Source organism: Dendrobates tinctorius, unplaced genomic scaffold, assembly GCF_039654945.1.
Source record: "Dendrobates tinctorius isolate UK_male_01 unplaced genomic scaffold, ASM3965494v1 ptg000026l, whole genome shotgun sequence".
In the NCBI taxonomy this organism is placed as follows: Eukaryota; Metazoa; Chordata; class Amphibia; order Anura; family Dendrobatidae; genus Dendrobates; species Dendrobates tinctorius.
In genome coordinates, this window is record NW_027361694.1 from 2,377,220 (window position 1) to 2,449,308 (window position 72,089).

Sequence of the window (72,089 nt, forward strand, 5' to 3'; positions counted from 1 at the left end):
TTTGGATACTGTATATCTAACAGACCGTAAGGCCATGGGCACACATTCACACGTTCAGTATTTGGTCAGTATTTTACCCCAGTATTTATAAGCCAAAATCAGGAGAGGAACAATCAGAGAAAAGTATAACAGAAACCCGTCACCACTTCTGTAATATCACCCACTCCTGGTTCTGGCTTACAGATACTGAGGTAAAAACTGACCGAATACTGAACGTGTGCATGTGGCCTGATGGTGCTGAGATACAACAGAATTAGGCTGAATCACATTACTTGGATACAAAGTATTTCCCTTTGTTGCGCCAAAATTAATTTACCACACACTGCCGTGCACTGAAATGGTTAAAGAGGTGTGGATTCTAGGACCCAGCGGAGTCTGCTTCAAGTCTGATCGTAAAATGCGAGCAGTCGCTAGTGGGCGCTGTAACTCCGTGGAAATTGCAGTGAGCAGCTCTCCAGCGCTGGAAGAGACTCAGCTAGAGCGGAGCATTGACCTCCGCAGCACTGAGCCCGAGAAAGCGGCGGGTAGCTGTGCGCTCTGGAAATGACAGAGTTAAAAAGTAACCCGCTCACAGTCAGGTATATATGTAATGGCCCGCATTAGGCAGCAGTGCCGGAGAGGGGGCTCTGTGCCGCTCGTCCCACCACGGTTATACGTGGAGTGATTCTGGCTCCTGTGGATGCCGCTAAATAAAGGCGTTATCAGTCACGGAGCCCACTTCACAGCACGGCCCGAAGCTCTCCACACACGCAGGGATTTTTTTCTTCTTTTTGACGCCACTCGTCGCCAAAAGTCAGAGTGTAATGTGTGATGGAGTGCAGGGAAGGGGGTCTGTGGGGGGACAGCCCAAATATGGCGTGCAGGGAAGGGGGTCTGTGGGGGGACAGCCCAAATATGGCGTGCAGGGAAGGGGGTCTGTGGGGGGACAGCCCAAATATGGCGTGCAGGGAAGGGGGTCTGTGGGGGGACAGCCCAAATATGGCGTGCAGGGAAGGGGGTCTGTGGGGGGACAGCCCAAATATGGCGTGCAGGGAAGGGGGTCTGTGGGGGACAGCCCAAATATGGCGTGCAGGGAAGGGGGTCTGTGGGGGGACAGCCCAAATATGGAGTGCAGGGAAGGGGGTCTGTGGGGGGACAGCCCAAATATGGCGTGCAGGGAAGGGGGTCTGTGGGGGGACAGCCCAAATATGGAGTGCAGGGAAGGGGGTCTGTGGGGGGACAGCCCAAATATGGAGTGCAGGGAAGGGGGTCTGTGGGGGGACAGCCCAAATATGGCGTGCAGGGAAGGGGGTCTGTGGGGGGACAGCCCAAATATGGCGTGCAGGGAAGGGGGTCTGTGGGGGGACAGCCCAAATATGGAGTGCAGGGAAGGGGGTCTGTGGGGGGACAGCCCAAATATGGAGTGCAGGGAATGGGGTCTGTGGGGGGACAGCCCAAATATGGAGTGCAGGGAAGGGGGTCTGTGGGGGGACAGCCCAAATATGGCGTGCAGGGAAGGGGGTCTGTGGGGGGACAGCCCAAATATGGCGTGCAGGGAAGGGGGTCTGTGGGGGGACAGCCCAAATATGGCGTGCAGGGAAGGGGGTCTGTGGGGGGACAGCCCAAATATGGCGTGCAGGGAAGGGGGTCTGTGGGGGACAGCCCAAATATGGCGTGCAGGGAAGGGGGTCTGTGGGGGGACAGCCCAAATATGGAGTGCAGGGAAGGGGGTCTGTGGGGGGACAGCCCAAATATGGCGTGCAGGGAAGGGGGTCTGTGGGGGGACAGCCCAAATATGGAGTGCAGGGAAGGGGGTCTGTGGGGGGACAGCCCAAATATGGAGTGCAGGGAAGGGGGTCTGTGGGGGGACAGCCCAAATATGGCGTGCAGGGAAGGGGGTCTGTGGGGGGACAGCCCAAATATGGCGTGCAGGGAAGGGGGTCTGTGGGGGGACAGCCCAAATATGGAGTGCAGGGAAGGGGGTCTGTGGGGGGACAGCCCAAATATGGAGTGCAGGGAATGGGGTCTGTGGGGGGACAGCCCAAATATGGAGTGCAGGGAAGGGGGTCTGTGGGGGGACAGCCCAAATATGGCGTGCAGGGAAGGGGGTCTGTGGGGGGACAGCCCAAATATGGCGTGCAGGGAAGGGGGTCTGTGGGGGGACAGCCCAAATATGGCGTGCAGGGAAGGGGGTCTGTGGGGGGACAGCCCAAATATGGCGTGCAGGGAAGGGGGTCTGTGGGGGGACAGCCCAAATATGGAGTGCAGGGAATGGGGTCTGTGGGGGGACAGCCCAAATATGGAGTGCAGGGAAGGGGGTCTGTGGGGGGACAGCCCAAATATGGCGTGCAGGGAAGGGGGTCTGTGGGGGGACAGCCCAAATATGGAGTGCAGGGAAGGGGGTCTGTGGGGGGACAGCCCAAATATGGAGTGCAGGGAAGGGGGTCTGTGGGGGGACAGCCCAAATATGGCGTGCAGGGAAGGGGGTCTGTGGGGGGACAGCCCAAATATGGCGTGCAGGGAAGGGGGTCTGTGGGGGAACAGCCCAAATATGGCGTGCAGGGAAGGGGGTCTGTGGGGGGACAGCCCAAATATGGCGTGCAGGGAAGGGGGTCTGTGGGGGGACAGCCCAAATATGGCGTGCAGGGAAGGGGGTCTGTGGGGGGACAGCCCAAATATGGAGTGCAGGGAAGGGGGTCTGTGGGGGGACAGCCCAAATATGGAGTGCAGGGAAGGGGGTCTGTGGGGGGACAGCCCAAATATGGCGTGCAGGGAAGGGGGTCTGTGGGGGGACAGCCCAAATATGGCGTGCAGGGAAGGGGGTCTGTGGGGGGACAGCCCAAATATGGAGTGCAGGGAAGGGGGTCTGTGGGGGGACAGCCCAAATATGGAGTGCAGGGAAGGGGGTCTGTGGGGGGACAGCCCAAATATGGCGTGCAGGGAAGGGGGTCTGTGGGGGGACAGCCCAAATATGGCGTGCAGGGAAGGGGGTCTGTGGGGGGACAGCCCAAATATGGCGTGCAGGGAAGGGGGTCTGTGGGGGGACAGCCCAAATATGGCGTGCAGGGAAGGGGGTCTGTGGGGGGGACAGCCCAAATATGGAGTGCAGGGAAGGGGGTCTGTGGGGGGACAGCCCAAATATGGAATGCAGGGAAGGGGGTCTGTGGGGAGACAGCCCAAATATGGCGTGCAGGGAAGGGGGTCTGTGGGGGGACAGCCCAAATATGGCATGCAGGGAAGGGGGTCTGTGGGGGGACAGCCCAAATATGGAGTGCAGGGAAGGGGGTCTGTGGGGGGACAGCCCAAATATGGCGTGCAGGGAAGGGGGTCTGTGGGGGGACAGCCCAAATATGGAGTGCAGGGAAGGGGGTCTGTGGAGGGACAGCCCAAATATGGAGTGCAGGGAAGGGGGTCTGTGGGGGGACAGCCCAAATATGGCGTGCAGGGAATGGGGTCTGTGGGGGGACAGCCCAAATATGGAGTGCAGGGAAGGGGGTCTGTGGGGGGACAGCCCAAATATGGCGTGCAGGGAAGGGGGTCTGTGGGGGGACAGCCCAAATATGGCATGCAGGGAAGGGGGTCTGTGGGGGGACAGCCCAAATATGGCGTGCAGGGAAGGGGGTCTGTGGGGGGACAGCCCAAATATGGCGTGCAGGGAAGGGGGTCTGTGGGGGGACAGCCCAAATATGGAATGCAGGGAAGGGGGTCTGTGGGGAGACAGCCCAAATATGGCGTGCAGGGAAGGGGGTCTGTGGGGGACAGCCCAAATATGGCGTGCAGGGAAGGGGGTCTGTGGGGGGACAGCCCAAATATGGAGTGCAGGGAAGGGGGTCTGTGGGGGGACAGCCCAAATATGGCGTGCAGGGAAGGGGGTCTGTGGGGGGACAGCCCAAATATGGAGTGCAGGGAAGGGGGTCTGTGGGGGGACAGCCCAAATATGGCGTGCAGGGAAGGGGGTCTGTGGGGGGACAGCCCAAATATGGCGTGCAGGGAAGGGGTCTGTGGGGGGACAGCCCAAATATGGCGTGCAGGGAAGGGGGTCTGTGGGGGGACAGCCCAAATATGGAGTGCAGGGAAGGGGGTCTGTGGGGGGACAGCCCAAATATGGAGTGCAGGGAAGGGGGTCTGTGGGGGGACAGCCCAACTATGGAGTGCAGGGAAGGGGGTCTGTGGGGGGACAGCCCAAATACTGCCCAGGGCCACAGCGACCCCAGAGACAGTATGAGGAGCACTTAATGGCTGTGGTACGGCTGGAAGTGAAGCGCTCACACATAAGTGACGCATTGTTCTGATGGAGCCAGAACTACCACAAACCACGGCCGGCGCGGGTGACGAGCCTCGCCACCAAGTACCGCTGCCAACTGGCCACGTTGTCACATAGCGCCGTCACAATGTCGCTTTTCAAGGTGGAACGCTGTGGTGATGGCGACAAAACCTGACAGGAAAAAGCTTCGCTTCCCGCTCACTGGGCCCCAAACCAGCAAAAAATAGAAAATTAGCATAAATCTAAAATATGTCCTGTCATTTTCTTCATCCATTTGTATGTAATCGCTGTGCTGACATCGGCCGTCTCCTGATTCTTTTCTAGCTTCTCTTTACAGCCATGTTCACACCACATTACAGCATTTACAGCTTTTTCAGTGACTGTATTCTGTCAGAACGTTTATGGATTTTCATTATAATTCTTATTTACGTATTAAATCCGTAACTAGGCGCAGTAGGCGGACGTCTCCGCATTTACGCCGAGGTCACCGAGGGGTTCTGCCCCGATACCCACATTATGGCCGACACCATAGTCATGAAGCCAAGCTTCAGTCACAACTCATTTCTCACTTTTCATTTCTTGTACGGTTCGCTAATAAGTATCCTCCATTATCCTAGCCAGAAGCTCTAGGAAACCCCTCTGCCGCCCCACAGCCAGGATATAGCTGTGGTGTGAGCAGTCCTGTATGAGTCCAATGTCATACCACATCCACCTGACAGGAGAGACTCCATTGTGTCACCATGTCTTTATTATTATTATTATTATTATTATTATTATTATTATTATTATTATTATTATTATTATTATCACCATTCCTTCTCCTCCTGTGTTAGAGCAGCCATTAGCTCTCATTACACAGTGACAGCCCCCGGCAGTAGCTAGGCCAGGTCAGATATGAAGCTCTCCTCACTCTGCGGCTGCTTTATCCCTTCCCTCCAGGTAATATGCGCTGCTGTAACCCGAGGAGGAAGGTTAAACATGGAGGCGCTGGGCCTCAGATGTAGAAAGCACAAGTAATGATGCTAACACTCTCCTCCGCCCGGCTCCCCTGCACTCCGGGGACTTCTCTCTGTCACCCCTACAAAATTGCCAATTTCCCGCGCATTTTCCCTGCACCTCATTTCCTGCCCTCAGCTCCTGTGTACACGGCCGTGACAGACACGCGTGTGCGGTATCTGTGTGGAGATACTCCTGTCTCTCTCTAGTCGTACACTATGTATATATACTTGTGTCTATACCTATTTAAGATATGTGTACAACTATATATGAGCATAAGTATATATAGCAAAGAAAGCTATACCCTGCATATGGGTACATGTATATATGCGGTATGTGGGAACATCTGTAGATAGGAAAGGATACATATATATTATATTTATAGCTATAGTGACAATGTGTATATGTATACTGCATGAGTGTAACTATAGCTACATGTATATACAGTGTATAGTGTGTGTATGACTATATGTAGATACTAATACAAGTACTTTAACATATATAAAGCAAAAATATATAGAAATATTGGTATCTTACGTATTTACACACATACTGTATATATATATATACACACATTATATAGCATGTGTGCAAACATGAACATATATTTATATATACCAATATTTTCATAATATGTGTCTCTATGTACATATTAATATCTATCTATAGACATATACTGTATATACATGTATCTATATATATACACACACATACTGTATACATATATTAACATAAAAGATATACACATATGTACCGAGTGCTCTGTATATTTTACACAGGCTGTATATTCTATATATTTACACACATACTTTACATACAGCTAAGCATGATATATATATACCCCCATGTATAGTATATAGTTGCCATATGCATATACTTAGCTCTATAGAGTTATACACATTACATACATTGTATGTGTATATCTTATATATATACTTAGGTGTACACTTATAGGCATGGCTATACTATATAGGTAACTGTAGATCGGCAGATATATGCACATGCCTAGTTACTAGGTTGCATTCTGCACTGATAACTTTGGCAGATGAGTAGATCAGTCGCTCATCAGTCGCACATTGGTCGCAGATCAGTCGCACATTGGTCGCAGATCAGTCGCTGATCAGCCCACACACTGGAAGCACTGGGCACATGTGCGGGTCCCTGGCGCCGTGCAGACCCCCATGTACTGCATCTGATGGCAGGTGATGGGCCGATACACGGTAGTACTGGGCAGTGCGTGCCTGTAGCCGGGGCTCGTCATGAACACTGATGAACCGCGCTCGGGATGCAGATGAGTTCACGCTGTATATATCGTATGGGAGGTCTGTACCTGTTACATACAATGCTCCGCTCTGGAGCATAGGCTCTGCCGTGATTGACGTGAAGCGCGGCCAATGGCGGCTGGCACTGTGCTCGGCAGCCAATGAGCGGTGCGGGATGGAGGGGGCGGGCGCGGTTTATAGTCACACAGCTCGCTGCTGTCCGCGGTTACTTTGGATGAGTGTGGCTGGAGGAGCAGACGTCACACAGAAGAGTGGCATTCCTGGCACACACTGCCATCTCCAGCCACTGGCACAGGAACGGCCGAGGGATTTACCAGCAGCCGTTCTCCCGGGGATTGGAATATATGGACTCCCCGCATATAGCCGGATAATCATTCCCATCACTGCGGGCTGGTTCCCCGAGGATCAGTGGTGCCAGGCGGGCACAGAGCGGATGCTGGGCTCCCGTGTATTTCATGTGCCCGTATGTGATGCCTTAGGATTCCGTGTACCCCAGCTGGAGTTCTCAGTGTGGAGTTGATTCTTTTACCACTTCTACTAATCGGAGTGAGGACTGACCTTGTCTGGCGATCTGGTTGGATACGACGCTGATTTGTTGCTGGACTCGCGCTGCATCTCCTGCCTGGAGCTCCTGGAGTGGAGGCGGCAGGTTCCTGGAGAGGATCCCGCGTTGGCTCGGGTGACGGTACTATGGCAGGCGGCAGGGACTCCGTGTGGAAGTACAGTCTGGGAGTGTGGATCCTGTTGATCAGGACTGCTATCTCCAGATCGCTAGTGTTAGACCCAATTTACTGGAATTCCTCCAACCCCAAGTAAGTGACTGCTCTCCTTTCACCTCTCTGTGCGGGCTACTGGAGGGTTGTGCTGGGCTACTGTGGGCTCTGCTGTAGAGTTGTGCTGGGCTATTGGAGGGTTGTGCTGGGCTACTGTGGGCTCTGCTGTAGAGTTGTGCTGGGCTATTGGAGGGTTGTGCTGGGCTACTGTGGGCTATTAGAGGGTTGTGCTGGGCTACTGTGGGCTCTGCTGTAGAGTTGTGCTGGGCTATTGGAGGGTTGTGCTGGGCTACTGTGGGCTCTGCTGTAGTGTTGTGCTGGGCTACTGTGGGCTCTGCTGTAGAGTTGTGCTGGGCTATTGGAGGGTTGTGCTGGGCTACTGTGGGCTCTGCTGTAGAGTTGTGCTGGGCTATTGGAGGGTTGTGCTGGGCTACTGTGAGCTCTGCTGTAGAGTTGTGCTGGGTTACTGTGGGCTCTGCTGTAGAGTTGTGCTGGGCTATTGGAGGGTTGTGCTGGGCTACTGTGGGCTCTGCTGTAGAGTTGTGCTGGGCTATTGGGAGGGTTGTGCTGGGCTACTGTGGGCTCTGCTGTAGAGTTGTGCTCGGCTATTGAAGGGTTGTGCTGGGCTACTGTGGGCTCTGCTGTAGAGTTGTGCTGGGCTATTGGAGGGTTGTGCTTGCCCACTGTGGGCTCTGCTGTAGAGTTGTGCTGGGCTATTGGAGGGTTGTGCTGGCCCACTGTGGGCTCTGCTGTAGAGTTGTGCTGGGCTATTGGAGGGTTGTGCTTGCCCACTGTGGGCTCTGCTGTAGAGTTGCGCTGGGCTATTGGAGGGTTGTGCTGGGCTACTGTGGGCTCTGCTGTAGTGTTGTGCTGGGCTACTGTGGGCTCTGCTGTAGAGTTGTACTGGGCTATTGGAGGGTTGTGCTGGGCTACTGTGGGCTCTGCTGTAGAGTTGTGCTGGGCTATTGGAGGGTTGTGCTGGGCCACTTTGGGCTCTGCTGTAGAGTTGTGCTGGGCTATTGAAGGGTTGTGCTGGGCTACTGTGGGCTCTGCTGTAGAGTTGTGCTGGGCTATTGAAGGGTTGTGCTGGGCTACTGTGGGCTCTGCTGTAGAGTTGTGCTGGGCTATTGAAGGGTTGTGCTGGGCTACTGTGGGCTCTGCTGTAGAGTTGTGCTGGGCTATTGGAGGGTTGTGCTGGGCTACTGGAACTTATACTGTAGGATTGTGATGGGCTACTATCGGGTTGTTACGTTAGGCTGCTGTTGGGTTGTAATGGGCTATTGACGGTCTGTGTTTGGCTACTAGGTTATGTGTGCTGTAGGCTGTGGCTGTAGGAAGTGTGGGACAAATTGAAGCTTTTTACAGTTCGACTAAATGGTACTGCTGGAGTACTTAAGTGACCTAGGATTGTTCTAGGATTGCGTTGGGGATATTCGACTATATAGAGTGCTTAGCTAGTGAAAAGGACTATCTTCTGAAGGGTGATGCAGTACTGGGATGCTATACTGTTAGTGCTGGAGTACTGTGGGTTTTTATGGTGCTTTGGTTTCTAATGAGGGGCTGCTGGAGGCTAGTCCTGTAGTTCTGAATGGCTAGCTTGTGCCTATGGGATGTAGTAATGGACTACTGGAGGCTAGTCCTGGAGTACTGTATGAGTACTGTGCAGCTAGTCTCTTTTGGTGTATAGTGATGTGCAATTGGAAGACTGCACAGCCTGTGCCTTCTGTGTATAGTAATGGGCTACTGCAGGCTAGTCCTTGAGCATTGTACGGCGAGTGTTCTCCTTCGGTGTATAGTGATGGGCTAGTACTATAGGGTTTCTGGGCCACTCTAATGCTGCCAGTATACTGTGGGTTACTGCATAGATAGGGACTGTCCCCTGCGGGCGCTGTGTGCACCTCTGCGCTGTTTGGTTTGCGACTTCTTACCAGCATCTAGAATTGCCGATCGCCAGGTAGTGTCTGAACCAGAGCTTGAGCCGCATGCACACCAGGGTGTAAGAAATTTCAAGACTTTAGGTCACTGTATCCACACTGTATTCGCCTAAGATGGGGGAGATGTTCGTGCCTCCGTGTGGTGCAGCTATTGCCCTCATACTAAGGACCCGATGGTATTTCTAGACCCCCTCAGCCACTTGTTCTCTGGGCTCTGTGTACGCTGGCCAGTGATCCTCTTCCCTGAATGGCATGTGCCAGCTCTGGCTGTGGTGCTGCCAGGTCAGGCTGGTGATGTGAGGCCATTATCTCAGCTCGGTGCTGGGACTGGAGCAGGCAGTTCAGCCTGGACCCGCAGCATACATGCTGCTGCAGAGTTCTGACCCCTGATCTCCAGTCTGTTCAGCTCTTCCCATCCATAATTATATATACACTTCATTGTAACCATGTATACAGCGTGTTTTATATATTGTCTGAAATGCTTCACACCTACTTATATTGCTGAATCATGAAGCTTGTTCTGCACAGGTAGATTATGTCCTACACTGATGTAGACTGGACAAAGCCCAAATCAAAGACACAGGAAACCTTTACAAGGTGTTGTCTGTCTGTGATGAGGTCACTCCTAGCATGTGCTGCTGGCTCAGTCCAGATTTTACAGGGTAGGGGTCTGCACTTATGGGCTGTCCCTGTCAGTAGCAGGGGCGCTAGACTTCTAGGAACCTTTAAAAGTCAAAAGAGGAATGGGATAATGCGCATTCTCTTATGTATTAATGGATATTATTCAGTGTATTCTAATACATAATTATCCTGACTCCTAGTCATAGATTCTCTCTAGTCTATAGCTTAGGTCTTGGCTACAGCTTATAATATTTATATAGCACCCACTTTACAACTATGCAGCGGTATGTATATGCGGGGATCTTTCTTGCCCTTAGATAGCATTAATCAATTAGGCTTTTTGGTTATCCTAGTGGCAGTGATATAACCTTACAATGCACAGCATTTATAGGGTTAGATGCAAGCACATTGTTAGCGCTTTCTATCTTCCCCTGTGGCAGAGGAGCTGCCATTAATATAGCACTGTATGGAGCTTACAAGGCAAGTTTTACGCTAGGCCAGCTGTGTGTGTCATGTCATTGTATAAATCAGTATTTTAGTGAGCTGGCAAACCTGAACTTATCCCATCCCTCCCAATATATTATTTTCCAAAAAGGTTCACTTGTTATGATAAAGAGACATTAGAAAACCAGTGATCAAGTCAGTCCTACAGAGGTCACTCTTCCAATGCTCAATGCGGTTCTCGCTGCAGACTCCTCACTGTAAGCCCACCATTTCATCTCCTCATCACATTTACATTTTTTTTGTATTTGACATTATTGTTGGATTCCTGCACATTTTTGATTCTAATGTGATTGCAATTATGTAAGAATCCTGTTCTGTTGCATACAGCACCATATAAATGAAGCCAGTCCAGTATATTCTATGCTCTACATTTTGCTTTCCACTTACCCCAGTACAAATGGTTGCAACATGTGTTCTTTTTCTTTGAATTCTGTAGTGTTTGACATAGCGTTACCTATCAATCAGTGATACTGAACTGACATTAAGAACGTCACGTATTCCTCCTGGGGCACAAAACCAGTCTAGTTTTACCTTACCTGTTTGTCTCCATGCTGCAGAATAGTTTCCTTTTCCATACAGTGGTATGCTGTTAATGTCCCTTATTTGGAAATAAACAAAGTCATATATTTGCATCAGATGGACGTTATCATTAAATAATGCATGTCACTTCGCTCTTTGGGGATCAGCTATTAAATATGAATGTCGCTCTTTCCAGATGAGATGTTAGTTTGGTCCAGTGATTTCTTGCAGCGCATTAAATATATAAATATGACTGTGGGGGATATGGAAGGAAGAAAACTTTCATTACTAGTTTAAAAAAAGACATATTGTCAGTTTCTCTTATGATGACAGGGCCTCCTCTCCGCTGCTGATTTCATGCTATGGCCCTTTCAACCAGTATTATAGATCTGTATTATTCTCATGGCTAAACAGGGTTGCGCTTGATTAAACGCAGAATATATAAATACATTTTTCATAGTTTGTCGGCTGTCACAACTGATACTGTTCAGAAAAACATCTCTTTTATATTTGGGAACGTAAGTGCTTGAGAAATCCTAGCCGTGGCAACAAAGTGTACATTTCTGCATATGTCAGACTGCTGCCTTTATGTTTATGCTTGGATGAATTTTCTGAGATTATGTAAGAGAACAGTACTAGATTGCCTCTAGTTCTTTTCAGCTTTCAGCTAAAACTGGAAAAGGAGAAAAAAAATGGGAGTTTTGTTTCCATCACAATGATTGCTTACTACCTACTTATTGCCACCATGTAGGTATACACCACTGAAGGTATATTACCCTGTTGAATGCATGAAACGGGCACCTAGTCATTGAATGGGAAATGCAGAGGTCTATAGGTAAACAAGTGCACATTCAGTGCTATGTGAATACCCCCTTTCAACTGCGGCCCTTGCTTTGCATTTAGGTTAATCATGTCAGTTTTAATATAGAATAGGAAGAAAGGAGAACGCACCAGGGGTGGAATGGTTGCTGCTTTTTATATGCACATTCCTCACATTTTGTCAGCATGATAAACTGGAGGCAATGGTCCTTGTTCCAAGGGACAAGTGAGCCGGCCTTCGAACAAAGTGCCCGCTGAAACCATATCTCAGTCTCTGCTAAACTGCTGTAGACAAGAATTTATTTAGGAATTCTTTCCCCTGGGATGGCCCTTTTTAACCTTCCCAATTGCGGTTTCAAGCTGAAGAAACAAAAGCTCCGGATAAAATGGTTAGTGTAGCACTTACCTCTAAATCTCTGTCACCCAAAGTTTTGCTGAAGACACTTGGAGGACTAATGCAAACATCTTTATTTCATTATCCTTTCCCATTGCTCTGACACCTGCACACCATCTTGGCTAAGGTAAATTACTGACATCCACTAGACCCAGAAAAGGCTGAGATTTAGATATACTGATTCCCTTTTATCTTTCTTCTATGGTTCAGCTGGGGTTTAATTGTTACATTATCTTCTGTAATTATCTCCAAGACTCTTATCTATAAAGCTTGCTCAGGTAAAGCACTTTGTTTGTCTAGTAATTGTCTTTAGATTGTCACTGGAAGTAGGGAACAATGAAATGTATTTACTTTCAGATGCATTTTTTTTCCCCGGCCCTTTTTAATAACAAGCAGAACAGTATGTTTCGTTTCCATGTGCAGCTGATTCCTATTAATCAGGGAGGACACGTTCACATATTGCTGGATTCATAAAGAAAAGGGAAATATCAATTACCTGGGAGATTAATGAAATACCTGACAGCCTATAATCTACCATCTTCAGTCAGTGCTCACATTGGGGTTTACCTTGAGCATGTATGGAAGGTCGGATGCCTGTAAGCCACAGGAAGACACTTGCACAAAATAATTTCCTAATTGGATACTGTAATTTATGTGTAACTAGAAAACCAAGTAACATGGCGTATCTGGACTTTTTTTTCTTGCATTTCGCTTAGCTGTTTGTTGAAGCATTTTATTGAAGGTATTACCGTCGGCTCATCCGTCTTCCCTAAAGACTCTCAATGTCAGAACTCTGCCAGTTATTTTCAGCTGGACACAACGGAATGATGCACTTTGTCAATTTGAGGTGTTGCATTTTTTCCCTCCCGTTTAAAGTCATAAATATTGATTCCCAGAAATGCATTTTTGGAACTTGAGAAACAACTTTGAGAATTAGTATAGCATAGACATAAAAGAGCTAAGTTTTATTCACCCCCCAATCATTACAGCTTGAAAAGCACTCTAGAAAATTAGGCCTGAGAGCATGTTGTAAAATAATATGATTGCTCTTAATGTGCGTTTGTAAATAGCACATAAATTGGTGAGAAGTCATCATTTATTACATTATCTGGATAGAATTCATTGACGTGTGTTATTTATTACAAGACACACTTTATAGAGAGCTCAAAGGGCAGTCACAGATCAGCTGTAGTTTGTCTTGGGGAACGTGTTAAGATGATTTTGCAATTTATGGCAAGCTTTGATTACAGGCCTATAAAATGCCTTTGCTTTCTGTTTGGATATAAATGACGTCATGATCACCCTGCAAATAATCAAAGAGCTGTATTGTCAGGTTGCAAGTAGTGTGTATACCTGTATGGAGATCAGACATGTTTCTGAAATGGCTGGCAATGTGTTACTGCTTATTTATGTTGTTGCCCTGTAAAATGTGAGCCGTAGAATATTATGACCTTAGCTTGATGGTATAGGAATGTTAAGTCCTTCAACATCTAGAGATTTTTATATTATAAAATAGGATTTATTTATAGGCAAGCAGACAAATTCGAGCTGGCTAAATCCAAAGGCCTCATTTAGATGGCAGTTTTCTGACGTACTGTACTAGAAAATCTGATTTTCATCAGAGTTCGGTCTGTTTCAACATTTTTTTTTAAACTGATGAGACAAAAGTTTCTCCACCTTCTCATTTCGGTCAGTGAAAAAGTGACAGAACGGATGGTATCTGTGTTCTGTCCGATTTTTATTTTCATGTACTTTAATCCATCACTCAATCAATATCAGACATGTCTTCATGATTTTGCAAGGACCACTTGGTATGAAAACAATCACTGAAAACAACCCTATAGACTAGTGTCCGTGAAAAAAAAAATGGATAGCACGTGAACGTGAAAAACTGACTTGTGAATGTGGCCTAACTGCTGTCTATTTCAGCTTCTAAGTTAAAGATGGTGGCACTTTTATTTGCTAACCAAATATCCTTTAAGGGTTTACCCCAGAGTACTTCATATTTCTGTAACATCATTATTATAGTTTATATTTAAATACAAAGTGTACATATGTGGAACATGGACAGCATGGTGGCTGGGTGGTTAGCTGGGGTCCTGGGTTCAAATACCACCAAGGACAATATCTGCAAGGAGTTTGAATGTTCTCCCTGTGTTTATGTGGGTTTCTTCTGGATTCTCCCACACTCCAAAGACATACTGATTGGGGATCACAATCTAAATTCCCTATCCGGACAGCGATGCTGATGTGTCTGTTAAGTGCCGTGGAATTAATGGTGCTATATAAGTGGGTAAAATAAATAAATATAAGCCACTAGAAAACATGTAGGCATTTCTAGGCCAGGTTCTTGTTCATAGTTTTAATGATGTCTCTAGTTTTTGGTCACTCAATTTCTAGGTCATACCAATTATGTTGTAAGTTCCAAAATGGTTTCACTGCAGACTTCATTAGCCAAAAAATCTCAATCTCCTTTGCCAGCTAGACTTTCAGCAGCACGCAAATGTCATCTCCAGACATGGCAGACAGGTCAGTTGTTAAGAGCGTAGGTATGAGCTTAGCCTTTTGCTTTTGTACAGGATGACATACGTAAAAACTTGTTTTTCAAGTCACCCATCAGACATTTTCATAGACTGTATATGTCACATTCTGGTGATTAAAACGGGCGTGATCAAGTGTTTAAAATATTTGGACTCAGCTCAAGAGCCAAGCTTCTGTCCAGTTTTCTTCTCTACAAATTATTTTTGACCGTATGGTATATGAAGGCAAATGGGCAGTATTAGAATAGCTTGGAAGAGCTCCTGCAGATTCATTGTTTCCTCAGAGGCCAAGAAGACAAAAGACGTGAGCATTGCAGGCCCTGTCTCATAAAGAAAAATGTAAACCATTCACACAGCTTTCCTGTTTAACTTGTTTAATTCTCATTGCAAATTCAGTACCATCCTGGCTTTGTGAAATCTGCTGATTTTTCTCTCTCCTAATCCATTTTGTAACTTTGATTTAAAAACAAAGCCGAACCAATTTGCTTTTATTTTTAAGCAAATCAATCCGTGGTCATCGTTAATAAGGGGATTACAAGGACTTGGGCTAGATCTATACAGAAGCAAGTTAAATCCAGAACAACCTCTAAAGAAACTGATCCCTTTTGATTGAAGTGTGGAAGAAAGGCACAGTGGACCGAACAGCAGTTATCTGATTGTACAGCAGTAGAACCACCATTTTTCCTGTATTTCCTATATTCTTACAAAATGTAAAGGCAAATACAGGCTGCAACCATAGCAACATATAGATTAACTAAATGTAAGAGCTGACACGTATCTGAAAGGGTTGCTAGACTGAATGCCTTGCAAGGGGCCATTGGGTATAATTTGTAGAGTGCACACAACTTGGAAGCATGAATGAAACGTGGGGGAAGATGGATCCTTCTTATTTGTGCTTAGATGATGACAACTAGTTGGGATTTATGTAGTAATGCAACTCCTAGTACTTAACTATTGGATATTTTGTGTTTTGTTTTTTTTTCTGTATTACAGGACTAATATAGCTTTTACAATTTCCTCTGGGCAAATGTATGTTTCCATAGTTGGTACAATTGACTTGGGCTGGTCAAGATCAGCCTAAAGGCCCCGTCACACACAGCGAGATTGCCAGCGAGATTGCTTATTTTGTGACGCCACAGCGAAATCGCTGTGTGTGACATGGATCAGCGACCGGCATCGCTGATGGCGATCCAACGTCCTGAGCTGTTTTTTGATTGTTGGTCTCCCGCTGCCCAGCGCGCATTTCTGTGTGTGGCAGCGAGAGACCAGCGATCAGCGATGCTGGGAGCTGGTTTCCAAAGTAAACAGCGGGTAACTAAGAGCCGTGCGGCTCTTAGATACCCACTGTTTACCTTGGAAACCAGCTTACTCGCTGGTCCTGATCGCTGGTGGGTCTGTCTATGTGACAGCTCACCAGCTATCAGCTAACTATGTCCCAGCGATCCCATCCACTTCGGATCGTTGGTGGGATCGCTGGGACATTGATAGGTGTAACGGGGCCCTTTGGCTATGTTCACATGTCCAGTAATCATTAGTTAGACCAGATCCAGCAGCAATCTTAAAATAAACTGATTTCAACTGGATCCGTGTTTTTTTTTTTTTTTAACTTTCACGACTATGGATAATGGACCCCTTAATTAGCCATCAGTTTTTCTTTCCTTTGACCAGGATTCGGTTTTTGCTTAGTGGATCAGTTTCAAATGGAACAAAATGGATGACTAACTAACCGATCCGTTTTCTATAGACTTAAGTGTTAATAAGCCGTATCCAGTTGAAATAATTTTTTATTTAGCTGGACAAAAGTTGTGTCTTCACAACTTTTTTGTTAACTGATTACTGGACATATGACCGTATCCTAAATTCCAGCTATCTTATTTATAGCTGCATTTTAGTAGCAGCAGCTATGGATTTATGTATAGAAAGTAACAGCCCTACAGTAAATGTAACATATTTAGAGGAGGTATTTAAACACACGTCATGTTACATTTCTGATACATATTTATTAATCTGTGCGCCTATTCCTGGAACACATCTCCTGTTCTAGTAGGATTTTTCACTGCTGAAATAAGGAGGGGTGAAGGTGGGGGACCTGGTTATTTAGGAGCAGTGCAGAATGTCACATTAAATGCATCAGGCTCGTCTTTGTTTAAAGCCTGTGCTCTTTGTTATGCAGTAAAGCAGTAAAAGGAAAGATGATTTCCTGACTTCTGCTCTCCAGCTGAAAACAGCCCTTTAAAAGCAAGAAAGAAAAGACTCTTTTGCTTTTGTTTTCCCCTGCATTTTGTAACTACAGACACTAGATCCACTGAGGAGTGACACTAAACTCCATGCTGAGATGTGGTAGTACAGGTGCGAGAGAGGGAGCAGTGTGTGTGTTTTATAGCCCGAATGGCTGTTCTTTATGATGGAAGAATAGCCAGGGCTGGGAGAAAACACAGAAGCTAGCAGTAACTGTTCTGTCTGCACAAATAATCCTAAACACACTTTTTTGATTAAGTGCGTCTCAGATGATTTCATTAAATCATGTTTCTTGGCAGAGCGGTTTGGAGAAGTTTCCAGGATTTTACATCTTTCTTTGTTGCAGGAAATTTAAGAGCATATACCTTAAGTTTACATGGTGTTGGCTGTTTGACAGACAAAGGTAAAAAATAGCTGTGAGATAAAACGGTAATAGGAAACATCGAGCCAGGGAAGCGATACGTTTATGAAGGATCTACATATCTACAGATGTAGCAAACGTGAACTTGTCACTCAGACACTTTCTAATGTGCAGTGCGATAACTCACTGAGCTGAGGAGGTCTGTAGGTTTGGGCAAAACCTGTTTGGCTAACGGTGACAAACTCTGCTCCTTTCATAAGCTCAGCTCATCTATCCATCGATTTGTCTTGGGGTATGTGCACACGCTGCAGATTCTGCTGCGTTGTACAGTACCTTTATTTCCTATGGAAATAAAAAAACGCAGTGCACATGCTGCGGATTTTTCCGTGCGGATTTGCTGCAGGTTACAATCCGCAGCATGTCAATTCTTTGTGCGGATTTCGCTGCGGTTTCCTACCTTCATCATTGTGAGGTGAGAAACCGCAGGACATAACCGAAGGCTAATCCGCAGATAAACCGCAGGACTTTTGTCCTGCGGATTTTTCAACAAAATCTGCACAACTTAAAAACTACGTGTGCACTTACCCTTACGGTCAGTTTCTCGATCTGTGCATTAGGGATTTCTTTTTCAGAATTTAGGAAAATATCCATGTACAATATGGACTAAAGGTTCTCCACTTCTTATGACTTATTCTAAATCTATTCACATTTTAGAAAAGATAATTTTTTAAAAGGGTTCTTTAGTGAATATGTCCTTTACTAGTATATCTTATAAGTAACGTGCTACATGGAATTTCTCCCATGTCGGGTACAGACAGACATACTTAGGGTGAATCTCCCAAGACGGAGCAACCCCACCAGTGAATAAACTAAAGTCGATCGGTGCATTGTCATATATTTCCTGTAAAAATGTTCACTGTGACACAAATTTAGCTTTAAACAGTTAATTTAAAGAGGAGTTACAGACTTTTTGCTGCCTGATGGTGTTCAATGAGGGACCATTAAGTCAAAATATTTATGGTGTAAGAGACTAACATTTTGTCTGTGCGTCCAGCAGACTTTCTGCCTTTTCCAGCTGGAAACTGGTGCATATTTATGGTGTTCAGATGACAAAAGAAGTAAAGTGAATGGCTCTGGCCTACTGCTTATTTGTATAACGGAAAGGCTATAGTGCTGATGTAAAGCAGGGCCTGTCTGTGTCTCATTTCCTTCCAACTACTGAACAGTATGCTTTTCACATCTGGCATGTGCCATATCATAAATGTTACGTGCCACCCATAAATGCCTTAACGTGACACTGGCCAAGCAGGGTGAATTGTATTTCAGCCATTAGGTACCTGGTATTCCTATTTATGACTTCCCTGCGGAATAGAGGAGGCCGCCACTTCCAATGCTATTCATTTATCTGCATTCATTTCTACATCCTGACAATCCACAAGGTTTGGCGGCTTGTACAGCAAAAATTTAAGCATTAAATAAAATCCAACAATGTGAGAACATAATGTGTAATGGCAATCCGCCTGTGCGGTAAATTAGAGATTGATACGCATAATGAGACTGGTACAAATCATGCATTTTCATGGGTGCACGCCTAATGAGGGGATCACAAACTGCAGAGCAACCAGCCCTTGTGAATCCTAGTTTTTTTTAGTCTTGCTGGCATTTTTCTCAACAGTGTGATGACATCTGCTATTCAGCATACATTGCCCTGCGTTACCCAATAGGATGGCATGACTCACTCACTGACTCAGTTATGGTAATTGCCATCCCAACCACATTCTTCTTGTTCCTTATCATTCATTTGGAAAATACTGTGCAAACTGAAAGCAGAGTAATCTTTAGATAATATTAGCATTATTATATATGCTAGTCATCAGCTTTCCTTTCCAAACAAATACAGTTTCAAAGGGCAAGGCATTTTTTTCTTTCCCTGTGACCAGCCAACACCCAGTATTTCATTGCGGGATATGGCTGTTAATTACAAAGCCGATGATTTAGAGTATGGTATAAATATTAAAAGTTCTATTTCTACCAAAGATTTTAAGTTTCCAGGCTACTGAGTCGTATATTTCACAGTCTGTGTTCATTTGGTGGGAAAAAAAGAGAGAAAAAAACTAATTTTGAGAAATATCAACAAACTACATGTACAGTATTTTGTCCTAAATGATGTCAGGCACAGAGTACCAAGCCAGACAACTCACATCACAGTCTGGAGTGGATGTTATGGAGGAGACAGGTAGTCAAACAAATCTAGCAGCAGAGCAGAATTGGAAAATTCAAGGGAATAGAGGAGCAGTGTGAACCTGCATATTGCGAGAATATATTTTATTGAAAGTGACACTAAGTAAGAATGGAAAAAAGAGCCCATTCTTGGCACACGGCATTGCAGCCAACGTAGAAGCTTACAGACCTGGAGATTGAATATGTAATAGCGGTAGAAATGATGATGTCTCACTGAGAGGTCCCACTATGGATAACCCGGGCAGTGATGTCAGCAGTCAATCCAGTTTATGCTGAAGCGTGCAACTGAACTGGGAAGAAGTTTGATAGATGTTACTTTTTAGGCCGGGATCACACTATCGTGTGTGATGCGAGTAACTCGCACGAGTCTCTTGCATCACCACCCAGCGCTAACGCCGGCAATCAGGACTGGAGCTGCGGTTTCTCACATCACACACGGTAGTGTGATCCTGGCATTAAACTTCCAGTCGCTATATGTTGCCTTTTAAATTTAGGATATGGAAATTTTCCAGGTTCCAAGGCTAGAAAAGTTGCAATAATGGCAACCCTCTTCCTCCACTTTCTGGAATCCTAATCGCAGTTTGTCTGTGTATTTGCTAGGTTTTGTTAAGCTTTATGCAAAATGCGATTTTGATCTGCTTTTAATTGCTTTTGCCTTGGTAATTTATTTCTTTTTTTTTGTCATGCTGGCCCCCTTTTGTGAAGCCTTATCTAGTAAATGATAAAGTTGTAAAGTATTCCATCTTGGAGATTATTGGTAACTGGTGAACATAAATAAATATAGCACACAAAGAGGTCTTACAGATTCTTCAAAAATTCCAAAAATACTAGCAAAAGGCAGAGATGCTTACCTGCCCAGGCCTCCAAACAAATGCACTATCAGTATGCGGAGGACCCATGTAGTTAAGATGGCGGCAACACAGGTGCAGAAATACAGATGAGGCAACCACTCACAACCTACCAATCCCAATGGAGGGGGTGGCTGCTTTGTATATTACTGCACAAAAAAGACTTGTATGCGGCTCTGTTAACACAATGGAAATGCACAGCCTCCAGGTTAACAGCCTATTTGTGAAGCCCTTCTATTAGATCAGGCGGGTTGCCTAGCACTATTCAAATGCATCCCATGTGAACAGACACCACAGTTTACAAGACCAAATGGGCCCAACTGCACCCTGAAAAAAATGTGCAAAAAACACATATGTGAGGTATTAGTTAATACTTTGGCCAAAATATGTAAGCTCGTAACCCATGTCACAGGTTCCCACACTTACGAATCCTAACACTAAACAAATATAGCACAAAAAGATGTCTTGGAGAGCCTCCAAAAATTCAAAAAATACTAGCAAAAGGCAGAGATGCTTACCCGCATCCTGATTTGTTTGGAGGCCTGGGCAGGTAAGTATCTCTGCCTTTTGCTAGTATTTTTTTTTTAACTGGTGAACATAGTCAAATTGAATTGCAAGACCCCCTTATTGGATCTTTACATAATGCATTGGGAACCAATATTAACACCTTCAGTCCTGAAGGCAATAAAAAGAGCCTGGAGCATAACCAACAATCGCTCTGCACTGGAAAGACAAATCAGGACCAGGCATAATTTGACATTTTATTGTAGAACCACACTGACTGCAAGCTGTTGTATGTGGAAAGAAATAGAAAAGAGGACTGGAAAAATGATTTTTTTTTTTTACGATTCCATTTCTTCTTCCAGGCCAAATGGCAGTGTGTTCTAGGCAGTCAGGACAACGTATGAAGTTAAAGCATGGCACATAAATATGACATAGCCGATTTATAAATCTAGAATATTTAATGAAGACCTTTTTTTTTTAAAGTTGCTATATGCATGTCCTCTATCTTATAAATATTCTGAGCTACAGGGACAGTGCTGCTTGATTACATCCAATGCGTCTGTGGGCAAGTAATGCCTTCAGTTCTCTCGGGTCTGGTTGCGCAGTATTTAAATGAACAGCGCTGTTCTTGTAGCCATAAAGATCTTTTTTTAACTGAGATAAAATTAGTATGAAATTTGTGAAAGTTCAAGGAAAAAAGGAGAATCTTGTATAACATTGATATAGAGGGGTTAAAAGAGATCTAGAAGTATTTAAAGGGAACCTGTCAGCAGTTTTGGCCAATATAAGATATGTACAGTAGATAAGCCCCCCCTCCAACCTGAAAGATAAGAAAAATAAGTTTCATTATACTCACCCAGGGGGGTACTTCTCTGCCCTTTTGAGAGCAGACCAAAGTACTGCAGTGCGCAGGTGCTGGGAAAGGTCAGAGGGGCTCAGCACCTGCGCACTGCAGTACTTTACTCTGCCCTCAACAGGGCAGATAAGTACACCTGCGCAGGAGCGCAATGCTGGGGAGCGATGAAGCAAGCAGGAGGATGGCATCGCAAGAAGATGGGAGACGTCTGACCCGAACCTACGACACCCATCGGACCAGACCACATTGGACCACCCCCTGGGTGAGTATAACCCACCCAGTGAGTATAATAAAACTTATTTTTCTTAAAGAATTATAGAATGCTGTAGATAAGCCCTGAAAAGCACTGGCCGAATCTTATATCTGCCAAAACTGCTGACAGATTCCCTTTAACGTCTACTCATTGCCATTCAACTTGTTAATTGAAAATCTCATGTGCACGTGTGATTGACTGCCATATAATCTGTCACCCGCAGAAAATGGTAGATAAATATTCCTATTTTTACTTTTTTTTCCTATTTTTGGCATAATCCAGATATGTTGTTTGCTTTTTTTAAAACCAGTTTTGAAAAATAAATGACATCATTCAGAATTTGCATTTGGCATGAATTATTCTCCAAGCTTCTGTCATTATTTATCTAACGCCTCGCCTGCGCATAGCAAGACAGACCCCACCCTCCATTGCAGTCTGTGGTTTGGAGACTTGCTTCTGGGAATCTGACTGTACAGGTGTGAATTACCTTCAGATTAAAATGATAGGCTGTAAACTTTCTTATGTTGGGGATACATGATTATGCAGCTTATTGCAGCCAAATGTTCTGCCCTGTCTTATCTGCTAATTTATGGCTTGTATGTAGAGCCAGTTGTTTAACAGGTGCCAGTAGATATACAGGAAGTCTTCCAGTATGTTTTCTAAGTGGCAGCGGTGGCTGGAGAAGTCCTTTTTTTCACTGTTTAAAAAGACGTGTATGTGGTTATAGAAATCCTGTGTGACAAGGCTTTTGATGCAACCTAGCTTCTAAATGGGGACTGATCACGGTATCATTTCATGACCATGATGATTGGTTCAGGCCACAAAAAAGCTGCTTATTATGAGCTGAAAAACATATACAATAATGAGACCTTAAATTGTTTTCTTTTAGGTTGTTAGTTTTCTCAGAAAAATAGCTTAAAATACGTGACAAACAATGCAGTTACCAGTTCAGGTTTCTCAGTGGTTGGCATCCAACTTTATGACAATTGATGGTCCTGCCAAATATTTGGGCACTGATTCGTCAAAGTATTTTCGCCAGATTCGGTAAAACACTTTTATAACTTTTGTGACATTTGGCGTTTTCATGCAAGTTTTGTCTAATTCGCATCCGATGGATATTGCTTCGGTTCCGTCACTCCACCCCTTCTCGGCTTGCTGTACTCATTACTTTATGTGAATAATGCAGATCCGAAGACTGCAAAGTCGAAATGTATTGATCTGACAACAATGTTTTTTTTTTTTGCCTGACAACCTTGTGCCGCCCATGTTTTAAAATAATGGGTTAAAAGTTATTTTTTAGACTAGTATTTTCTCGCTGGATCCTTCCCTCCTGGTGTTACTCATAGCTGACACTCAACTAGCTGATATTTTTAGCTGGTAGGCCAGAAAAGTGGTGACAGGTTCCCTTTAAAGAATTCCAACCCGACCTCTCATCAAGACTGACATGTACCATGCCAGTCTCGATTATGTTGTTAAGACAACTAGCGGTCAATTGAAATCCAACTGTCCTGTCCTGATCTCACTCTGATATCTGCTTACAATGATGGGTCGGTAGAGTCCGGAGTTATCCAGTCTTTTTGGAAGAGACAGGTCAAGCCAATATACATCTACTAGGTATGAATCAGGAAAAGTTTGGTAACAATGCCTAAATAAGATGTAATGTTTTCTTCCCGAAAACAAAAGTACCTAAGTATATTTTTTTTAACAACCTGATTGAATAGAAAATCACTTCTTTCTTTTGTGGAGAATACTTACTTTCTTATGGATAAGACCATTTGTGTGGCATTTTACATCTGAACAAAGGTCTCGGCCTAGCAGTGTCAGAGCACTGAACACAACGACATATATCTTACTATTTATATGGTTTAGTAATGTATGAATGCTAACAATCCAATGGAATACTATTAATGTAAACACTAGCAGATACATTACAAAAACTGATGAATAGAACAGACCACTAAAAGGAATCCAATGCTAAGAGTAAATTGTGCAAATGTGGACTGTGAAATATAATATTATTGTTACATCAATAGCAATTGTGAGACAGAGGTGGGAAATTGATTAAGAATTGAGTAAAACTATACCCAGCCACACAGGTTCTTTGTTAAGTAGAACATGAGGTCACGGAGGGTAAGAACTGCCCCCTCTAGCTATGTCAGTATAAATTACTATTTACTAAATAAGAAAGCGTTCGATTGTGCTGCCATACAGAAATATGCTGAAACACGCCTAGCAAATACTCGCTCAACTGGTTCCATTTCTAACACTTTCAGCTCCTCAATAAAAGATTTCTTACAAGTGCCTACAGTTTTCATCCTAAATCACATACTGTTATCATAATTTATATCCAAGAATTTACATTAGAAACACTTTATTTACCAGCTAGATATAAAATAACACTGTGTAGTCATTGTGGTTAGAATCTGTAAAGAACTCTTTTTTACAGCCCTGGTGAAAATGTCTGTTAAAAGGACAGATAAAAGCATTTAATTGACAATCAAAAACCAAAGAAGAAAATCCGTCACCGTTGCTGAAAAGCAATCACCCGCATAATATCGGAATTACCGCAATTGATGTAACACCGAAAACCCACACTGAACGGGTGCTCAATCCCATATAGAAAAAACATGACATATCATTATGGAAAAAGAAGAAAGTAGGATGGCACTCACCGTTCTCATAAAGCAATTCATTTTATTTCATTTAAACAAGACATAGGCATGGATATTGGCACGGGAGAAATGTAAAAAAACGGACATTTTTTACATTTCTCCCGTGCCAATATCCATGCCTATGCCTTGTTTAAATGAAATAAAGTGAATTGCTTTATGAGAACAGTGAGTGCCATCCTACTTTCTTCTTTTTCCATAATGAAAAGCATTTAATCACTAGCTCGGTCCATAAAACCTATTTTAGGCAAGGCACATGTAATTAAGTCTGTCTCCTATGTGCATCTTATTCAAATAATAAAGGCCCCCATGCACATTAGATCAATGTCGCATGAAGCAACCGATATCTGAGATCGACCGAAAGTCATAATGTGTATGGGGTCCTCCCGATTCCCCCAGACACATCCCCAATTCTTTTGTTCTCCAGGAGATAAGCCACTACTAGATCTCTCCCCATGTTACCCGATAGCTTTGCTTGTCTCCGTTCGACATAGGGTGTGGAACGCCCCGGTCAGGGCTGTGGGGTAGTCTGCACTGGGCCTGTTGATCTCAGTGGGAGTTGTCACGGGAGCTGTGACCCGGTCCTTGGCCCTGGGGCTTCATTGCAAAAACAGGTGAAAGAACAATGAAATAGAATTGATGAATAGTTTGTGACGCCACCTGTTGTTTTCGGCAAGGGAGATGTTAAGCCGACGCTTCATGCAGAACCTCTGGGACTGGTGGTGTGTTGCAGCCAAGATGGTGAAGCTCCCCACAGGTGGAGCTGTAGTCCCAGGGCAGTGTAGATGTGGGGGGGTAGCTGAGGGGCGCAGGCAGTGTAGTAGCTGGTACTCGGATGTAGCAGTGCTGGGTGTGTAGGCGCAAGAATCAATGGAGGACACCAGGCCTTGTAGTTCCAAAGCTTTACTCAGAGTCTGTAGTACACACAGGTGCCTGCCTCCGTACTGTGTCCTCCGGTTCAGAGACTCAATCAACCTCCAGGCCAGATGGAATGCTCCCTTCCAATGCTCCTCCAACATGTACCTTTCTGAATGTCTCCTCTTATAGCGCCTTTAAGTGTGAAGATCTCCTAGTACTGAGTTACACTGGAGTTCCTCCTGACAGATGTTCCCAAGAACTCTACTTGTACGACAGACAGCTGTAGCCTGCTTCGGGGACTCCTTACTCCTGAATCCCGGCTCACTATCAATGTTGCTGTAGTGCCCCCAAGTCTTAGATGGGAGTAGTGCATTTACAGCCCACTACTCCACCGGTGTCTGCTGCAGAACCATTAGTGTCCATACAACCTTGGGGACCGGGCCCCGGCCTTGCGCTTAGAACTTCTAGGCAGGGTTCTCTCCTAACCCATGTCCTCTGTTCCCTTTTACGCCTTCGTTCCGTACTAATCTCTCCTTCTTTTGGAAGATCAGGTTTCAGTTCAATGTCTTTCTCCTTTTTTCCTTTCCCGTGCCAGCAGACCCAGGTCACTGAGGTCTGCTGCAGCACCTCCTTCCTCCATCCCTCTCTCAGGGATCTTCTTCCCTCACTCCTCTTTGAGTGACTTCCTCTCCAGACTGACCGACTGACCACAAATCCTACACCTTCCCGCTCTCTTATGTATTCTAAACTCCACCCGCCTCCCAGCACGTTTCGTGTTCCAAGCAGGGAGCCACCAAAGGTGCTCTGTTACACTCCAAGCAGGGAGCCGCAATGTGGCTTTGCTGAACTACTGTGTTGTGTGGGATGCGAGTTTTGGAGCATGATCAGGAGCCTCCATCTTACCTGGATGGTGGGGCACCACACCTCAGGAGGAGGTACAGTACCTCTGTGGCGACCGAGCCTCAGGGGCGCCACAGGTGCATGTGTTTTCATTGATGACAGAGAAGTAAGAGTTATTTCTTTTAAGAAGAGGATTTAATGTTAAAATTTAGTTTTGTTAGCAGGAATGATATATCGACAAAACTGAGAATAGGAACTAGCGTATGGATAAAACTTAACCTTTACTAATTTATTAAAAAGTACATACAAGAAAAACCCAAGTGCAAGGGGGCCCTAAACCAACATAAAAAAACGTGAGGAAGAATAAATAAAAACAATATATACTCCCAGGTAATTTTACCTGCTATATTGAGTATATGGCCTCTTAAAGGAACTTAATTACGACTGGAGATAAGGTGTAATGCTTTACACACTTAACACTCTGTATGGTTCCCTGTCCTCAGACATAAATGTAATACCATGACCCAGATATAACATCACAAAGCATCAGTCAGTGTTATATAATGTAAATCATGGAAATTATCATTAAACAGCACATGTGGTGAAAAATAGATTTTTAGCGCTAACAGCACGCTCTACTCACCACCCATTACAAACAATTAGAGGCCATGAAAAACACGATAAAGATACTAATAGCAAAGATCATCAAAAATATAGTCACAGAATAGGAATCATGCTACCCCATCTAGTGATGAGCATTCCCTGTTGACATTTGAGATTCAAGGCATTTTTAATGATTTTCAAAAATAAGCATTTGTAGATTCAAAATGTGCAAGCTGTACTGCCAAGACACATAGCATTATTAGATCTCACTCAGTAGAAGAGTAATCTCATGCGCTGCACAATATAGCGAGAGAGCCTCCAGCTGCCTTGAAGGCTGCTGGATGTCTCGACAAACGCTCCTGATGAGTCCAACTAGGACGAAACGCGTTAGAAGACGTGATGTGTGACAGAGGAATCACAGAATATAGAGAAAACCGAGCACCACTGGTCATTCATAGAGCCAATACCATCAGCTGATCAAAAATACCGCAGGCATAAAACCTTTTTTCCTTCAGGTGCACACCAGAGCAAGATGCATAATCCAAATGAAATGAAAAGAGGTGGCACTCACCGGAATAAAGTCCAAACTTTATTGGTCCAAAAAAATGTTTAAAACATCTCAGGCAGGTGGGGGGCTAGAGAGTGCAAAGACGATGGCCGTTTCGCGCTGTGTTGCGCTTCTATGGGTCTACTCGTAGAAGCGCAACACAGCACGAAACGGCAGTCTTTGCACTCTCTAGCCCCCCACCTGCCTGAGATGTTTTAAACATTTTTTTGGACCAGTAAAGTTTGGACTTCATTCCGGTGAGTGCCACCTCTTTTTATTTCATTTGGATTGAAGCTAAAGGAATGCCACCCGATGTCTGGAGGCTCTCTGCTATATTGTGCTGCACATGTGATTCCTCTTCTACTGTTTTTGATTATCTTTGCCTTTGTTTTTCTTGTATGTACTTTTTAATAAATTAGAAAAGGTTAAGTTTTATCCATACGCTAGTTCCCATTGCTGTTAAAATTTACCATGCTCGATCCTTTTTTTTTTTTTTCTCCAGACATGCAGTTAGTGGAGACTTGATGGGTCTCTATACCAGTAACTTAGTTATGTAACCCGCTGAAATAGTGAGTTTGACCCACTTTATCTCCAGTGTGTATGAAAATCTTTATTCCCTCCATTTGACTGAACACACTGAAGAAATACTTTTTGAAATGGGCAGACATGAGTTTGTAATGCCCTTTATCAGTTTATGCCTGCCCAGTACACAACACAGCAGTTGATACAAAAATTAGGTTATTGAATTGTTACACACCCACTTCGAGCTAGCAAAGAGTATAATAATATTACTAGATGGCACTAATGGTCACGTGATTGTTGCATGCTACATGACTCTTGTAGTTTCGGACCTGTAGCTCTCGTGTCAACTAACTCTGTTATGTTTGCAACCTTTTTATGTAGGAGCACCTAAGAGTTCTTTTCGTTACTGTTCAGGAAAAAATATTATCCTCATACATTTGTGCATGGTGAATAGAACAAAAGGTCCGTGCCTATAGAGTGGGAACATGATTGCCAGCCTCTTCAGAGAGAGGGATGCCCATCTGAAGTACTGAAGTGTGTAGCTAAGTCATGGGTCAAGAGCTGGCCCTTATCCACACCAGAAAGCATCATTTATCAAGAGTAACAAGCAAAAGCAACTAATTACAGCGCAAGCTGATTTTGTTCAGTCCCAGATAGTGTATTAGTCGGGTAGATTTTACAATTATGTTTTCTTTCTTTCTTGTTTTTAATAACTGGTTTTCAAGCACAAACACCAATTTCACCTTTGCCTTTCTATTACATTATTGTCGAATATGTATACAGCACGCTTTACATTCTCTGCATTTTTCATTTTGCTATAATAGATTTTCATAGACTCACTTTATTTTTTTGTTTTATAGGTACGGTAAGTCTACCAGACTGTACTGCAAGTGATTTTTCCTTTTAATTACCACTGAGCAGTTTAGTACAGAAGTTTATTACAATTCGTAATAAATGTTATAATCATCATTTAGGATCCAGCATATTAAGTTTTTTTATTACTCAAGACTAGAAATGAGCCAAAAAAGATTTGAGCTACCCTGATCCGGTTTGCAGAAAACCCTCTATGGTATTTGGAGCACGGCTGTGCTCACTTCTGCTCCTGCCACCTCTGCTGCAGCCCAGCACACGTCATCATATTACTTGAGGCCTTGTGAGTAGGTCTCACAAGAGACATCCAGGGCGCTGAGCAGAGTATTGTTGGTGCAGAAGTGAACAGTGTTTTGGTCCGGCTGCCACGGAGGACCTATCTGGGCGCCAGAGCAGGGTGCTTAACATCAGTTGTCTTTGGTTCAGATGTTATTGCTATGAGCATTCAGCTTTTTTTTCTGTGGCATACTAACCACGAAAAATGTCTATCACCATGATACCTGCTTTGTAAATATTTGTTAACATTTACATACACATGAACAGGTTGCAAAAGGGTTGACCATTAAACTCAGAGACCCCTTTAAAGATTCTGTAACCTGAAAACGTGGCGTAATCTTCCGTATCCCCCTGAGTGATGGGGCTGCAGCATCATATTACTCCTAACACTAAGATAAGCATTCTGCTAGTTGCTGTGTGATTGCACATAATAGCTGCAGGGAAATAAGCAATGCTCTTCCTCCGCTTTGATTACCCATAATGTTAACCAACAAAAGCCGTCACTATAAAGTTGGAAAATCAAATACACTGCAGCCTGACATTTGGTTGCTAGGCCAAGCATGGTGTCTGTCAGCTGACATGAGAATTGATTTAGCAATTAATAAAACTTACCTGGTGGCCTTCTCGAGCTTCACTATGGAAGGATTCCTGGCTAAAATCTTTGTTCTCAGTGTTTCATATTTTAATGAGCCTGCGGGCTTAGCTGCTTACAAACGAGTGGGGATTTCTAAGTGTGGTGTTTAATGTATCTGCTCCGCAAAGGATGTTGATTAGAAAGCTCTTGTTTCAATTTCCCACAGGCTTTCTGCCGCAAGCAATACATGAAGAGGCTAAGCTACAAGCGTGGATGCTGTTCTGTGGCATACTGTGTCCAAGTATTTGGTCTCGCTTCATTTGAATAGCTTCGGCCAGCACACTGTGCATCGACGATATTTCACAGCATTGTGAATGAAAAAAACAAGAATCCAATCTGTTGAGATTATCGTTTACATTTTTGATTTTTGGCTCCTGCACTGCTATTAGTTGCATTACGCTTATGACATTAGGACGACTTCAGACTGATCAGGTCACATTGACTAGACAGAAAGACATTCCTTGGTGGCTGTGGAGATATAGTGTCAGGATTTTCTTAGACTGCTGTCGTGTGCAGTTTTGCTGATAATGGCAGTCCATGCGTTAAGGACATGATTCTATGGCGTTGAAATAGACACATGAATTCTGAGAGTCATTCTCAGCCGGGGTAAAAATAGGCCTCTGAAGGTGAGAAATGCTTATAGCATGACTTTTTATGCACAAGCATAATTGTATATTTGATGCCTTTGCTTGACTAATGTTTTGATGAGTAATAGGTTGCTATTTAAGAAAGCAACATTTTTATAATGCCTTAAAAAATGTAATCTACCACTAATTCATCAAAAGGGGCATAACTATTAGCAGCAGCTAGGTCCTGGCGCTTAGGAGCTTATAAAAGGTCTCTCTGCTCCAGTGCTAGAAATGAAGAGCCCCTACCAAAGATTTTACATTGGGATCTATGAACTATAAATGAATAGTCTCTGCCAAACCCTAAAGCCATGTTCACACGTTCAGTATTTAGTCAGTTTTTTCAATCAGTATTTGTAGGTGAAGACTAGGATTGGGGTAAAAATGCAGATGTGGCGCCGTGTTTCTATTATACTTTTTCTCTGATTGTTTAAGTACTGATGTAAAATACTGTCCAAATACTTAACATGGACTAATTGTCAAATGGGCGGTGGAAGTTTGGGTTCTTGTACTTGAAAGTTTGGTTCGGGTACCAGAACAGTACCCAAACTTCCTTCAGAACCCAAACCCCATTGAAAATATGGTTACATGGACTGGTAAGGAGGGAAAAAAAATAAAAAAAATCTGTGTCTCTGTCTATCTCTCACTCCATCTCTCTCTCTCTCTCTCTTTCTCTTCAGTAGAAAGTCTGTGATCGGTGTTCAGGCCCGAACAGTCACTGCCCGGTACAAATGCCAAACATTCCTGTTCGAGTTCGCCCATCTCTAGTTAGGAATACACCCCACCCCAGCTTCTTGATTCTTCTTGATGTGTGCTCTTGACTGACCATTCAGATTGGTGGCATGGTTGCACTGCTGACCTGAACTGCTGTAGTGAGATGGTCGGTAAGATAGGCAACAAGCAGTTAATAATTAAATGTAAAATTCCCTCAATCTTGAGAACTGAAAAGATTTTTAATAAGTAAATTGCAAAGTTTCTTTTACAAACTATCCGTTCAATAAGATGTGACAACTCCTTTAATAAATCTGTAATAACCGATGCTGCACTAGAAGCATTGATGCTCAGCTTGCCTCCGTATGAGTATATATGTTATAGCAAAAAATGTTATTGATATATTTTTGTCACTAATTCTGTTTTCTTTTTTCATTAGATTCCTCCCAGGCCAAGGGCTGGTATTGTATCCACAAATAGGAGATAAACTGGACATTATTTGCCCCAAAGTGGACTCTAAATCTACTGCCCAATATGAGTATTACAAAGTCTACCTAGTGGATAAGGAGCAGGCGGAAAGCTGCACTATAAAAGACAGAACACCTTTGCTCAACTGTGCTAAACCAGACCAGGATGTGAAATTTACCATCAAATTTCAAGAGTTCAGCCCAAATCTCTGGGGACTGGAATTCCAGAGGAACAGGGACTACTACATCATATGTACGTATGCTTTGCCGCAGTGTATTTATTTGTCATAACGAGTTTTAACTTTTTAAAAAAGTGCAGCATGTAACAAATCTTTTACTGTGTCTGCTGGTAACTTGATCAGAGCGGGCTAAGAATATATCAGCATAATCCCCTTTCTAGAAATCAAGAGTGGTTTCATATTGAAAATAGATTATCATTTAGGTCCCACGGCAAGCAGAGGGAATAAAAGCTACTGGATCTGTTCTGTAAGAGCGGGGTATCAGAATTTCCTCCAGGAGCTTGAAGTAGTGGAGAAATGAATAGCATCTAATGCTATGAAATATACATTATGTCTCCTGCTTTTTAGCTGCATTAAATGGGTTTGGAGGCCGAGAGCTGATCAAAGCCGGCAAAGCAAGAAACACACTTTCATTACCTCAGCCCTCAAAGCCCAGTTACTAACCTTTTAGAAAGTACTGCCCAGACTATCATGAAATATAATCATTTTTCGGCTTCCTAACATCTTTTATGACCTGTGAAGTGGGTAAAGAAGTGCCTCGGGAAACATTCGCCTGAAAAACTCCAGCTTGCATGCGGACCTCATTAGTTCAGCTTACAGTCAGACGATCATTTATTCTGACATGCACAAACTCAAATATGTAGGGTTCCCTAAATGTTTTGTCCTCTCTTTCTTTTTTTTTTTTTCCTTCCAATTCCAACTAACATTAATTAATTGGCCTCTTGCTTCAGTGCAAGCTATCTCATTCTTTAACCAGTTTCATGAGATGATGAAGTAGAATGCAGTCAGCGTAAATCTTTTTTTTTTTTTCTTATTAGGGTTCCAGATTAGTTTAAAAAAAAACAAACCCTGTTTACCTCTATTAAAAATAGACCCAGTTTCTTTAGTAGGTTTGTCTGATTGTACGGTTTAGAATGCTAAGAGTGTTGCTAGCTTTATAGTACTAAAAAGCAGCTGCAGAATGATAAATCAGGCAATGCAACTGGTAGTTGGGAAGTTCCCAAGGGTCCTTATATCTCACCTATACAAACATGGCATAATTATCTAATAATTACCTTTTGCTCCCATCAGTTAAACACGCTCTATACACCTTCTGTATTTCTTGACCTAGAGCTTGTTTGGCCAGCGCTATTCTGACCTCTTCTTACACATGTACAATCCGGTCGAGAAGAAGAGGGGAATCCTTATGGATTGATTATGGTGTAATGATTGGGCAGGTTGAAATCTAGGGCTATTTGCTCATGTTGAGTAAATGGATGCAGCTTCAAAAATGCGTGTTTTTGAAGCGTTTTTGTCTGCCTTTTTTTTTACTGATTTGAGTGAGGTCAATGGTGAAAAACTGTGTCAAAAATGCACAGAAAATTGACATGCTGTAGATTTTTTTTTCTGCACCAAATCTGCAAGTCAAAAATGTTCAACATGTGCATGACACTTAAGATTTCTCACTTTGTTGGCATCAGGATTCTTCAGGTTTTTTCCCAGTCTCTTTTCATTTTCATCTGTAGTCATAGTCGGGACACCCCATACACAGTAGAAGCTTGGCCAGTGTTTGGTGACCTTAAAGGGTGTTTTCCTTACTGGACATCCCTATAAAAGCTCTATTATAAAATAAAAACATTTTAAAAACATATCTGCCTCCTGGAACAGCGCCGTTCCTCCAATTGGAGCGCTGTTTCTCCCAGCAGTCACGAGGCATAACCATAATCGCCAGATTACCACATGACCGCCAGACTACAAAGGCCTGCCATCGGAGGAATGGCATCAGTCCGCCAGATAAGTATGCAGAGTTTTTTTTTATGATGGGTACTGGATAACCCCATTAACTAATGTCACCACTATGTTATATTGGGGTTTCTAAACCTAGTTATTGTCTCCTAGCCTGCAAAGTTCAGATTCACTCACTTAAAGGTGTTGTGCGAGAATAAAACCTGAGAATTATGAACACACTTAACCTAGCTGATCGTAGGCAAGGAAAGTTTTCCTGCAATGCCATTATGAGCATTGTGAATGTCTCGTAATCTCCTCTAGACTGCATTGTAGTTTATTGGCCAGTTCTCATAGTTTCCATTTTCCTCTACAGATCTCTGAAACAATGTCTTAAGTGCAGGCACAGAATGGAAGCTACTGCTGCAGTTCCCCAGTGAAAATGATCGCTCCTGAGCGAGAAAGCAGCTCTTATGGAGCACACAATTGTACCCATTCTTTTTAGAGTTCCTTAGAAAAATGACATATAATTTGCGGCCAGTGATAGCTCAAGTTGAAATTCACTGTGAACATTTTGTAATGTTGGTAATCAAGATATGAATGGGAAACAAGAAATATTGAACAATAAATAAAGCCTCTTTATACCAGGCTTACAGTTTTGCAGCACGTCACTTAACAGCAGAAGGGGCAGCCATTTTGTTGCCTGTTTTGTCTACTATATTTAGTCTCTGGTTTAGTAGGAGCCACATTTTCTTTGAAAATATTTTCCTAGAGATGGAAGTCCACATTTTCCAGTTCTTTGATGTAAAAACATGAGGGACATTTATTTATTAGCCCAAGCATGTAGAAAATTGCTCCAGATTGTCTATTGTACAGAGCAGATCTCCACTAAGGAATAAGGTTCAGCACGAGGGCAAAGTCTAACCATGCCATTTATTGGGTTACCACTAGGCTGGAAACGGCGTCACTTCCATCTAAGCCTTTCTACAGCGAGAGTGCAGTGTTTTCTCATCCACAGTGTTATATTCGAAACTGTCAGTTGGCATTAACTCAGTCAGTGGTAAAATCTCCCCACCAAGAGATGAACTCTGCCTCAAAATGATGTTTTCCACTTCAGTGCCACTTGTAACGCAATTACTGGGTCATTAATATCATTGCATGCAATTAGTGCCAGTAGAGCAAGCGTGTGTGTCTTCTCTTTACCATGACCCTTTGTTAGCCAGAGAATTCAGCTGATCCGCTCAAACTGACATGTAATAGTGTGGTTTTATTTTACTGCACAATATATAAGTGGTATAATTACAGGAATGGAAGTGTTAAGTGAGGCATGAGATGGGTTAAATCTCCTACACTGTAGTCCTCCATGCTTTTCACCACATTGTCCATCACATCGCTTGTTGTCTACAGCCCCCCTGGATGTTCCTGCTTTTGCAAATAACTGTTAATTGCTCCTTTTATCTCTCATCCCATCATTTTAATGCCAGCACTCCAGTCTCACATTAGAAAGGCCAAAGACATAAAGTAAATATAAATTCTAATGCAGTTCATCCGGTATCACTGAAAATGCCCTTCGGAGTCGATCAGTTTGAAGTCGGATAGAAAATTAGCTTGTAATTGGGAAATAAAAATATTTCGCTCCAATCTGAGGCCTACTTTCAAAATGTATGTTTTCCTGCCATTGCTTTGCTCACTTAAATTAAATATAGTGCGCAATTCAGACATATTAAGGGGATTAAAATGATAAATATGATAGATATAAGAATAAATAAGGACAGAACTGTGGCAATAGGACCCTCCTCTCCCAAGTCTCCAATCTCATTACTGTATGCATAAAGAAAACACACCCTCGTCTGACAAGAGGGTACAAAGGGAGAGACAATATATTACTGCCGGAACTATTTGATCTTCTGGAGAAAATGCAGGCGTACTGGGCTCTGGCCTGAGAAGGTACTTGTGTCCTTGTCACTCTCTTTTTCTTTGCTATCGGCAAGGATGGCAATGAACTATGCTTCACAAAGACAGCTGTGGCCTGTGAAATCTGCGCTCATTAATTCAAGACACTCAGGTTTTAAAGTGTTTCTAGTAGCAATTGAAAGGCCAGGACATGAGACAGAATTATAACAGAGCTCGTAGAAATCTTTATAGTGGACAGAGGTGGAGCAAGAATTTTCTGAAACCATTTATTCTTCTTTTGAAAATGTTTTAGATCAGGAGATAAAAGGGGACTATAGGCTTGGAGTAAGAACTATTCACATACTCCAGTTATGCATTGTCCTTTCCACAAACATTCTGGAAGGATAGCACTTATATATTCTTACATTCACATCACTTTACAGATATTATCACTGTCCCTATGGGGGCTTAAAATCTAAATTCTCTATCACTATGTCCTTGGATTGCTGGAGGAAAACCATGCAAAGACGTGCAGACAGGAAGCACATCATTGATCCCGCCCATCGGCATGGCACCAATGAGTTGTCATGACAGCGGGGGGGGGGGTGTTATCACGATCCTCTTGTGAACAACGATTTGTGTGAAGCACTGCTATGTATAGCACAGGCGATCGGACGATCGCAGCGTCAGGTCTCCTCAGGGGACTATTAAATACAGTAAAAAGTGAAAAAAATTTAAATAAAAATATATAGAAAAATATCACTTCAAGTCACCCTCCTCCTTTGCCCCATTAAAAATAAAACAATATATTTAAAAAATACATATATTTGGTATAGCTGGTTTCAGAAGTGTCAGATCTATAAAAATATAAAATAAATAATCCGATTGGTAAACTTCATAATAATAAAAACTTAAAACGCCAGAATTATGTTTTTTGGTTGCCGCAACATTACAATAAAATGCTATAAGAGGCGATCAAATCATTGTATGTACCCCAACCCAATATGGTATCAATAAAAACGTCAGCTCGGTGAAAATAATAAGCCCTCCCCCAGCCCTAGATTCAATAAAATGAGAATGTTTTGGGTCTCGGAAAATGGCGACAAGTGTTTTTTGTTGGCAAATTTCTGATTTTTTTTCACCACTTAAATAAAAAAAAAGCTATATATGTTTTCCCTTGGAGGAAGGGAAGGACAAAACAAAAAATGGATAATCACTTGGGGGGTGGAGGGGTTAAAGATGTTCTTTTACCATGTTAATATTGAGAAACTATGCTACTCATAAAGTCAGTATCAAATATAAATCATATACAGTATTAAAATTAACTCCTTCTACTTTCTGTCCTGTGTTTCCAATGGATTGACCAAAATAAATAAAAGAAAAGCCTGCCAGGAAGTCCTGAAGAATGTTTGCCCCAATAGTCAAGCATGTGGATTGTACTACCGTCTGTCTGTTCTTGGTACCAACAGATCACAAGGGTACCATGTGCTGGCATGCACAGAGTTGTTCCATTTATTGTCTATGGGACAAAACCGAACTCTATACTTGGCAATGTCTGTCAGTCCTATAATTGACCACCTCTCCATTCATGCGAGGTACGCAGTAACCCCATTTTTGTGATCAGTGGAGACCCCTACAGTGAGGCCCCTAACAATTATACAATTATCCTGTCTGTGGATTGTGATAAATATTTGGCTCAGTACCTTAACTTCCCTTAAAGGCTGTACCACTTTTCAAGACCATCTTGCAGGTTACATGTAAAATAAAAAAAATAAAAAATATTAAGGTTTCCATTATCTTTCAAAATATAGTGCAACTAGCTTTGCCCGTGCAAAATTTTTGCACATTGGTCGTCGGGGGCGCAGGCAATTTCAGAAAAAGCAAGCTGGTCAAATGTAAATGTATTTCATGAGATGATGACACAGACATGTATTTATATATGTAGATAGATAATATAATAAATTGGTTTGATAAGTAGAGGCCAAAAAATGTCTTCCGGTTGAGGTGCCACCTGCCGGTCATTGTGTCTTTCTGCAGGTTTATGAAAATGAATGTCTAAGCTATATTTAGTGATAAAATCATGAATGTGTGCTGAATGGAGCAAGTTTACCTTTCAAATAGTGTATCATTTGTGTGTGTGGGGCGAAGTAATCAGCGAAAAAGCTGTGCATGTTTACAAATGTGTTTGCATATGTGATTCACCTGCAATGAAGTGTGCAATCCTCCAATGTTCCTAAAATAGGCTGGGAAAGCACTTGAGCAAGCTGGAAAGACCCAAATGCAAATGTTTGGATTTGTTTGTGATGTCTGTAAGCAGCTTTATGGTTATGGTATTGTTCTTTGGGGTAGTGTGCTGCCACCTGCAGGTAATTTGACCTTTCAAATGGTGTATCATTTGTTTGTGTGGGTGGAGTATGAACGGAGCAAGTGTGCAATTCAATAGGCAATGCATGTTTACATATGTGTTTGCATATGTGCCTCACCTGCAGTGAAGTGTGCAATGCTCCAATTTGGCTAAAATAGGCTGAGCAAGCAGTTTGGCAAGCTGGAACACCCCCAAGGCAAATGTTTGGATTTGCTTGCGATGTCTGTAAGCAGCTTTGTGGTAGTGTGCTTTGGGGTACTGTGGTGCCACCTGCAGGTCATTTTTCCTTACTGCATGTTTATGAAAATTAATGTTTAAACTGCATTTTGTGATCAAATCGTGGATGTGTGGTTTGTGTGGCTATTTTCTTGCTGAAGGGGGCAAGTTTACCTTTCAAATGGTGTATCATTTGTGTGTGTGGGTGCAGTATGAACGGAGATACAAAGTAATCACCGAAAAACATTGTTTAGAAATAACAGAATAGATACTTTTGAGTGCTTGTTAAAAGGGCTCGTTCAGGTGACTGCATAACTGGTCCGTGTGGACCACAAATCATACATGGACCTATTATGGCCAGTGTTCTAGTGCATATGGCCAATTTCCATTGTTTGCATAAAAAATAAAAAAAAATGTCATGCAATACTTTGGTCTGCCTCATGGACCAGAACCATGCATACAATAGAAGGCAGCTCCGGTACCCGTCCAATGTGGACAAGCACATGGAGCTGTAGGTGGAGCCTTAGGGTATGTCCACACGGTTCGGATTCATGTGCAGATTTTTCCACGCAGAATATGCTATTTGTGACAGAATCCGCAGGTAAAAATCCGCGTGGATTTATTGCGTTTTTTTTGTGCGGATTGGGCATGCGTTTTTACACCTGCGGAGCCCTATAATGGAATGGGTGTAAAAACGCTGCGGAATTCGCACAAAGAATTGACATGCTGCGGAAAATAAACTGCGGCATTTCCACGCGGAATTTTCTGCAGCATGTGCACAGCGGTTTTTGTTTTCCATGGGAAAACATTGTACTGTAATCTCTTGCGAATCTACAGCGAACCTGCAGGGGCAAATCCGCTGCGGATCCGCACACGAATCCGCAACGTGTGCACATACCCTTAATTAGCGATTGCCATGATTTTTAATACGGCTGTCTGAACCCAGCCAAACTTTGTATACAATGCAGATCACCAAATCAAACTTTGCAAGCTTTGAAGCAGCGAAGAATGCTGGGCAGACTCATTAAAGCCAATGTTTTGTAATTCCATGGTAAAACGTAGATGAGATGATTGTGGAAATCATTAGTCTTCTGCAGATCATATCATTTCTTCTAGTACTCCTTGTATATATTCTACAGTTGTGGCCAAAAGTATTGACACCCCTGCAATTCTGTCAGATAATACTCAGTTTCTTCCTGAAAATGATTGCAAACACAAATTCTTTGGTATTATTATCTTGATTTAATTTGTCTTAAATGAAAAAACACAAGAGAATAAAGCAAAAAGCAAAACATTGATCATTTCACACAACTCCAAAAATGGGCCAGACAAAAGTATTGGCGGCACCCTCAGCCTAATACTTGGTTACACAACCTTTAGCCAAAATAACTGCGACCAACCGCTTCCGGTAACCATCAATGAGTGTCTTACAATGCTCTGCTGGAATTTTAGACCATTCTTCTTTGGCAAACTGCTCCAGGTCCCTGATATTTGAAGGTTGCCTTCTCCAAACTGCCATTTTTAGATCTGTCCACAGGTGTTCTATGGGATTCAGGTCTGGATTCATTGCTGGCCACCTTAGAAGTCTCCAGTGCTTTCTCTCAAACCATTTTCTAGTGCTTTTTGAAGTGTGTTTTGGGTCATTGTCCTGCTGGAAGACCCATGACCTCTGAGGGAGACCCAGCTTTCTCACATTGGGCCCTACATTATGCTGCAAAATTTCTTGGTATTCTTCTGACTTCATAATGCCATGCACACGGTCAAGCAGTCCAGTGCCAGAGGCAGCAAAGCAACCCCAAAACATCAGGCAACCTTCGCCATGTTTGACTGTTGGGACCGTGTTCTTTTCTTTGAATGCCTCTTTTTTTTCTCCTGTAAACTCTATGTTGATGCCTTTGCTCAAAAATCTCTACTTTTGTCTGATCTGACCAGAGAACATTCTTCCAAAACGTTTTAGGCTTTTTCAGGTAAGTTTTGGCAAACTCCAGCCTGGCTTTTTTATGTCTCGGGGTAAGAAATGGGGTCTTCCTGGATCTCCTACGATACAGTCCCTTTTCATTCAGACGCCGACGGATAGTATGGGTTGACACTGTTGTACCCTCGGACTGCAGGCAGCTTGAACTTGTTTGGATGTTAGTCGAGGTTCTTTATCCAACATCCGCACAATCTTGCGTTGAAATCTCTTGTCAATTTTTCTTTTCCGTCCACATCTAGGGAGGTTAGCCACAGTGCCATGGGCTTTAAACTTCTTGATGACACTGCGCACGGTAGACACAGGAACATTCAGGTCTTTGGAGATGGACTTGTAGCCTTGAGATTGCTCATGCTTCCTCACAAGTTGGTTTCTCAAGTCCTCAGACAGTTCTTTGGTCTTCTTTCTTTTCTCCATGCTCAATGTGGTACACACAAGGACACAGGACAGAGGTTGAGTCAACTTTAATCCATGTCAGCTGGCTGCAAGTGTGATTTAGTTATTGCCAACACCTGTTAGGTGCCACAGGTAAGTTACAGGTGCTGTTAATTACACAAATTAGAGAAGCATCACATGATTTTTCGAACAGTGCCAATACTTTTGTCCACCCTCTTTTTTATGTTTGGTGTGGAATTATATCCAATTTGACTTTAGGACAATTCTTTTTGTGTTTTTTCATTTAAGACAAATTAAATGAAGATAATACCAAAGAATTTGTTTGCAATCATTTTCAGGAAGAAACTGAGTATTATCTGACAGAATTGCAGGGGTGTCAATACTTTTGGCCACAACTGTATATGTCGGTGCGTTATGACTTGGCTAATGTTTATCTGCATTAGTGCAGTAATACATTCCCTCTGTACGATTACCAGCGTAGGCTTGCCTTTCATGATTCTGTACTATTACATTTATTTGCCTAATTGAATGGGATTTTAGTGCACTTTGCTTTGAAAGGGAAATTTCTCTCCATAAAAGCTCAGACTATAATGTGTTCTTGCTTTTTGGATTATGACCTATAGATATAAACTGATGGCTTTTGGTACTAATGTAAAATAAATGTCAACCTCCATCATGGCTTCTAAAGCCCATACATAATTACAATTAAATCACTGTACAGAACAGTTGCCTCCTTATGTGTAATGTATATATTATTTCTGATATCTCTTTTTAATGAATCACAGCAATGCAGATGGATTTCCTATTTTGCCATTTCCCTAAAATATGTGCCCTTGATTTTTTTTTCCTCTTCTACTCAGTTTGTCATTCACATTACTTGGCAGTTAACCAATGTTGAATGATCTGCCATTAATTTAATATGTAGGCGGCCATCATTCCTCCAGATTTCCAGAAAAAAGTATTTGGCATGGTTGAGTGTATAATTGGGGGGATATGTGTGTTCTCCTCTTCTTATAGAAATAAAGGTGTGTGTATATAGGGGAGTTTGGAGTGATGGGAGTCGACTGAACAAGTGAGCGGCCATTGTTATCCATTATGTATGGTCACTTATGGCTGCCTATATATACACCTGCAAAGCGGTCGCTGTAATGACAGCTTAGAATATATATATACAGGGGTTGGACAAAATAATGGAAACACCTAACGTTTTGGCATCATAATCTTCGAACATGTTATAAACATGCAAATCGTGACATATGGTAATGTTTTGTAGTTGATTATTTGTGATGTGTATGTAAATTAACTGTTTGTTTTGCAGAATTGTAAGAACATTGATGAAAACTTGATACCAATGGCAGACCTCTCGGATTTTCAAAGAGGCCAAATTGTTGGTGCTCGTATGGCAGGCACTAGTGTAACAGAAAGTGCCCGAATGTTTGGCGTGTCAAGAGGTACTGTCTCCAAAGTAATGACTGCATTTGAAAGAGAAGGAAAAATGTACGCAGCAAAGCACAGGTCCGGCCGAAAGTCGAAGTTGACTGAGAGAGACCGTCGGACTCTAAAGCGAATTGTGATAGAGGATCGCAAGACCACGGCTCCGAAAATCACTGCTGAGCTCAATGAACACCTACAGAACCCAGTTTCCACGAAAACTGTTCGTCGGGAGCTGCACAAATCTGGATTCCATGGAAGAGCTGCAATTCGAAAACCGCTGCTCTCAATGACAAATGTTTCCAAGCGTTTAGAGTGGTGTAGAAACCTCCAGAATTGGTCCCTCGAGCAGTGGAAACATATAATATTCTCGGACGAATCATCGTTTACCCTATTTACGACCTCCGACCGGCCGAGTGTACGTTTGGAGACAGCCGAACGAAGCATTCCATCCAGACTGCCTTCTCCCAACCGTAAAACATTGCGGAGGTTCTGTGATGATCTGGGGTGCTATTTTGTGGAGATCCGCCGGGCCAATGATATCCCTTCATGGAAGAATTAACAGCCGAGATTATTTAGGCATTTTGGGCGACCAAGCGCATCCTATGGGTCAAGCACTGTTCCCGGAGGGGAACGCCATCTTTCAGGATGATAATGCACCAATTTATACAGCTAGAATCGTTAAAGCATGGCATGAGGAACATTCTAATGAAGTTGAGCATCTCATCTGGCCCCCACAATCCCCAGACTTCAACATTATTGAGCATTTATGGCCGATTTTAGAGATTCAAGTTAGACGTCGATTTCCGCCGCCATCGTCGCTCAAAGAACTGGAGGGTGTTTTGACTGAAGAATGGGCTACAATTCCTTTGGAAACAATTCACACCTTGTATGAATCCATACCTCGGAGAATTGAGGCTGTAATCGCTGCAAAAGGTGGACCTACACCATATTAAACTAACTTTTGTTGATGTTTCCAGGTGTTTCAATTATTTTGTCCAACCCCTGTGTGTGTATATATATATATATATATATATATATATATACACTCACTGGCCACTTTATTAGGTACACCTGTCCAACTGTGTGTTAAGACTTAATTTCTAATCAGCCAATCACATGGCGGCAACTCAGTGCATTTAGGCATGTAGACATGGTCAAGACAATCTCCTGCAGTTCAAACCGAGCATCAGTATGGGGAAGAAAGGTGATTTGAGTGCCTTTGAACGTGGCATGATTGTTGGTGCCAGAAGGGCTGGTCTGAGAATTTCAGAAACTGCTGATCTACTGGGATTTTCACGCACAACCATCTCTAGGGTTTACAGAGAATGGTCCGAAAAAGAAAAAAAAACCAGGGAGCGGCAGTTCTGTGGCCGGAAATGCCATGTTGATGCCAGAGGTCAGAGGAGAATGGGCAGACTGGTTCGAGCTGATAGAAAGGCAACAGTGACTCAAATTGCCACCCGTTACAACCAAGGTAGGCAGAAGAGCATCTCTGAACGCACAGTGCGTCGAACTTTGAGGCAGATGGGCTACAGCAGCAGAAGACCACACTGGGTACCACTCCTCTCAGCTAAGAACAGGAAACTGAGGCTACAATTTGCACAAGCTCATCGAAATTGGACAGTAGAAGATTGCAAAAACGTTGCCTGGTCTGATGAGTCTCGATTTCTGCTGCGACATTCGGATGGTAGGGTCAGAATTTGGCGTAAACAACATGAAAGCATGGATCCATCCTGCCTTGTATCAACGGTTCAGGCTGGTGGTGGTGGTGGTGTCATGGTGTGGGGAATTTTTTCTGGGCACTCTTTGGGCCCCTTGGTACCAATTGAGCATCGTTGCAACGCCACAGCCTACCTGAGTATTGTTGCTGACCATGTCCATCCCTTTATGACCACAATGTACCCAACATCTGATGGCTACTTTCAGCAGGATAATGCGCCATGTCATAAAGCTCGAATCATCTCAGATTGGTTTCTTGAACATGACAATGAGTTTACTGTACTCAAATGGCCTCCTCAGTCACCAGATCTCAATCCAATAGAGCATCTTTGGGATGTGGTGGAACGGGAGATTCGCATCAGGGATGTTCAGCCGACAAATCTGCGCCAACTGTGTGATGCCATCATGTCAATATGGTCCAAAATCTCTGAGGAATGCTTCCAGCACCTTGTTGAATCTCTGCCACGAAGAATTGAGGCAGTTCTGAAGGCAAAAGGGGGTCCAACCCCTTACTAGCATGGTGTACCTAATAAAGTGGCCAGTGAGAGAGTGTGTGTGTATATATATATATATATATATATATATATATATATATATATATATATATATATATATATATATATATATATATATACACACACACAGGGGTTGGACAAATATAAATATATATTTATTTTTTTTTAAAGCAATTTTCCTACGGCACTAATCTTTTAGATTTTATGAGTTTTGAGGTGGGGGAAAAGAGTCTCACTTCCCTGATCTGGCATCCACTTCGGGACTAAATGGCAGCCAGTGCTGTGCGAACTTCTTCATCCGGCACTTGAAAGCTGGCATCCTCGGCACCTGTTGTGATTACTAGGTCTGTATAATGTCATGACATTGCGTGTGCCCTAGTGACTAGGACTAGAATGCCAGACTAGGATACTGCAAGTCAGTTAGCTCATATTTATGTAAGGCCTCATTCAAATGTCCGTGTTTTGCATGTTTTTTTTGGATACCTTAAGTACCCATTATAATTTATGGTGCTATTCATTTGTCCATGTTTTTACACAGACCGTATTTCTATGCAAAACACATGAAGACATGTCTGTGTTCTTCTGGTAACACGGATGAAAAAGACCTGTACAAGTCTATGGGTCTGTGAAAAATAGGTGTAGCACATCAATGGCATCAGTGTACAGTCTGTAGTAAACATTGAAAAGGATAACTGAAGGTTTCTAATTTATCTTTTCATGAAAAACACTGATGCACACTGATGGTAAAAACAGACACACAGACCGTACACTGACACACTGATGGTAAAAACGGACACAAAAAAAGTACACTGACACTGATTATAAAAATGGGTGCAGACTGTACACTGACACATTGGTAAAATGATTACACCATACACTGACAGACAGTAAACTGATGGTAAAAATGGACACACGAATGACACACTGATGCAAAATGATACCGGTACCATTTTTTCACGTACGTGTTTATAGGTCAAATATTAAAAATGAAAATGAACTAAATGGTGGACTAATAATTATACTCTCTTTTCTGAGAATCCTAGTGAATGCACTATTGCTGCATTTTCCGACCCCTACATATCTGTTTAGTTATAGTATATCGTGACTTACCCTGGCATCAAGTTCTCTGTGATTTTACTGTGCTTTTACATTTCTGCTTTCTAATTTTATTTTGACCATTATGACTTGTATGTCAGCCTTGGCTAAGTAAGGCACCTTAGAATAATTCCGTCCAAGCAAGGGATCATGCGCTCAGCTTCTTTTTAATATTTTAGACTATTGCCATTAAGACACTATAGACCCTATGCAAAGTCTGACCCCTGGGGAACAAAGGTTTCTTGCTGCTGCTGTAGATATATACCGTAAATATAGAGACATGGATTATCAAATTGGTGACAAAGTGACACTGCATTAACTCCTGATGTCGCCTGGTCACATACGGTATAGAGTAATACACAGGCTGCAAAGACAGTCCAGCAGAATGCACTGTAAGGCAAGCAGACAATTGAGAGGAGGCAGAGCATGCTAGCATGGTCCTGCCGCCAAAGGATTTTCTCTGATAATAGAGCTATGAGCTTGATAATCCTGTGAAGCGGACATTAGATCAAGTACAGCTCGCAATAAGGATTGCTTCTTAATAATGTGCAATTCTAAAGGCTTTCTCTCTCTCTTTTTTTTTTTTTGTTTTTTTTTTTTTCAGTTTTACAGAGTAGAATAGATTTTTTTTTTTTTTTCTTTTTACTGAGACGAGGGATGTTTATTACTTACCTCCTCTTGCAAAGCCCAAATGGATATGACTAGAGGAATGAATATTTGTTTAACTAGGCTTTAAAAACTCTCAGGTAATTCATTGCGCGCTATGATTAAATTACCACATAGTGCGAGCAGAATGAAGGAAAAACGACATTCTAGACGTAATTAGAAAACAAATACTCTGTCTTCAGCTATCTATGATACAATAGTCTGCTGCCGAGGATGGGGTTTGGCTGTTATTGCTGCATTTTCTTCAGCCCACGTCAGTGAGAATGTATGTAGAAGTAAAAAGCCAGCCAGCTCAGGGCTCTGTGTGATTAGTGCAGTGTTACTGTCTTGAGAGGCCAAAATCATCCAAGATCTATGCAGCAGCTTAGTCTCCTGGGAGGCAGGGTAATAACAATCAAATGAAGACATATTAAAATGTAATATTACTTCCCTTCCATGGGGACTGTATAAAAATCATAGCCAGAAACAGATTGTGCCTGCTGCTTCTGTTTTAGCTGCTGATTCAATAGCTTTTCAATTTGAGTTAGCATTTCTAGCACTAAAGGGAGCTGATATATAGACAGATACAGTAAAGAGTTAGCAGACATGAGCCATGTGTTCCAAACAGAAGAGCTAGGAAAGTAGCAGGTTGACATCCATTGCTTTCGATGCCATTGTCCATACACCTAGCAATGATATGCCTAATGGCATGGAGAATACACCCTTTAATCAAACCGAATACACTGATCAACAGAACAGATGCTTTGTTTTGTGGGTCAGATACTTATGTGTGGACAAACCCATTCTGAGAATGTCTATAGACAACTTTCCAGGGGCAAATTGGTTGAATAACCTTTGAGAATTTGCTTGGAATCATGATTCCGTTTAGTGTCACATTTTCTTAAGATGTTGTAGACTTTGTTTCCAAGAAAATAACTTAACAGCTTGTATCTCAAGAAATCCGAGGCACCGGACTACTTCACTTTCATGGAAAAACTTAGCTTGTGTTCCATCCTTTGAAAATACATAGAAACAAGATGTGGCAACGTTGCGGCAAGTTAAAGCCTTTTTTTCAAACCAAAGGTTTATAGATAAAATACCGCCAGCTAACAATTTCCATGAAAGTGAAGTATTTTAGTACCTCAAATTTACAGAGATGCTATTTTTTTTTTTTTTTTTGAGCCTAGCGGAAACCAAACAGGAAATACAGAAGTCTGCTAATGGTACTTGAAATCCTTCAACAAAGTTAAAATTATTTATACTCATATTGCATTAATGTATAGTCAAACCTTAACACTCCTGCCCAAGATATATAGGCTGTGGAGCCAGTAAGCCAAACCTGCGACTCATCAATTTCCCTGACTTCCGACTCGGACTTCACATCACTGGTCACTAGGGATGAGCTTTCCGATATTGAAATATCGGAAATTGGCCCGATATTTGCGATATTGGAATTCTGATTTCAGATTCCGATATTTTTTTCACATCGGAAATCGGAAAGCAGAAGAAGACTAAGCATGGTTTAAAGGGAGTGTATCCGTTCCTCCACGTGGTGCTCCTGGAAACTCCCTGCAAAGCAAGGTGAGCTGAACGCAGACACATGTCAGTCAAAGGGCATATTGACACCACCACTGGCAGTTTTAATTTAATAATGTAAAATAACTAACCCTATCTATCCCTAACCCTTACCACTAACCCTAACCACTAACCCCTAACCCTAAACCCTAACCCTAGCCCCTAACCCTGCTAACCATAAGCATAACCGTAAACCCTAACCCTACTAACTATAAGCATAACCCTAACCGTAAACCCTGGCTCTACTAACCCTAACCCCTAACCATAACCCTACTAATCCTAACCCTACTAACCATAACCCCTAACTCTAACCCTACTAACCTTAACCCCTAACCCTACTAACCATAAGCATAACCCCTAACCCTACTAACCATAACCCCTAACCCTAATAACCCTAACCCTACTAACCATAAGCATAACCCTAACCCTAACCCCTAACTCTACTAACCATAACCCTAACCACTAACCCTAACCCTACTAACCATAAGCATAACCCTAACCCTAGCTAACCCTAACCCCTAACTCTAACCCTAAACCCTATCCCCTAACCCTACTAACCATAAGCATAACCCTAACCCTACTATCCATAGCATAACCCTAACTAACCCTAACCCTACTAACCCTAACCATAACCCTAACCCTACTAACCCTAAACCTTACCCTACTAACCATAAACTCTAACCCTACCCCAACTAATCCTAACCCAAAGAAAAAACACCGCTGTTATGAAGATGGTGACCAGTTTTCCTGCTACAGCTTTCGCTCTGTGCATTTTTCTAGCGATTTTTTTTTTTGCACCTCTGCCTCTGCAAACTCCTTCCCGATTATCCTGAGGTGTTTCCCCTCCATTTTATCCATTATATAGCACTGTAGTGGTCATTTTGTAATTCCGATTTTTTTCTCCCATTGACTTGCATTGAAATTGGAAATTCCGATATCCGATATTTTTTCAATATCGGAAATCGGAATTCCGATATGATATCGGGCAATATCGCTCATCCCTACTGGTCACAACTGAGCATGTACATAAAGTGCAGCACAGATTCGTCTCCACTAAAAGCCGAGATCCTTAGCTCAGGAACAGAACAGACATTTATAGAATATTTCATAACTTTCCCAAATTCTTATTAAAAAATATACATAACATACTGCATTAAACTACTGTACCAATTTATTATATATTTTAGGAGTCTGAGTCTGTCCATTTTATTCCGACTTCACCAAAATGGACACCGACTCCAACTCCACGACTCTGACACCACTGTCCTGCACATACGGCAATTTTTATCCTAGCATTGGACCAACAGGTAACTAGTGTCTTATTCTAGTTTGATCTGTTGCTTCTCCTCATGCTGGGGACAAAAGGTATTGGCATCAGAGTTGATGTGCCAAATGTACAGCAGATGGTGAAACATTCACCTTCTCATTGTCAGTGGGGGGGTATGTATGACAAGTCACCAAGCTGTGCCATATGTTATCAAGAGCAATACATCTGTTGTAGAACTGGTAACCAGTCTGTGATTGGCTGAGCAACACACTAAGCAATTGCCAGCAAGTTTAACGTCCTTCTCAAGTGCAATCAGAGTTTATTTAGACTTTCTATAGAACTTTACAGTCCAGAAACAGAGACTAAGCTATACATACAAAGGTTCACAACTGGGAAAATGCATATCACACATCTATTCTATATTCTCACCATCAAATGGCCCTTAAAACTTAATGAGAACATTAGGCATCATTACCTTTATTAAGAAGGAGATCCTACATTTCTCATGTTAACATTCACACCATGCACCATAAATTAAAAATTCAGTAGCACTTTGTTCCTAGGACAACAAAAACCAAGAGCAAATGATAAAATAATTGGAGTAAATGCTCTTAAAGTAGGAACAGCTTTCAGCCTCGGGCACTAGAAATTGCACATTCCATTTTGCCTCCCCTATTTAAGTTTTTTGGCTATTGCATTTGTAAAAACAAGAAGTCGGGATTATTAATTCCCTTTTAAATGGCAGGAAATTAAAGTTGATTTTATTATGGAGACAAAAACCCAATCCACTGAAACCATAGCACAAATTGGTCAAATCTCTTCCTAATGTGTTGAGTTATTAGAGCTTTCTTCTTTTTTTCCTTTCTTTGAATGAGGTAAAAGCTATTGAGCGTGCACTGTGATATATCCGTCATTGAAAAACTAATATGGGTATTCTCAAGATCCATTTAGGTCTGACATTTCTAAGCGAATGCTGCTGCTGCATCATCGCAAATGACTAATTCATTTCAGCTTTAAATGAGCTTTTTGAAAAAATGTACACACTTTTCAAACATCTAAATTGTAACAAAATCCAATAAATGTACAGTATTAAGAACATGCAAAATGGTTTCTAAACAATTCAAACAAATATTTCTTCTCAAAATTCTCAAATATGACACTAGGAGGTAGAAGGTTAGCAGCTGAATCTCATCTACGTGCTTGTAACCTTGGTGTTACATTCTTTTTAATATTTTCATAAAGTGATATAATTAAAAGGGTATCCTGTCACTAGGATATGATGTTACTTTATGGCTTGAAGCCTATTCAACTTCTGGTATCTCCAGCGATCCTGTGACTAAAATCTTTGCAGTGATCATGTATCACTGGTGTTATTTAGGTCTGCTGAGATCCCAGTGTTTGGATCTCCCAACAACCATGAAGTCATGCAGTATCCTGACGTGCTCTGCTATGATCCCAAAGGTTGGATCTCCACCAACCATGATGTGAGGCCATATCCTGGTGAGATCCTCTGGGTTCCATGTGGTTGGATCTTTACTAACCATGATGTCAGGGCATATCCTAGTGAGATACACTGGGATCTCTACCAGTCCTAGGACTGAAGGCTCTGCAGACATCGTGTAGCACCATTATTCTCTAGATCCGCTGGGATATCAGTTGTATCTCCAACATCCATGAAGTGAAGACATATCCTGGGGAGATTCCAAGATCCCACTGCCAGTGGTTAGATTTCCACCAACCATTTGAGGGCATATACTGGCAAGATCGACTGGTATCTCAGTGGTATGATCATCATCAGCCATGAAATGAGGGCATATCCTGGGAGATCCCCTGTGATTCCAGTGGATGGAATTCCACTAACTTTGATGTGATGGCATATCCTGGCAGGATCTTCTGGGAATTCAGTGGTTTAATCTTCATAAGCCATAAAGTGAGGGAATACCACATGGAATCTCAGTGGTTGGTTCTCCACTGGTCATGAAGTGAGGGCATACCCTAGCGAGATGTGAATACCTCTTCATCCTACTGCTTATGGATGTATCATATAGATATGAGTCCCACTGTGAGCTACAATGCAGCCACATGTAACCCAGGACTAGTATAAGATAACTGATGTGATGTTATAAAACCTATAAAAGGTGAACAAACACTTTCAAAACTAATCTGAATTAGAACTTCATTTATACCTCAGTGATATGGACCTGCAGCCCCTCTTCAGACAGATTTAGGAAATAAAATGAGCTAGAAAGCAAAGTAAAATTTTTACTGAATAATTCCCAAATAAAATGCAATGTTTTTGTAGGACTGGAGGCAAAGCTAATCCTGTTGGAATGTTCTGGCATGACTCTTGATACCTTTTATTAACATTATAATGTCTGAAATGTAAATATGGTCGCCTAATAGCTGCTCTCTTTGGTAGTTTCTATGGTGATTTGTCTATTCGATATAAAGAGTTTGCTTTAAATGTCATTGTCATCTGCTTAGAATACAAAATGGCCACAGAGAATACCCCTTCAATATCAGAAAGGCCTTCCAGTCATTTCATGTGTTTGCTTAATAAAAAAAGCCTTTATTGTGCCTTGAAAAGGAAGCAAAGGAATTCATCCAAATTGCTGGTGTTCTGAATTTCCCTACAGAGGTTGTTACAAGTAGTCAGTTTTAATTAAGGGTGTAATGTGGCTTTGGCCTTTTGCTATGCGACCAGATAACGCTTCATTTTGAGGATGAGCTTTGCAGTGCCCAGAGCTATTTTCGGAACCTCGAAGAGATCTTGCAAGAAAAAGACTGTGACATGCAAAATTACTCGACACAAAGGCCCTCATGAAATGCTGCATTAAAAATTAAATAATAGTAATACTAAAGTAACATGCACTAATATGACAAAACTGCTTAGCGGGAGCTGCGGTTTCTAATTCTGAAGCCGAATTCTTTGCAAATAGAGAAATGCTTCCTTGAGTCAGATTTATGTTGGCATTCTATTACATGAGGCTCCTAGCTGGAATTAGATCCTGACGCTTCTATAATCAGCTATTCTATAGGTGTGTTCCATTTTGTTACAAAATGTTGTGTTGTATTAACTCCTCCCGTGCCGCACACTAGCTAGCCAGTCGCCATCTTCCACTATAATCCGCGATTGACAGCTTTGCACAAGATGCAAGACTCTTTTCAATAGTAAATACATTTTGTTGCTGACAAAGAACAGGGCACCCTGCAGCTTTTCTTACAATTAAAAAAAAAAATGCTTCAGCATAGCTCCAGCACGGCTTTTACTTTCTCCACACCTATTTCTTCTCTATCTTGCTTGCCAGTACATCGGCAAATAGGTTGTAAAAAAAAAAAAAAACACTTTTATCAAAGACACATTTGATTTATGTCTAGGGCTGCTGCTTGCTATTGATTTTTGTTTCCGCTAAAAAAAAACCTATGTCTCCATTATTTTGTGAGCCTTGTGTTCTAGTGTCACGCTGTCAGATGTACTCATAGATTAGATTACTATCGCTTTTTTTTTCCTTTCCTTAAAGGAGGGCTTGGAATAGGAAAAAGTTTGAGAGGGTTTTAGAGGGAGACATTGGAATGACTCTGTTAATGGGAAAAAAGCAAATCCAATCTGGACTTGTTTGTTGTACATGCAAGTGCACATACAGACAAGGTAAAGAGAGATTTATAGACTTTGTGAGAGATAGCGTCATGTGTACAATAGATGGATGGGTGGTACAAACATGCTGTACTCATACAATGGAATGTCTGGACAATTAGTGGATGCGGAGTAAGCGTCTTTCTAGAGCCAAAGTATTGTGTGAGTGTGTGAAAAATACAAATTACAGTTTTATTCACAAACCAGGGATGTCACTATGAGATAAAGGCTTGTAGTGATTATCGGGTTATGCAAGACTAGATCTAGTAAATTATTCTGGGAGCCTCTGATGATCTTTCCAAACATCTGTCTTTGGGGGGGGCACCCTCATTACCATGAGATAATCAGCTGGCCCTGTCGGACTCGTGTATGGCTAGTTTTCAGGGAAACAAGGATTATGCTTAAATTGGTTGTTCACTAATCAGACAACCCCTTCTTAAATACTGTATACCCCTTGTAAAATAAAGGCATCGTATACTCGTCTGCTGTACCAGCTGCGTTTCAGAGATGTTGGCGACAGGTCGCTCCAAGACCCACGTTGCATTGTAATGCCTCTTGAGCCCCGCAGCACATCAGCAGGCGCTAATGGGCTGCAACGCTCACACATCCAAGGTTCATCTCAAAGAAACGAGAGCCTAACTGATTAGCTGTAGGGCTCACGAGGCATAACAATGTCACGCGAACCAGGGGAGACCCAACACGAGCATGTGAAAGGTGTATAAGATATTTTTATTATGCAAGGATGAATATAGTATTTAAGAGGTTGTCCTAGTAGTGGCCAACCCATTTGATTATGTCCAGCCATGCAGGTAAGCTTGTTTATATCCTCTATATTGAAAAAACAATAAAGCCAAACATGTTTATGGGGTATCCTGAACTGATGGCCAATAGAAAAAAGAAAATAAATAAGCATGACTGTGGCCAGCTTTACGATAAAAAAAGTAAATTTGACCACATTTTTTAGTTTGCCAGAAGCCCTTTGATGTGTAACATAGGCCCTTGTGGCCATAAGAACCTGACTGAGCGTGTTAATCAAAATCCTATATCCTATGTGTTTTTTTGAGCACAAAATCATATGATGAAATGTTCTGTGATTGGTGTGACAGGAGCCAGCTAACTAATCTTAATGGCAACAATTACTTGATACATTACACCATCCATGCAATTTCCTGATCTTATTTACACAATATAATAAATGGCACAAATGTGGGAAAACACTTTAAATCAGCAATTCCAGGTGGAAGACTTCAATTCCCCCAGATTAGAATTTACAGTGTTTTGTGACTCTGGGATCAAATGGTCATTAGTTTGCAGTGGACTGTAGACAATTAACAGACCATGCATCTGTGCAATGTATACAATACAGAATGTTTTAACCATTTTGTTACCTGTTTCTCTGCAGCTACATCAAATGGCTCTTTAGAAGGTGTGAATAACCAGCAAGGAGGTGTATGTGTAACTAAAGCCATGAAGATCCTTATGAAAGTTGGGCAAGGTGAGAAACTTCCCTATATAAAGTGCTCTGATGAAGGGACGTAAGCAGTCCCGAAAGCTTGCTTTGTAACATCATTCACTATATTTTGTTAGCCAATAAAAGGTATCACACCCACAAGATTCCTATTTTTTCTCTCACTGAGAGCACTTTATATATTTTTTTTCTAATGGCTAACACGGTACCAAACCACAAACTTCCCTATGGCATTCTCTTTATGATTTTTAACTTGTAGCTGATGCAACTTTTTCTTTATCCTATTTTGGACTCTCTAAGTGGACTCCTTTTTTGCTTAAAAACCTGCTTGCTAAATTTTTTTTTTTTATATATAAATGCTTAACATGCTTCTTTAGGGCCCCCATACACATTAAAGCTGGACAAACCTGCTGTATTTTGTATAACCGGCCAACCTTCTAATGTGTATAGGAGTCTCTGAACTGTACTCCAGGTCATTTTTGGGAGAAAAAGCTCAAGCAATTTAAACAGAAATGTCAGTTCCCTTTTGTCTTTAGAGGCAATAAGCTGCCGCCAGAGGAGTGTGCCAGCAGCTTTCTTCACATTGAAAACACTACTGAGCCCAGTGCTCATGCTAGGGGCAGTTGGGAGAGACGGCTATCTCTTTTATGGGCACCTTTAGGCAGTTGGCCATAGACCTTAAAAATTATAATTACCCAAAAAAATATACATTTTCGGGTAAAGGTATACGGTTGAGAATGTATTTCCTCCTAGTCATAAAGGTGTTATATAGAGTGCCCTGACCGTTCCTCCTTCCCGTAGATATAGACCTCAGACATTGTAGTGTTTTACCCAATTCTTAGGCATGTACCTAAATAGATGAATATTAATCTTGCTTATGCCTTTGCTTCCGTTAAATATTGTTTCAGCAGCTTTATTATTTATAACATAATCTATATACACGTCGTTGAGACTTCACATATAGATAACCGATTAAGTGTCAAGAATGAATAATATTTCTAATTAGACCTTGGTTTAGTAGTCAATCAACTCACTCTGTTAAATTGAAATGTCATTTGCTGAGCTTTGCTTGCCAACTGTGAGAATCCCTATAGTTTCTGCAGATGGCCTTACAATCTCAGCATCTAAAATAACTTGCGTTGCATGATTTCTTAAAGGGAAATTTTTGCTCTTGCTCCTTTGTGTTCTTGCGCAAGTCTTTTTTTTTTTTTCTGTACAAATTCTTCTGTAATATAACTTTACCATTTTTATCTCTTTAGATCCTGACTCTCCAGGTTCCAATTCAAATTCTGATCCATCTAAACGTCCAGATGAACAGGCTGGCTCAAATGGAAAAAGCTCAACCACTAGTCCATTTGTCAACAGCCCTGCAAGTAAGTCTCAGTGCCGCATGTAAAAATGCTCTTGTTCTAACCACATCTGTCTACCTAGCTTTCTATTGTCATTCTTCTGCATGCATGTCTGTCAGAATACACTGAATTTTTTTTTTATTGTTCCAACCTTCTGTATTCTAGTGTTATATACTATTATCCCAGCAAGAGATCACTTTTGAGATTGGGAGCTTTTAACATTGACAGTACAGACAGGAATATCGTACTCTCCCAGAATACCTCTATTTCTATATTTAGAGATCAAGCAGATCCAGAAAGTAGTTCATGTTATTACATGTGAAAAATAAACTTCTATATTTTGATCTGCATTAATCTAAATGTTTCCAATATGTCCCAGTTGCTGTCTAATGATTAAGTGCAATAATAAATGGATTTTATGGCTACATTTTATTTGCTTTAGAATATAAATGATAAGTGTAGGATGGCTTCAATGATGCCATATGTATGGATGTTTTAGGAGTAATCATAGTAACGTATGGTGAGGCATGACCCGCTGATGTGAAAAGTGGGAGGAGTCGCTCGCCATGTGCGCATCCATAATATCCCCTATTGTGCTCATTATGTTCTATGTGCTTATTATACTAATTAATTCCTAATGTGCTGAGAGCACAGAATATCAAACTGTTCAATGTGACACTTTTTATTGCCTGCCAGATGTGCAGTCATTTGTTTAGTTAATTGTGTATTGCATAAGCTGAATCATTAATATTTCTACTGTGTTGCACATTAACTTTTAGTCTTCATGAGGGTAGATGGCTTCTTGTTCTGCATTGAGACCTTGGCTAGAGTGAATGCTGACACTTGCATCAGGATACAGGAACTTGGCTTTAGCTCCCTCAGGCACTAAACTGGTTAATCAGCGAAGCACAATAAGATAATGTTTCCTACTATTAGGGCAACTCCTCTGGGGATTTCTATAGTGTAATATAGTAACAGTACGTCCAGCAATTGCTAGAAGAGACGCACAGCATCCAGTCTGGCTGTCTTGGTTAATGGATGTTCATAAAAGAAACAATGTGGTTGAACATCAGCATAGAAATAAGATTATGAGACACAAAGTCTTGTTTAATATTGATTGCGTTTGCATTTCGCTACCTATAAGGGGAATTGCTTTGTCAGAGTTCAGAAGAGAGCCAGTTTATTGTAGGAATTCTGTAGAGAATTAATTATGATCATGATGGCCATATGCAATAGGAACTCATTTATTCAAGGAACCTAATGTTTGGATTTCTTTCTCCCTAGGTTCTAGCACAGACGGCAAAAACTCTGGACATACGAGTATCATAGGATCCGAGGTGGCCTTATTTGCAGGGATTGCTTCAGGGTGCATCATCTTCATCGTCATCATAATCACTTTAGTGGTGCTTTTGTTGAAATACAGAAGACGACACAGAAAGCATTCACCTCAACATACGACAACTTTGTCCCTTAGTACATTAGCCACACCAAAGCGCAGTGGCAATAATAATGGTTCAGAGCCAAGTGACATTATCATCCCTCTAAGGACTGCAGACAGTGTTTTCTGCCCCCATTATGAAAAGGTCAGCGGAGATTATGGACATCCTGTTTACATTGTGCAAGAAATGCCACCACAGAGTCCAGCAAATATTTACTACAAGGTCTGAGGATAGTGGTGGTACCTTATGACAATATTAAGGACAAGCAAGGTCCATTGCTTCCTGATGTGGTTTTTTCGGTGATTCCTTATGCAAAGAAATGGACTTGCATTGGGGACCAGGCACAAGTGAAAACCTTTCTTCAGAGAATGCCTCTTTGAGCTGCACAGCTTATGGGATCTGATAGTTCCTGTGAAAAGTGCTTACTACGAGCTGGAAGACTATGACAAAATACCCATTCTGAAAGCTATACCCTGGTCATGTTCACCCTCTTTTTAAGCCATGAGCACCAGGCATCCAAGCGTATACAAAACCAGGTTAATATAGACAGAATCACAGACGTTTTTAATTTTAGGCATTTTAAGGATGCTTTAGAATATTTATCTTGAAATGCAATCTTTTGATTTCACATCGACTAGCTTTCTCAATGCATACTGGATTTGTCAGCGTAGTGTGTGTAAGACTTACGAGAAAACACAAAAAAAAAAATCGCATTTTCTGCTTTTAGTCCATCACTGTTTCATATTCTCTGTCTAGGGTGATTCTTATCCTTCACACTAAACTTCCTTCACTCCACCTCCTATATCACTAATGGAACATTAACCTTTGTAGACTCGTGCTCCATCCATTTCTACCACAGTCACACTCGAATGGGTAATATAGTATGGAAATTGTATTTGCTAATACAGAGCCTTCCAGCAAAAGAAGTCAGACTGTCAGCAAGTCCAGGCGTCCATAGGATAAACTGCTAAATGCGGTTCAATGCTGCTGCCTCTGAAATAAGGCATGGAACAGGAACCTATAGGCAGCAGAGCACTTTGATATCTTTGTTTAAGGAGGCAAATGAATTGCAATGGAGTAAGATTGCAGCTGAAGGAATTCTGTCTGTAATAGCAGTATACCAATTGCAGAAAACCTTCACGACGAATGCAAAAGCAGGTAGAGAAGGCCAATAGTAAGTGACTATGAGGCTAGACTGTTGGAGATATAGGCAATAAGAGGATGTTATAAGAAACTCCTAGTCTGTTGTGACTGAATTTAGAAGCAGACTCAGGTGCTATACTGACCATAATATTCCTCAGTTAGGAAAAGCTTTCAATAGCCGAAAGCCAAATCTGACCATCGAGGTCATAGCAGAGCAAATATTCCACATGTCCACTTTAATAATTTTTTTCTTTTTTTCTCATTGGTATATTTTTGAGAAAGCCACGTTACCTGGCTCTTACAGAACGATTGGACACTTTTGCTTTGTGGTCATACTTTCCCGGAGGAGTGCAGCATAGGAATCTTAGCTGACATGGCATTTCGCTGGTGCTCTTATTTCAAAGAAAAGCACATGTGGCAAACATTTTACAGTTCTTAGGTATAAAATAAATTATTAGTATGGAGAACAGGAAAGAATTAAAAAAAAGACTTATTTAATAGGTGTATAGCACACAGGGGATATATAGTAAAAAAAAAAAAATATTTTACTAATATATAATTTAATATTGCACAGCCTGCCCCATCAGAACATGTGAAATACAGTTTAGGCTTAACTGTTGGCTTTACAGAACAGAGTCGGAAGCCGCTTCTGTGGCGGGAGGAAAACAACTGTAGTCCAAAAATAACAATAGTGAGAAAAAAAAAGAGGAAAATAACAAAGCCCTCTCAAGGCGTCTCACACAAGAGCAGACTAGGAAGTTCAAGCCCAAAAAAGCAGGAAATCAGTGCTACTGCATCATACGTGTAACAAAGATGAGAAGATGTTGTGTCAGCCATTCTCGACATTAGAATTTCCTTTTTGCCTTAATGCAACAACGTTACTAGACTTCAGCAGGTTACAGAGCGCAATACCTAGTTTTCCTTTCTTCTACCTTTCTCCCCCGTCACCATCTTCCCTTTCTGTGTTTTTTTTTCCTCCTTTCTCCTACATTTATGTGCTATGCAAAACAGATATCATCAACACAGTCCTGTTTCTATGGTAACACTTTGCTCTCTGAATTGGAAAGAAAAAAAAATTAGTAACAACGTTTTAAGGTTCTCGAGTCTCTAAGGAGCACCTGCAACGGAGAACTGTCAAAGGACTGATTGATCCTTTTTTTTTTGTTTTGCTTTTTTAATTCTTGGATCTGGAAATTACATTGGCACAAAGGAATAGTTGTGTGGTCATTTAAACAAATGCAAGGTGGCAAGTCCTTGTTGGCATATGCCACAAATCTTCGTTTCTAGCAATTGAGTGTGATGCACAGAATTGTTCACTATGTAGGTTCACTAAGGCTACTTTCACACTAGCGTCGGTACGGGCCTGTCGCAATGCGTCGGGCCTTCGTACCGACGCACGTTGTGAAAGATTTGCACAACGGGGGCAGCGGATGCAGTTTTTCAACGCATCCGCTGCCCCATTGTAATGTCCAGGGAGGAGGGGGCGGAGTTTCGGCCGCACATGCGCGGTCAAAAATGGCGGTCACGACGCAGAAAAAAACGTTATATGTAACTTTTTTGTGCGTCGCGGCCGCCAAAACACGACGCATCCGTCGCACGATGGATGCGACGTGTGGCCATACGTCGCAATGCGTCGCTAATGCAAGTCTATGGAGAAAAAACGCATCCTGCGGGCAACTTTGCAGGATGCGTTTTTTCTCCAAAACGGCGCATTGCGACGTACGTCACACGACGCTAGTGTGAAAGTAGCCTTAGTTGCCAGGAACTAATCCTTCTGTGGTGCCGCTTCTTTTTTAATATTTTTTTTTTAAGTCATTCTATGTGCTATAGAAAGGACGCTTTATTTTTTTTACAAATTGACCACGTCCGTCTCTTTAATTCAAGCTGTGAAAGTCGAAATCACAAATGCATCAACCTGCATACAGTGTCAAACCATTTTACTTTTATTGTCTGTTTTGTGTCTGACGCCGAATGACAATCTTCAATCTGTTCCCTTTTGTTTAGAAGTCGGTTCAGGTTTGGAATATTTTTTTTTTTTCAGTTTCTGTAAATGCCTTGCTTGTGAGATCATATGATCCTTAGTCACCTGACTTAGGAATTTGCACCATTATGTCAAAGTGAAGATGCTGTAAATACGTGGAGAACTGTATCTGGATTTGGGGTGTGTCCGTAGCCTTATTCACCTTTTTAAATATTAATATAGAAAATTACACATGGAAAAAAAAGACAGAAAATGGATTTTCTTAACTAGATTGTGTACATAGAGCAATGTTGGATTTTTTTACAAAGTCTAAGCAAAATGTTTTGTATAAAATTGAATTTTTGCTATGTATTTAGCTACCGCTTGTTTAAAGGCAGTGTCATTTCCCTTTGCACTGTAATGAGGAAGAAAAGGTAAAAAAGGTTGCCAAATTGCTGCATATATGTGCCGTAATTGTGTACCATGAATATTTATTTAAAATAATTTTTGTCCAATTTTGTAAGTAACACAGTATTATGCCTGAGTTTTTAAATATTTGTTTCCTTTTTTTAAGAAACGAGATAGCCTTCCCTAGGTTTACAACTTTTGCTTTAGTTTCACATTGTATTTAGCCCTGCAGCCCCTTCCCTACCAGACAACAAAACTCTAAAATTTCACATTCCACGTCTGTTTCAAACTGAATTTGTTCTTAAAAAATAAAATATTTTTTTCCTATGGACATTATTGTGATTTGCGTCTTCTTTCTGATATTTTCTCATGTGGCTGAACACTCATGGAGAAATGCTAAACCTTAAACTGAAAGACATAAGCAATCCAAGATGAACAAATTCTCTGTTTATCTTAAAGGGGATGTCTGGCCTCAGGGTACAAGTCTGCAGTGACTCTATGTGCATGCAGACTTGTGACTCCTTACAGCGCATGCACTGCATGCTGTTAGGATTCTCCAGTGACTATTGTGTGACCGAAGGTATCTGATTTACATAAACACGATCAAGTGCTGACTAAACATGGGGCTTGCTCAATGCAAGTGTATTGAGCTATAGAGGAAAAGTCTAGTCAGAATGTGACTGGAAGTATGCAAGTTGTCTACTTGTGGTTAATTGACCACCTATTCCTGGCACAGGAGAATCCTGACAACCATCCAGACAACCCTTTTTAGAAGCAGCCAAAATCCTTCATGATTAACAGTCTACTGCAAATTTTGGAAAGAGTCCCAGCAATTATTTATTTCTATCTGATCTCAAATAGGCCTGGCAGCTGAAATTGGGGCTTAGAAAGCACAATGGGGGGGGAGGCTTCTGCAACTAAATGTTTTAAAGCTAGGCAAGATTGTCAGGTGCTTTACCACTTAACGACCGCTGGTACGCCTTTTAATGGCTTTCGTTAATGGGCCTTATTCCTCAGCACCGATTTTTAATGGCACTGAGGAATTAGAGAATAGTGCTGTCCAGCGGCCGCAATTCCTGCTGGTGTCGACTGCATCCCCAGCTTATTTGAAGCCGATCGGGACCGATTAAACCCTTAAATACCTCTGTCAATCACAACAATGGTATTTAAGATGTTGCAAGGGGGTCACAAGACCCTCTTAGTGACCATCGGACCCCAGCAATGAGAATCGTGGGTGCTGATGGTACGCTGATGTCATGTGATGACCTCTGTATGGTGACCTGTGAGAAAGCTATAAGCTGGGTCTCACAGGCTGTGTCACTGAGACACTGACAGTCTCATACACTGCAGTACACTAATCAACCAGAGATCAAACTGAAAATTATACATGTCTCACAGTGGGACGAAGTAAAAAAGTGAAAGTTACAGAAAATATGTAAAAATAAGAAAAACACAAAACAAGCACACACAAATCACTACAATTCGTTTCACCACACAAAACTCAGCATTTGTGATAAAAAAAAAAAAAAAAAGTACACATAATTTGTATTGCCGCTTTCGTAACAACCCGCTCTATAAAAACTGTTATTTATTCTGTATGGCGAACACCGTAAAAAAATAAAATAAAGCTGCTTTTTCATCCTATTGACTCACAAAAAAGAGGATAAGAAGCGATTAAACAGTCATATGTAAAAAAAAATAGGGTATAAATAAACGTCAAACTGTTCTGCAAGAAACAAGCCCTAATGTAGCTCATTCAGCAAAAAAAATAAAAAATGTACAGCTCTCGGAATATGGAGATGCAAAAACAAATTCATTTTTGTAAAATATTGTTTTTAGTGTAAAAATAACGCTTAAAAAAACTATATAAATCTGGTATCGCTGTAATTGAACCGACGCGACAAACAAATTGGTCTTTTACCACACTGTGAATGGTGCCAAAAAATACAAACAAAGTTAATTTCTGGGTTTTGTGCATTTTATGTTTGAAAAATCTGAATAAAAAGTGAACCAAGAATATTATATGCCCAAAATGGTACAAAAAAAATTTGCAATTCTTCCTGCAAAAAATAAGCCCTCATACAGCTCTATCTGCCAAAAAAATAAAAGTTCTCTCAGAATATGGTGCCAAAAAAAATGTTTTTATAAAAACACACTGATAGCAGCAAACCATAAAAAAACTATCGTTGTACTGCTGTCTAATTGCAAATTCTATTTCCCAAAAATCAGAATTAGACATGGCTCACATCTATCCTGCGCTCTCGGCTGAGCACTTATATCGGAGTTTCCATGTAAATTCCCCAAAACCGCGATTCAGACAAAACCCCCAATGGAACCACCCAATTGTGGGGCATATGGAGTCACTTTGGATTGGCCTGTGTTCCGACTGTGTCCCATAATTTTAGGTGTCTTTTTAGCATACAAGTGTGAACAACCACAGACCTCTACACGCTTAAAAAGATAGATACCACCGGAGAAGATGCCAAATGGAGTACGAAATGTCTTCATCTGCTTCATTATGATGGATGATATTGTTAGGGGTTTCATCTGAATTGCATTTTTGTGGGATTTACAAAGAAACCCCAAAGCAAGTGCTAAGCATTGAACACAAGAATGTGATCCCAGCCTTATTCCGGAACGATTGAAAAATGTTATGTACCCCAAAATCTTACCAATTAAAAACCCCAATTTATCCCACACAACCAGCCCCCACTCAAGTCTGTCAACTGCCACTGGTGTTAGCCGTCAGGTTCCCGTCGCTGCACAGCAGGAATCCTGAGCCTTGCATTTTGCAGTCTCCCATTCCTCTCCGGCTGCAGAGGAGACTGCTCAGCAGACTCGTCGATCCCAGTGCTCTGCTCAGACCAGCTCTGTGGGTTTGGTTGCTGCTGCCACCTCTGGTCCAGCTATAGCAATGCATGCTGGTCAGCAGCAAGCTACTCCAGGGACTAAGTCCTCCTTTCGGTCATGCCCGTGGGACGATCTCTCATTGGAGATCAGAGGTCACATGCTCAGGTCCTTCTCCAGCTCGGATTGGACAGTCAGGAAGGTCCCAGAAGGACGCTACTATAAAAGGTTCGCATGGCCGCTCGGCCTTGCGCTAGTATAGACTGCATTACCAGACTATGAGGAATGAGTGTTGTGTTGTGAACTCATTTTCTGGTCTGCCTCTGGTTTCTGGTGAGGGAACTGTTTGTGCTGACAGAGGAGTTGTGAGTTCTCTTTTCTGGGCTCCCTCTGGTGGTGGCAGGAGGTAATGAAGATGATCTAATTAACAGAGACCTGCCACCTGATAATGAGGATGACTATTGGACATCTGGAGTCTCAGACTGGATTTAAGACAGCTGACTCCCTATTCCCATGCTGGTGATTTTTTCCTGCCTCCTGAGGTCTTGGTTTCCAGCTCAGTTCCTGTCTTATCAAGCTAAGTTTTCTCTGCTAATGTTCACATTTGATTTGGTTTTGTCTATTCAGTTTTTGTGTGGTCATCCAGCCCCGGCTGGCGCTGTGATGAATTTCCACTCTTATGTTACTGTATGTGCCAGTTTGCTTTTTGTCCCTTATTATATTGGCCTCTTTTTGCTCTATTTTAAGAATATGCCAGAGTGCTGATATAGTGGGAGAAGTCTAGTGACTTCAGGGTATTTTTTGCTATCAGAAGTGTTGGACATTTTTGCAGGGTTTTTGGTGTGATTGCAGACAGTGTCTTTCCTTTTCTGTCCTTACTAGTTAGTGTGGGCCCCATTGTTTGCTCAGCCTATTTTCCTACCTGTGTTTGTGCTTTCATCTTGTCTCACCGTCAATACATGTGTGGGGGCTGTCTATTCCTTTGGGGTCTGCTCTGGGGCAGTTTAGATTTCCCCTTTTCTTGCTTAGGCTTATTTAGTCCTCCGGCTGTGACGAGGCATCTAGAATCATCGTAGGTACGCTCCACGGCTGCTGTTAGTTGTGTGGTTAGGATCAGGGGTCTGCAATCCGCGTAGTTACCAACCTCTCTGGTTTTCTGTGACATAGCTTGGTTTTGTTTTCCTCCTCGGTGACCCAATCATAACAGTGTTGTATGCATGTATGAATGTCTCTGGTGAATGACTCATTAAGAAACCCCTTCCCTTGGTACGCATGTGTTGTGCAGCCTAGCCTGTTAAGCGCCCAGGCTTAGGTGTAGGTAGAGGCAGAGTCTGAGACTGGCATCAGTGTCTACCGGTGGCTCTGCATGCCACGGTGCACGTGCTCGATACTCCACCATAGTCAGCGTCTATAGTGGCATACGCATGCTCAGAAGGTTGTGGGGATGTGGCTCGCTTAGGTGCAGCGGGAGACAAATATGAGACAGGTTCTTCAACAGTGCTTGCGGTTTATTCACGGCATAAACGCACAAGGCAACGTAACACCAAACAAATAGCCTTTTAGCTCAGGCAAAATAACACAAAATGTCCGTAGTTGTAGACTCAGAGCAGGAGTCTCAGCACACATGGGAGGCTTAGTCCTCCCCACACACAACTCCCTGGTTCAGGAGCAGGCCACATTATAAGGCTGTAGCCACACCCACAAACTCAGCAGCTGACTGGTCACCTGACTGTGACCTCACCACAGGTCCTTCAAACAACCACAATAATAATATCTGGTACGCTTTACTTATGCCTTACATTATAGAGACAAGCCATTTATGAGGCACATATCTCCCATCAATTACACGACCCTTAGCCCTGCCACATACCTCCCCCCTCTGCCTAAAGCCGTGGGGCTTGGCACTTTCACCTACCAGGCAAGGGATTCTGGAGAGGGCATCGGCATTCCCATGCAGCTTCCCGGCCCTATGCTCTACATGGAAGCTGAAGTCTTGTAGGGCTAAGAACCAGCGGGTGACCCTAGCATTCTTGCCCTTTGTTTCCCTCATCCACCTGAGTGGGGCATGGTCGGATATTAAATCTAAACTTCCGTCCCACCAGGTAGTACCGTAATGTGTCCACTGCCCATTTTATGGCCAAACACTCCTTCTCTACCACTGAGTAAATTCTCTCACAAGGAGTCAACTTCCTACTCAAGTAGAGAACAGGATGCTCCTCCCCACGTATCTCTTGGGAGAGGACTGCTCCTATCCCGACATCTGAGGCATCTGTCTGGAGGACAAATTCACGTTTAAAGTCTGGGGCCACTAAAACGGGTTGCTTGCAAAGAGCTCCCTTCATTTCTTGGAAGGCTGACTCTGCTTCTTCGGACCAGCTGACCATCACTGACTTCGTCCCCTTAAGCAGATCAGTTAGAGGTGCAGCCATTGTGGCGAAGTTTGGGATGAACCTCCTGTAATATCCCACAATCCCCAGGAAAGCTTTAACTTGCTTCTTTGACAGAGGTCTCAGCCATGTCTGAATTGCTTCCACTTTATTGATTTGGGGTTTGATCTCGCCACGCCCCACTACATATCCGAGGTACTTGGCTTCTTCTCTCCCCAAGGCACACTTCTTCGGGTTTATTGTAAACCCCGCCTCTCTTAGAGCATCAAACACTGCTTGGACCTTCTCCAGGTGAGTCTCCCAGTCCGGGGTAAAGATGACGATATCATCTAGATATGCGGCAGCATATAGTTTATGAGGCGCAAGGATTCTATCCATCGCCCTCTGGAAGGTTGCTGGAGCTCCCTGTAGGCCAAACGGCATCCGGACATACTGGAAGCACCCGTCTGGTGTGGAGAATGCCGTCTTCTCCTTGGCTTCCTGTGCCATGGGAATCTGCCAATATCCCTTTGTCAGATCCAAAGTGGTTATGTATCTGGCCGGTCCAAGTCTCTCGATGAGCTCATCAACGCGTGGCATGGGATAAGCGTCGAACTTGGAGACCTCATTCAGCTTTCGGTAATCGTTGCAGAACCTCCATTCACCATCAGGTTTTGGGACCAGGACAATCGGGCTCAACCAGCCGCTCTTGGATTCCTCAATGACCCCGAGCTTCAACATACGCTGCACCTCCTTGGAGATTACCTCTCGCCGGGCCTCAGGAATACGATAGGGTTTCACGTTCACCCGCACATGTGGCTTGGTCAGAATTTCGTGCTCCACCACCTTCGTGCTCCCTGGCAACTCTGAGAACAGGTCGCGTTTTTTCTGGAGTAACTCCCGGCACTGCTGTTTCTGGGCCTTCGACAGAGTCTCCGCTATGGTAACGGCTCCAACCTCCCCTTCTAGGTTGCCCAGCAAGCACGGAGTTACCCCTGGCTCTCTATCTTGCCATGGCTTGATAAGGTTAATATGGTAAACCTGGTATGGCTTCCGTCTTCCGGGTTGGTGGATCTTGTAGTTTACGTCTCCCAGATTCTCCACCACCTCATATGGCCCTTGCCACTTGGCCAAGAACTTACTTTCCACCGTCGGGATTAGCACGAGAACTCGGTCTCCCGGATTGAACTGCCTCACTCTGGCTGACCGGTTGTAGACCCTGGCCTGAGCCTCTTGTGCCTGGCGGAGATGTTCTTTAACAATGGGCATCACCTTCGCAACCCTCTGCTGCATCAGTGCCACATGCTCAATGACGCTTCTGTGGGGCGTGACTTCGGCTTCCCAGGTTTCCTTGGCTATATCTAGGAGACCTCGTGGATGCCGGCCGTACAGAAGCTCGAAGGGGGAGAACCCCGTGGAGGCCTGGGGAACTTCACGGATAGAAAACAGTAAATACGGTAGGAGACAATCCCAGTCTCTACCATCTTCCTCTATGACTTTTCTCAGCATGCCTTCAGTGTCTTGTTAAACCTCTCAACAAGGCCATCTGACTGCGGATGGTACACTGAAGTCCTTAACTGGGAAATTTGCAAGACTCTGCACAATTCTCTCATCACTTTGCTCATAAAAGGTGTCCCCTGGTCGGTCAGGATCTCCTTCGGCAAACCCGTCCGGGAAAACACATGGACCAGCTCACGGGCTATACTCTTCGCGGAGGAGTTTCTCAGGGGAATGGCCTCAGGATAGCGTGTGGCATAGTCCAGGATGACTAATATATACTGATGCCCCCGAGCTGATTTAACTAAGGGACCGACCAAGTCCATGGCAATTCTCTCAAATGGCACCTCAATAATGGGCAGTGGCACAAGAGGGTTCCGAAAATGAGATGTGGGGGCAGTTAACTGACATGTCGGGCAGGACCTGCAATAGTTTACTATTTCCCGGTGACACCCAGGCCAATAGAACCTCTGTACAACCCGTTCCTGGGTTTTTTCCACCCCCAGGTGTCCCCCCAAGATGTGTGAATGGGCCATGTCCAACACTTTTTGTCTATAGGGGCCTGGTACTATTAACTGCTCTGCCACCTCCTCCCTTATTTTCGTGACCCGGTACAACAATTCCCCACTCAACATAAAATGGGGAAACCTTGTGTCTGCTCCTGGCTCTTGTGCAACCCCATTAATGACGGTGACATTGTTAAAGGCTTCCCTTAGTGTGGGGTCCCTATGTTGGGCAGTCCCAAAATTCTCCCCGGCCACCCCTAACTCCAGGATGTCAGGTACAGGGGACCCTTCCTCTTCATCCCCAACAAGGACACATAAAGGAAAGTCGTCTGCCTCTGGTGGTGGCGATACCTCAGTGGGTTGGATTGGTTCCCTGCTCTTGCTAGCACACTCAGAACCCCTCCCCCACAGATCCCAAAACAGACAGAAATCCCGGCCAATAATTATAGGATGCAACAAGTCTCGAACAACACCAACTTCATGCGACTCGGTGCCATGCGCCGTTTCAATCTTCACCCTAGCCATAGGGTAGTCCTTTGCATTGCCATGTATGCACCGAACACCAATCTTTTTACCCGGGAGTATATTTAGAGGAAAACTGGCCCTCACAAGGGTCACCAAGCTCCCGGAGTCCAGAAGCGCCATTGCTGCTCGACCGTTCACCTTCACGGGACACGCTTGTGGCCCTTTGTTAGGTAGCGAGTTCACACTGCAAGCTGGATATGCGTAGTATGAACTACGGCGTCCCATGCTGCAGTCCATCTGCTCGGTGGTCTGGGGACAACGGGCCGCTATATGTCCTGGCTCATGACATGTCCAGCAAATAACACCCGAGAGGACCTTGGGCACCGCCTCCCCCACCCCTTTTGACCTTGGACGCACCACGCCTTTTTGTGACTCCGCCCCCTGCTGGGACCCCAATACGGAATGGGCTGCTTCCCCAGGGAACCTTCCATCCCCTGGTATCTCTCGACCAGCCCAACCAGTTCATCAGCATTTTGGGGATCACCCTGGGCAACCCAAGTCTGTAGAGGTCTCGGCAGAGAATGCACAAACCGATCCATCACAACTCGCTCTACCATCTGTGCCTGGGAAGCCGACTCTGGCTGCAGCCATTTCTGGACCAGGTGCAACAGGTCAAACATTTGGGAGCGCGGGGGTTTGTCCCGGTGATAGGCCCAACGATGCACTCTCTGTGCCCTGGTAGTCATTGTTACCCCCAAGCGGGCGAGAATTTCCGCTTTTAATTTGGGATACTCTCTGGCATCTTGTACCGTCAGGTCAAAGTACGCCTTCTGGGGCTCCCCCGTTAGGTATGGGGCCAGTACCTCCGCCCACCGCTCTGGCTGAAGTTTTTCCCTCTCAGCCACCCTTTCAAACACCGTCAGGAAGGCCTCAACATCATCCTCAGGGGTCATTTTCTGTAATGCGCATCTTACCGCCTTCTCGACGTCGGTGGCATCAGCCCGACCTGGGGTTGGGGCGCTCGTCCTGCCCTCCTGGATGGCGGTTGCCAGAAGCTGCATCTGCTGCCGTTGTTCCTGTTGGCTCTGCTGGAACTGCTTCCGCTGCTCCTGCTGGCCTTGCTGGATCTTCTGTAACAACAGCTTGTTGGTTTCCTGCTGCAGTGCCTGGGACTGGACCAGGTGTTTCAGCAGGTCCTCCATGATTCCCGGCAGTACTTGTTGCCCCGCTGCAAACTTCACCCAGGACATGCAGCAACTGTCTCAAGTCTCTGCTGGGACCGCTGCCCGCACGTGTACCACCAATTGTGGGGATGTGGCTCGCTTAGGTGCAGCGGGAGACAAATATGAGACAGGTTCTTCAACAGTGCTTGCGGTTTATTCACGGCATAAACGCACAAGGCAACGTAACACCAAACAAATAGCCTTTTAGCTCAGGCAAAATAACACAAAATGTCCGTAGTTGTAGACTCAGAGCAGGAGTCTCAGCACACATGGGAGGCTTAGTCCTCCCCACACACAACTCCCTGGTTCAGGAGCAGGCCACATTATAAGGCTGTAGCCACACCCACAAACTCAGCAGCTGACTGGTCACCTGACTGTGACCTCACCACAGGTCCTTCAAACAACCACAATAATAATATCTGGTACGCTTTACTTATGCCTTACATTATAGAGACAAGCCATTTATGAGGCACATATCTCCCATCAATTACATGACCCTTAGCCCTGCCACAAGGTCTAGAGGGACTCTGACCCCATGTCCTTGGGGCAGAGTTCTGTGACCTCATTCTGTGCGCTCCATTGCCGAGCTCTGTGAGCTAAACAGGCTCCAGCATTTATGTTCTGCGGTAGTGCGGCTCTGTGAGGTAACAGAGTTCGCCTGTTCACACTGGGTGACGTTAACCCACGTGTATGCATAAAGACTTGGCACACACAGGTGAATTTCAAATGCAGAAATGTAATTTGGTACAGTACATACATACAGACGTTTCGGTCTATGACCTTCATCAATGTACTGTGAAAGAGTAATAAAAAGTGGTGTAATTACATATAGAAATAAATATAAAATAAATATGCACAAAATATCCGGGTAGTCAAAATTCAAAACATGATATAATAATGTACAGAGACATCAAGCACATTATAGCACAGTGCACATGGTAGAAACAAGGAATCCAGACAAAATGTAAACCAAGATGAATATACAGAGAGAGGCACATACCAAAGTGTTGTACTGTGAGCTCTTAGTGGCAGGGCCTAGGGTACGAGAGAACAAGTCTGCTTATAATAAGTAGAAAGTTCTCAGTGATGAGTGTATGTAATCAAGGAGCTGGAAGGGTTACATACCAATAGGTGAGGAGGCACAAAGAGCCATCTCTCTGTAAGAGGGAATGACAATATGCGGCTAAATAGGGTTTCATGCTGAGATGTAGCACATAAGAATCAGTGAATGGAGTGTCCGTGATATCTTACCATTGCTGAAGGGGCGTTCAGTATAGCGGGTGGACGCGATACTGTGAGGAGCGACAGGGTTTATAACCCTAGCCAAGATGGTGGCCAGGCGGAAGTGCGCAACCGGAAGTAGGCCGGCATGCGCTCCACCGACGTCATAATGCCCTCCAGGTGCTGAGTGATGGTGGGAAGGGGGGGCGTGAGCAGGGCACGCCTATCTGGGTGCGCTCTAACATACTATTGGATGAGCCAGATTACATAGAGGTGCAGTAACGTGTGTCTATTGTCATGGTTACCTACACAGCTTTGGAGCAGGTAGTGCCAGAGTGTTAGAGTAAAAGCAATGGATTTTCAGTGCTCTGTAGCTGGTGATTCAAACAATTCATAGCTGTTGGTTCTGTAATAGAGATAGATACAATTAGTGTCATGAATACAGTATTATAACATTAGGATGGGCCGTTGTAAGGAGATGCCAATGGCGCCTAATACTTGAATGCAAACGATAGGCTAGTTGGTGGTAATCATGCACAAATGCGATACGGTTAGTCAGCTTAGGTTTAGGTGGAGAGGAGAGGTCTAGAGTGTTTAGTGTACTCTGTGGATAGCCTCTCTCTATGAATTTAGTACGCATCTCATTCATGCGTGTTTTTTGGACCTCAGCATTGGAAACTATCCTCTGTACCCTTTTCATTTGCGATTTAGGTATCGCATTCTTCATCTTAGTAGGATGAAAGCTCTCATAATGGAGCAGGCTATTGCGGTCTGTCGGTTTTCTGTAGAGATCAGTAGAGAGGTGACCTGCATCGTCCTTGATGACTAACATGTCTAGAAAGTTGATCTGATTAGGCTGGTTTCACATTAGCGCTTTTGTGCGCAGCGCATCGGGCGCACCAGTGCGCATGCGCACTGCGCACCTATATTTTACATGATGTGCGCATGGTCTTGCGCATATTTGCGCTTTCGTGCGCATGCGTTTTTTTGTCTTTTGCGCCAGGCGCGTCAGACGCAACATGTTGCATTTTTGGTTCCGCCCTGTCTCGTTAAAACAACGCATGCGCACGGAATGCGCACGGAATGCGCAAAAACACCACATTGGAGCCTATGGGAGCGCAATACTTGCGCATGGTCTTGCGTTTTTATGCGCATGCGTTTTTTACATAAACATGACTGAAATTTGGTCTAGACAGTAAAAAAAAAAAATTGAACCAAGGTGATAAAATGGTGTGGGCACTGGGATTCCACAATACTTTAAGGATTGCTCACTAGTGGACACACAGCACAAGCTGCACCAATGTAAGTATGAAAAACCTAATGTCTGGCTGAAATTTCAATACATTTCTATGTACTTATGTCTCTTTTTTTTTTTATTGCAGCATGTCTTCATCTGGTGAAGAATATGTCCCCGGGACAGGGCAAGAGGCAGAAGAAGTGAGTACTATGCTTCCGTATGGATTTGAAAAAATAAACACATGTGATTAATTTTTTTGGTTTAATTTTCAGAGCTCATCCTCCATCACGCCACCACCACCGGAGGAACGGCAGGAGCAGCAAGGCCAAGTGCGGGCGGGTAGACGTGATGTAAGTACAGACGGACTGTTTTTTTTTTTTTTTTTACTTATTTTCTAGTCTGGTTTTTTTTTTTTTTTTTGGTATTTTTTAGTTTTTTTTTTTTAAATTTTCATGGTTGTTTTTTTCGATGTTTGTTGTTTTTTTTCCATTTATTTCCATTTAAAACAAATAATTTTTTCATGGATTGTTTATCAATATCTAGGGCTCAAAGTGTGTATGTGTGTGTGTGTGTGTGTTTGTGTGTGTGTGTGTGTGTGTATGTTTGTTTGTTTGGGTATATGGGCACGGGACTATGGGATGGAGGATATATATGATGGGTATATGGGCACGGGATAGAGGATATGTATGATGGTATATGGGCACGGGACTATGGGATGGCGAACATGTATCATGTGTATAT

At 43.0% G+C, this 72,089-nt stretch overlaps 1 protein-coding gene across 1 annotated transcript; it reads left to right on the forward strand.

Moving 5' to 3' along the window:
* The first annotated feature begins 6,730 nt into the window (after positions 1–6,730).
* Positions 6,731–60,317, forward strand: EFNB2 (ephrin B2). The gene is made up of 5 exons (XM_073569476.1): positions 6,731–7,334; positions 31,523–31,803; positions 53,622–53,714; positions 54,947–55,060; positions 56,321–60,317. Exons 1-5 carry the CDS (start codon positions 7,213–7,215, stop codon positions 56,701–56,703), a joined length of 993 nt encoding a protein of 330 aa, XP_073425577.1. The 5' UTR covers positions 6,731–7,212; the 3' UTR covers positions 56,704–60,317.
* The last annotated feature ends 11,772 nt before the right edge of the window (positions 60,318–72,089 follow it).

Coding starts and splice junctions, on each gene's coding strand:
- EFNB2 (XM_073569476.1), top strand. CDS start 7,213: ATGGCAGGCGGCAGGGACTCCGTGTGGAAGTACAGTCTGGGAGTGTGG. Junction 7,335..31,522: donor TGGAATTCCTCCAACCCCAA/GTAAGTGACTGC, acceptor TTTTTTCATTAG/ATTCCTCCCAGGCCAAGGGC. Junction 53,715..54,946: donor CCTTATGAAAGTTGGGCAAG/GTGAGAAACTTC, acceptor TTATCTCTTTAG/ATCCTGACTCTCCAGGTTCC.